The 72089-nt window shown below is 26.6% G+C and overlaps 6 protein-coding genes and 1 long non-coding RNA gene across 15 annotated transcripts in view; 3 read left to right on the plus strand and 4 right to left on the minus strand.

Moving 5' to 3' along the window:
• LOC135931441 (uncharacterized) overlaps positions 1-857 on the plus strand; it is a 1813-nt gene extending 956 nt beyond the window's left edge. Inside the window, exons 1-3 of the mRNA XM_065468553.1 lie at positions 1-207; positions 269-514; positions 572-857. The exon at positions 1-207 is cut by the window's left edge and continues 956 nt beyond it. Coding sequence (XP_065324625.1) covers positions 1-207; positions 269-514; positions 572-675 — 557 coding nt within the window. The 3' untranslated portion in view covers positions 676-857. The remainder of the gene's footprint in view (positions 208-268; positions 515-571) is intronic.
• A 10023-nt stretch (positions 858-10880) lies between these two features.
• LOC135931301 (protein FAM76B-like) lies at positions 10881-23677 on the plus strand. Of its 2 annotated transcripts, XM_065468305.1 has the most exons (9): positions 10881-10973; positions 11025-11083; positions 11127-11187; positions 11551-11697; positions 12880-13079; positions 13344-13421; positions 14370-14490; positions 15396-15497; positions 22541-23674. In XM_065468305.1, exons 1-9 carry the CDS (start codon positions 10893-10895, stop codon positions 22691-22693), a joined length of 1002 nt encoding a protein of 333 aa, XP_065324377.1. In that variant the 5' UTR covers positions 10881-10892; the 3' UTR covers positions 22694-23674. The 2 variants fall into 2 exon arrangements, with proteins under 2 accessions (XP_065324377.1, XP_065324379.1); XM_065468307.1 differs by lacking the exon at positions 13344-13421 and having other exon boundaries at positions 22541-23677.
• LOC135931743 (piggyBac transposable element-derived protein 3-like) lies at positions 16724-18950 on the minus strand. The gene is made up of 3 exons (XM_065469030.1): positions 18831-18950; positions 17824-18609; positions 16724-17773 (listed from the first exon to the last, which is right to left on the minus strand). The coding sequence occupies exons 2-3, from the start codon at positions 18595-18597 to the stop codon at positions 16847-16849; spliced, it is 1701 nt and encodes a 566-aa protein (XP_065325102.1). The 5' UTR covers positions 18598-18609; positions 18831-18950; the 3' UTR covers positions 16724-16846.
• A 190-nt stretch (positions 23678-23867) lies between the features above and the next one.
• LOC135925972 (uncharacterized) lies at positions 23868-25527 on the minus strand. The gene is made up of 3 exons (XR_010571768.1): positions 25471-25527; positions 24657-24865; positions 23868-23969 (listed from the first exon to the last, which is right to left on the minus strand). It is a non-coding gene; the product is annotated as an uncharacterized LOC135925972 (long non-coding RNA).
• Positions 25528-25532: 5 nt separating this feature from the next.
• On the minus strand, positions 25533-35598 carry LOC135931544 (myb-like protein P). Its single transcript, XM_065468745.1, has 9 exons — positions 35550-35598; positions 34873-34924; positions 31892-32101; positions 29555-29695; positions 27698-27952; positions 27296-27485; positions 25961-26751; positions 25588-25773; positions 25533-25540 (listed from the first exon to the last, which is right to left on the minus strand). The coding sequence occupies exons 3-9, from the start codon at positions 32037-32039 to the stop codon at positions 25533-25535; spliced, it is 1719 nt and encodes a 572-aa protein (XP_065324817.1). The 5' UTR covers positions 32040-32101; positions 34873-34924; positions 35550-35598.
• Positions 35599-49810: 14212 nt separating this feature from the next.
• Positions 49811-58922, minus strand: LOC135931550 (glutamate-rich WD repeat-containing protein 1-like). Its single transcript, XM_065468758.1, has 8 exons — positions 58778-58922; positions 58639-58733; positions 58360-58545; positions 58077-58296; positions 52967-53109; positions 51899-52099; positions 50723-50891; positions 49811-50097 (listed from the first exon to the last, which is right to left on the minus strand). Exons 1-8 carry the CDS (start codon positions 58920-58922, stop codon positions 49892-49894), a joined length of 1365 nt encoding a protein of 454 aa, XP_065324830.1. The 3' UTR covers positions 49811-49891.
• Positions 58923-59430: 508 nt separating this feature from the next.
• LOC135931266 (L-asparaginase-like) overlaps positions 59431-72089 on the plus strand; it is a 17210-nt gene continuing 4551 nt past the window's right edge. For 6 of the 8 annotated variants that reach the window (XR_010572991.1, XM_065468260.1, XM_065468257.1 and 3 more), the window contains exons 1-13: positions 59431-59588; positions 59632-59742; positions 59782-59893; positions 59936-60061; positions 62625-62705; positions 63087-63213; positions 64432-64541; positions 68110-68298; positions 69629-69742; positions 70023-70139; positions 70261-70356; positions 70933-71057; positions 71437-71559. Coding sequence is in view for 7 of the 8 variants with exons in the window: in XM_065468260.1 (XP_065324332.1) it covers positions 59494-59588; positions 59632-59742; positions 59782-59893; positions 59936-60061; positions 62625-62705; positions 63087-63213; positions 64432-64541; positions 68110-68298; positions 69629-69742; positions 70023-70139; positions 70261-70356; positions 70933-71057; positions 71437-71559 (1526 nt within the window). In the remaining variant the exon portion in view is untranslated. Of the gene's footprint in view, positions 59589-59624; positions 59743-59781; positions 59894-59935; positions 60062-62624; positions 62706-63086; positions 63214-64431; positions 64542-68109; positions 68299-69628; positions 69743-70022; positions 70140-70260; positions 70357-70932; positions 71062-71436; positions 71560-72089 lie in introns of those variants that run through there. The other 2 variants (XM_065468262.1, XM_065468261.1) reach the window with 2 other exon arrangements.

Below are 72089 nucleotides of genomic sequence, written 5' to 3' on the forward strand. Positions count from 1 at the left end.
TGTTGATCTTATTTTGGTGTCTTCCTAGGGTTAAATTTCTACACTCACATGTCAATGGTATAAATACTAAAGTGAATAGCGATAATATTAATAATGTCGATGAAAAAAATAGCCTTCAAAAACCAACTATATCTAAATTAAAACGCATTCAAATCGTCATCGTAAAACATTTATTGTTGGTGGTCGGGTGGTCATTAAATATAACAGGTAAATAATTATTTCTTTCTTTTTATTTAGATTACTTAATCATTTCTTTTTTACGATTAAGCATTGCTCAATCTTTTATCCACCCTTATTTATCCCCTAAGTTGGAAAGATGATATAATAAGAAGGGTGTGTGGAAGAAACACGAAAGCATATGACTTGGATGGTTGCGTCATAGGAAATGGATATTACTTGGCTATTTTATGTTTATTTATCGAGTTCTCTCTTGCAACTTTAGCCATTTTTACGGCCAGAAAAGTGACAGAATTACAAATCGCCACAAAATTTAAATTATCAAAAAGATACTTAGGTTTCAATTTAATATATTTTAATTATTCTAATAATATAAAAATAATCTTTTGGGCAGGAAGAAAATCTAATTGGAAGTTAGACGAAATTCTCAATATTGATTACGAAAAATACAAATTGAACTCTAATCAATATTTAGTTGGTTCAGATAGTAGGTTATAAAAAAAAATGGTGGTTGTAAGGCTAATTAAAGCATTACATAGACAAATTTTCATTATTTAAATATTTATATAACTATATTTTTAATTTATAACATTGTTAATGAATAATTATATTCGGGTCCTTGTGTTTTCTAATTATATTTCTTACATTTTTTTTCCAAAAGGCAAATTAATTTTTTTTTGAAAAGCTAGGAATATAATTGTATATTTAAAATAAACATATAAATTTAAATAAAATTCGATTATTAATGATTTATAATTTTGAAGGTGATTAAAATAGAATCATTTTTCATGGATTTTTTTAAAACATTTTTCATTGTTTTAAGAAATCTTAATCAAAAAATTTCTCGTCTTAAATTATCAATTTTTATTAACTAAACTTGTTTAAGATTTCAAAGAAAAAAAATCATATGAAAAAAAAAGTGTTGTTAAATGGCTTAATTTTTCAAAATGGCTAACCCAATATTTTAGCCAAAAAATATTACGCGAGCATGGAGATTTTGAATATAGATGGCAGAAAGGTTTGAGCATCTAATAAAGAAATCTAGAGATTAGTCTAATATTTTTTGGCTAAAATATTGGTTTAGTCGTTTTTAAAAATCGAGCCGTTTAAACAACAATTAATTAAATTAACAGGATTAAATCTTTTTGAATGATCTTTTAATATTCAGTTGAAATTTGAATGCATTTTATATTTCATAAAATAATAAATTTATAACCCTAACTATAACCTCGTTCTTTAGAATGACTTTATAATTATATATCAATCTTACACTTCGTAAGTTTATTGTAAGATTTTTAAAATATTCCAAGTTCATTTTCAACGTATTTTGACATACCTTACTTTCCAATGCTGTCCTATAATTTACTTCATTCGTGTCTTATGACGGAAATCCATATTTAATATCGTATTATGTGCTATATCTTAAAAAAGTGATCATGGTATCGCTGAGTTGCATCTACATTTAATAATTTAATACTAATTTTGAGTATCTAGAATCCTCAATTTTCTCTAGGGCACCTCCATTTTATAAATATTATGATACGATCCACAACTCCAAAACATAGCAATATGAAATGTGAAAATTTAATCTCTCAAATTTTCTTTGGGTCATTTCGTCAGTATTGTGAAATGTTAAAAATTAGAAAATGAAAGGTACATACCAAATAACTTTAATAAAATGGCCTGGTCGTTATAATTTAACAAAATTTTATTTTTAAGCCTTGGAAATGGCAATTTAATTTTTATTTGTTAATATTAATGTTAATTATATAATAAAACATTAAACATTAAAATTGAAAATTTTTTTTTATTCCAATAATATGAGCATATGTAGTTCATAAGTAATGTGTTATATCGACCTATATAATTTTACATTTTTACTTTAAGGAGAATACGCAAAATATGACTAATTTATATTTATCAAAGAAATTTTTATTAAATATACCGCAAACATTTCTTTAAAATACGTCTAATCATCATATAATAATATAGCTCATTCCATATCTTTCTTTTGGTTGTAATATAATATATTTCTATATTTTAAATCCCTAATAAAAATTTAGTTTGGTACTAAATATATGGATTGCAAAGTGAATTAAATGGGTTGAAAACCGATAGTAACGATGAGGGGAGAAGATAACTCAAGTATGCTTAAAAAAATTTTGATTATGGCTAAAATATTAAAGCCAGGGAGTAGCTAAAAATAAATATTCAAAAAAAAATAGAGATATATCATCTACAAAAGATTTTAAGAACATATAGGATAAACCGAAAGAAATCTTAGTGTTAGTATAACTATTTTCAAGTAGCTATCTAAGATATTTAAATAAAATAATATAATATACTCATAAAAAATATACATCTCAAATTTCTAAATCTGATCACATTATTAAAATTTTATTGGAGCATGATATATTATCAAATTTTAAATTCTGTGTAGTTCATATACTAATATACTCCTCGAACGAATCAAGAATTACATAAGAAACACAATAGGACAATAAAGACTCATTTCGTTAGTCATAATTAAGGCATTGAAAATTATGAGCAATTGATGATAAATACTATTTTTCACGAATCCCGGGAAAAAACCCTCAGAAAACCCCCAGGAAAAAAACCAGGAAAATAAACCGCCAGGAAAAAAACCCGGAAAATAAACCCCCAGGAAAAAAAACCCCAGAAAAAATCCCCCGGAATTTTTTTTCATATTTATAAAAGTTACTTAAGACCTAATGATATAGATATATTTTTATTTGGATTATAATGGATATACTCTATTTATAATGTATAGACAAATTTGCATTTTGAAAAAAATATTATAAAAATATAATATTAAAATAAGCTAAATTTTTTTAGGCCCTAATTCATTATTAAAGATTACTCATATACCCAAGATAAAATGCTGAAGTTCAAATTGGTGCTGGGAAAAAATACCCAAGTAAAATAACCCATGTATTTCTCATTTTCTTAAAAATCATTTGCTATAGTAATAAATACAATATCCATCCTTAATTACGATATTAAGTAGACTAAATTTGACAAAATTTTGTAATAAAATATATTTTATTGGTAAATAATGATTATGTATATACAAATTTAATAATTTAGAAATTATAAGGATTGACTTCGAATAGGAAATCGTTCTTATAAAATCTGGAAGGCTTCGCACGCACCCCATCACGGTATTTCTCGCAAAGTTTCTTTAACCGAATCCGGGTATTATAACTCTGCGATTTTGTTTTCGGTGTCCAACTTCTAAAGGCCATCATTAGTTTGGTTTCATCGTTATCCACCTTAGATTCCATTTTTTTAAATCAATATGGGCATTTATTCCCAACCAGATTAAAAAAAGGATGATTCCAACCTTCGCATTGATTATTTATGCGTTCTTCGTCGGATAGAATGCAATGATTCGCGTTCCAACTTTCAGGAGGAAATCGAGACTCAATTCGATGTGTTTATAATTGAGAATTGCTTCTTGTGACAAATTCTTTAAATATGAAGAAAAAATCCGAGGTTTTTTTTCCTGGGGGTATATTTCCCGAGTGTTTTTTTTCTTGGGAGTTTTATTTCCGAGGGTTATTTTTCCTGGGGTTTTCTCCGGAATTTTTTTCCTACTATCATTTATCACTTATAAAATAAATTAAAGGTATAAATTTAAATCTAGTATAAAATAAATATTTTTTATATTATTTGTTATGAAAATAATATTGTTGAAAGGGTTTCAGTAAAAAGGGAGTGAAAGAAAGTATAAAATTATATTTATTCATTTGTCCGTTTTTTTGATAAGATCAATAAGCTAACACTCTTTGCCTATATAATAGAACCTAGAGTTAACACTGCTGCAAATATTGTAAATTAGAGTTTTAAGTTAACTATGAATATTATTGTCATTTTAAAATTAATCCTTATAATTAAAGTTAATAAGTTTCGCAAAAAAATGTTACTGTTATACTTTTCTATTCAGAAAATACAATAGATCGCATTTTGATAACATATAATAATAACTCAGTAGGGTTAATAGCCTTTACCATCTCAGGGGACTCAACTAAAGAAATATTATAGGGGCGAAGAGCTCCCATACTCCCCATTTTTGTGTGCCTTAGACCCGTTTTTCCCAGTTTCTTTTAATATCTTATATTCTTATATTGAGATCTATGAACTAGAACTAGTATTTAAATTTTCCATTTACTGTCGTATGATTCAGAATCTTCCGATTTTAAATAGAGTTGTTAAGGAACGGCGCTCCAGGATCGCCGCTACTTTTTCAAAAAAACCTGAAGCGCCCTCCTTTTAAAAATGGAGTGGAAGAGGGAATTAGCTCCTTTTATGGCTGGAGTGGATGAGCGCCGCTCCACCGCTCTTTTAAATTTAATGTATAAATTAAATTATTTTTTAAATATTATTAATTTAATTATTTATCAATTAAAATTCAATAAAAATCAAATTTTATTTAATTAAAATTTAGGCAATATTAAATGTTGAGCCGAGTTTTATATTGGTCTTTTATCTAATCAATTAAAATATTAAACATCAAGTTTTTCTTTCTTTTTATATTGAAAATTTCATGGAAAATCTCGTAAGTCATATTAATATTCATTTTATAGATGTATGATAAAAAATAGTTTTTGATATTATGGATCCATACATCATAGAAGAAGTAATTGAAATAAAAAATAATCTATTTAAAAATCTTTATTGCAGATTTTTATATGTTAATAATGATGAAAATATCATTTTTGCTATTATCCATCCTGCATTCAAATTAAATTGGGAATGGATAAATTGTGCACAAAATATGGAACTAAAATACAATTTTTAAGAAAACAAATTCCTGATGCAAAAATAGCTATTAGTTCACGAGAACCCTGCAATGAATTGGAAGATTTTGTTGGATTCCATGAAAATGACCATCAGAAAGATAATATATTGGGCAAATATTTTTTAAATAATGATAAATTACTATTTTTGATAAATTTCCTGAATTAAAAAATATTTTTATAAAATACAAGAAACCGCTTCCCTCTAGTGCTCCAGTTGAGGGCTTGTTCAGTATTGCTAAACAGGTTTTAGAAGAGAAGAGTGGATGTTTGTTAGATTCAAATTTAGAAAATTTATTACTTTTAAAAGCTAATAAAAGATTAAAAATATTTTGATATATCTATCATTTAATATAAACTAGTAGAAAGCCCGTCAAAAATGGGGGAATGAGATTTTTATTCATTTTTTTACGATAGATGTCATGCCAGGTCTAAGCTCACAATATTAGGAAGCATCCATAATCTTATAATTATAAAAAAGTTTATCAAACCCAGCTCAACCCTTGATAATTTGTAAAAGATATTCCCAAGTCAGGTGCAAGCTAATATTAATTTTGAGGTTCCAAGGCCCAGTCGTATCCAATATAATTTTGAAAATTTTTCCCATCTCGGAGATAGTTAAATTTTTAATTGATTTATCAAGGGGAAATATCTGATTTACCAATTAGTCTAAAATGTAAAAAAAAAACATGTGAATTCCGTATTAAGGGAAACTGGGAAGGCCTGGGCAAACCACTTATTAGAGAATTATGATAAATAAAATAAAATTGGTAATATGATCAATTAAAATTATATCTAAAAAATAAATTGTTGTTTATTATAGGGTTATTGTTGCTTTTCAGATAAATTTAATGTATGTCTTGCATGTCCGAAATTATTTGTCTATATTTTTATGTTAAGTAAAAAAAAAATGTTATCTATTTAAATTACAAAAATGCCATTAAACACTAATGAAACTTATATGCAAATTATATATATATTTTTTAAGAAAATATTTTTTATTGACATATAAAGTTAGGCTATTTTTTTAAAAAAATAATGATGAATAATTATTATGTTTTGTATTTGATAAAATTAAGAGCAAATCCTTGTTGACATTTTTATTTTTGATGGAAAAAGCGACAAAATAAATTTGGAAGGTCGTCTGGAGAGGAAATAATTAATATACAATTTCATATCATTTAGGGTTGTAGATGAAAGTAATGACGGATTACCAAAGCAGTGTACAAAACACATTACGTCCTGATAAAGATGAGGCATATGCCTATGCTTTGGGATTCTGGTAAAAGAAGAACGCAAAATGATATTTCTGTCAATGTCAGCATTGGTAGCCCCCTCTAAAATAGAATCATGAACGACAATGTTAACTCAACCATAAAAAGGTAGTAAGAATTGTTATAAAGGCCACGACAGAACTACTGCATATTTTTCCATTAATAAAGTTGATGAAAAGGGCTGTACTGCACATTCAAGTTTGAACATTCCTCTAAATAATCATGAAAGTTTCTCAGAGAATAGTATAAAGTAATATTTATAACTCCTAGTAAAGTGAATGATAGTACGGAATTGAATGATTATATTTGTTAAAAAATAGGCAGAGGTGGCATAGGGATTGTGGTAGTGATGATAGAAATATCATTTGGAGGCAACTGGGTGAAAATAAAATAAACATATAAATATAAAACATAAGATAAAAAAAAAGCAAAATAAACCTCCAGAGGAGTTAATTTAGGGTAGTTCTTTATTATTTTGGCTACCAGTAACTCTAGAATGGGCAAGGTTCGTCATTATTTTCTTTGCTTATCTTTAATAGATTCATCATGTTTTGTAGCAATGTGAGGGATTAACGTTGGGTTAGCCTAGACAAATAAAGAAATCAGGCAAAAATATAAATAAACATTATTATTGAAATAAAGCGAACATTAAAATACTGTAAACCAGTAGATGGGTCAATATTAGATGCATATATCAATGAGTTGGAGGAATATCATCAAAAAAGAATTTTTTTTTTTGGGGGGGGGGACTTGTCAAGCCTATTATGATATTCTAAAGGTTTATTTTGCATTTGTTTATTATTAAAGGCTGATATATCAATATTTGAACAATTATAAAGAGGAATTAAGATGGGGATAGTTTTCCAAAGTAAAAAAAAAATAATTCTCAAGTTAATTTTATAAGGTAGGAATAAAAAATACCATTCGGGGAGATCAATTGGCAAACTTAAAAAAAAAATAGGATCCTTGTGAATAAGTATAGAATAATTTAAATAATATATAAATACCATAATATGTATTTTTTTTGGAATAAATATAAAATCATAAAAATAGAAAAATAGAAAACCCCGTTTAGTATTTTTTATTGAAAGAATAAAGAGGAGTATTGTTAAAAAAGGTAGGAACCTTAAGAATAAATATATAATTTTAATTGAATAAAAATAAATATTGTAATTTATAATAATTTTTAAGAATAGATATAAAATTATATATAAAAAAAATAATAATAAAAATAATGTATTGTCACAATGAGGAGATTTGTCATTGTGAATCAAAACCTAAATATAAAAAGAAATTAATAATAATTAGGAATGTTGAAAGTAAGGCTTTTGAAACCTAAAATAAAAAAAGAAAACAAATATATATATATAAAAAGAAATTAATAATAATTAGGAATCACGAAATCATGAAATCAATTTCATCCTTTATTCAAAATTATAACATTATCAAATTAACAAAATTATAAAAGTAAAAATAATAAAAAAAAGAAAAATAAAAATAAAATACAAAAAAGTTAATAATTAAAAAAGATCCCCTTGTCTGGTAAAATATGGCCTTTTTATACTCTTAACTAATATTCATAACTATTCAAATATCATATTTTTATCACGCGTTATAATAATAAATCCAAAGGAATTCTTTATGCAAATTAAATATAAAGTACAACAAAATCCAAAAGAATTCTTTATGCAAATTAAATCTAACATTTACAACACTATGTATATTTTTTTTAACATTATACAAAATAATCAGCAGGAATAATAGAGCCATAGTGGATCCGACAAAATGGTAAGCTTTTAAAAAAGTAGGATCCTTAAAATTATATTAATTTAGTTAAATTTTTAAAATGTACTTTGTATAATTTTCAGTTAGACAAAATATTCATCAGAGATAAAAGGGATGTGCGGCCCGACAAAATGGATAGCCTTAAAAATACGTAGGATACTTAAAATAATATAAATTTATTTAAATTATAAAAAATATTCGATTTTTAGGAATAGATATAAAATAATATATAAAATTATTTATAATGAAAATAATGTACTATGTTTATTTTTTTTGTGCGTTATACAAAATAATCAGCAGGGATAATAGAGCAATGGTGGATCCGACAAAATGGTATACTTTAAAAAAGTAGGATCCTTAAAAATTGTTATGTTAATTTAGTTAAATATTAGAAATGTACTTTGTATATTATCCAGTTAGTTAGACAAGATATTCCTCAGGGCATATTGTGCGGCCCGAGAAAATGGATAGCCTTAAAAATACGTGGGATGCTTAAAATAATATAAATTTATTTAAATTGGAATAGATATAAAATCATATATAAAATTATTTATAATAAAAATAATGTGCTATGTATATTTTTTTGTGCGTTATACAAAATAATCAGCAGGGATAATAGAGCAATGATGGATCCGACAAAATGGTAAGCTTTTAAAAAAGTAGGATCCTTAAAAATTGTTATATTAATTTAGTTAAATTTTAAAAATGTACTTTGTATAATTTTCAGTTAGACAAAATATTCATCAGAGATAAAAAGGCATATAGTGCCCGACAAAAGGATGCTTAAATAATATAAAATTGTTTAAATTATAAAATAATACCATAATAAGTAATGTTCACTCTTATTCGTATAAACCGGGATTAATCGGGTATAACCTCACGATATACCACATTGGTTGCAGTTCTTGTTTTATCATTGGTTATAATCTTTAGGGGAAATCTCTGATTTACCAATTAGTCTACAGGTAAAAGATATTTCTTTATAAAAATATTAACATAAGACTAACATTTAACTCAATATAGGTTCAAGCCTACAATATTTGGAAAAAATTTCCAAGCATTCAAGATCTCAATAATTTAAAAAGATTTTCTCAAGCCCACCTCAATCCCTAATAATTTTGAAAACCAAGCCAATATTAATTTTGAGAAATATTTTTAAGCCCAGTCCAACCCATAATAATTTTGAAACCAAGCCCAGAGATATTAAATTTATAATTAATGAAGGGGAAATCTCTGATTTACCAATTAGTCTACGGGTAAAATATATTTCTTTATAAAAATATTAACATAAGACTAACATTTAACATTAAAAAATCCCAATATAGGTACAAGCAAGTGGCGTAGCTAGGAATTTTTCTTAGAGGGGGTCCATACATATAAAATCCTGGGGGCATCGCCCCCAGACACCCTTTAACGGGCCTTCGGCCGGGTTCATCTTAAAAATCATAACCACATCTTCGACAATATATAATAAATAAATGCATGAATAATATGTTATTATAATTTAGTAAATTATTTTCAATGACTTTATAATAATACTACCCAGAATAATTTCAATAGTAATGTAATATCCTTCCACAAACATCAAAACCAGAAAAATATAAATATTAATGGTATTTATTTGATATATAAGTCTTTTGAACGTATAATCTAAAAAAAAATTTGCTCTGGGAGGGGTCCAAACCCGAAACCCCCCCCCCCCCCCATAGCTACGCCACTGATTAAAGCCTACAATATTTGGAAAAAATTTCCAAGCATCCAAGATCTTAAAAATTTAAAGATTTTCTCAAGCACATTTCAATCCCTAATAATTTTTGAAAACCAAGCCAATTTTAACTTTGAGAAATATTTTTTACGCCCAGTCCAACCCATAATAATTTTGAAAAAATTTTCCCAAGCCTAGAGATATTAAATTTATAATTAATGAATGAGAAATCTCTGATTTACAAATTAATCTATAAGTTAACTTAGTTAAATTGAATTTCTATATAAAATATTAATAATTTGTAATATTTAGTAAATAATTTATTACTTTGATAATCGGTTTTAATATGGCCTCCTACAGTTGCATTAATTTTGAAAAAAATTTCCCAAGCCTAGAGATATTAAATTTATAATTAATGTATGAGAAATCTCTGATTTACCAATTAATCTATGAGTTAATTCCTATTTGAATTTCTATATAAAATATTAATAATTTGTAATAAATGTATTACTTTGACAATTGGTTTTAATATGGCCTCTTACAGTTGCATTAATTTTGAAAAAAATTTCCCAAGCCTAGAGATATTAAATTTATAATTAATGAATGAGAAATCTCTGGTTTACCAATTAATCTATGAGTTAACTCCTAGTTGTTTTGATAAAAAAAATGATTTTGTTTCGTGTATTTTCTAAAAAATGAAACTTAAAGGAGAGGCTATGGAGTGCACCATTACTTTGAGCGGAAGCTAGCTCCTTTTAAAAATGTAGTAGCGGGACTAGCTCTTTTTAGAGAAGGTAATATCTTATATTTATGTAAAGATTAATAATATTTTTGAAACTATAATCTTAAGTAGTTTTAAACATTAAAAAATTTTATTTGAAAAAAGAAATGAAATATTAAGTCATCGGCAAAATTGTAAATAACTTTATTAAAATATAATATAAAAACTATAAATATATATTTGAATATAAAGTTTTAAAGGATGAATCAAAAATCGAAATAAAAATTTATTAAAATAAGTATCGTAATAATATCCAATAATTTTAATAATACATATTTAAAAAATATTATATTATCACATACCAGGCATGGATTAGCACATATAAAATGTCACAAATACATACATTTATTATGTCTGCATTATTTGCCTGTGCTAATTGTAGTGAAAGATTTATATTTGAAGAATTATCTGATAACGAGCATCTTTGTAAAGTATAATATAATTCTTTTTGTAACATAATAATATTTAAATTTTATTTATAGAATTGTCAGAAATTGAAATCTAATTGTTCATATTGTAGAAGTGAGTTTCAATTAGAATCGTAAACAATATTTTGAATTCCTGCTTTACTTAATTTTTTTTAGTAAACATAGCAAAGAAAGTATATGTAAAAAATGTGCACATTATGTTGAAAAATATGGAGTGGTAATATATATTTTTATAAATATTTGTTAGAAATTTATATTTTCTACTTTTTTTGTAATATTATTAGTGATTTTTTATATACTAGTTATGGTTAATGTTAAATGCTTTATTTAATATATGTTTATTATTGTAGCCTTAAATATAATGTCAAGCTTGTTTTTATATATAAATAAGCATATTTATTTATTTTTTTTAAATTATTAAAATAAAAGTTTTAGATAAAAAAAAATAAAATAATTTGTTACATGTTAAGGCTATTTAATAATAAATTATTTCAAATAATTAGCTATTAAATTATTTTTTTTGTTTAAAATATTTTTTTTAATACGATTGTAAATATTATTTTTTTAAATATTTATTAAGCCTTCAGCATGCAAATATTGTAAGTTGATTGCTGCCTTTTTGGGCTCAAAGTGTGAAAGATGTTATGTCCGTGAAAAGAAATTTGGTGCCCCCAAACTTTGCGAGCAATGCCAACAAAAATCTGCCTTTCCCAAATCAGATAAATTAGTTTGATTATAATTGACTATAAAATTATCAAAGCAAGAATTTGCTGTATGGGGGGGGGGGGGGAGGTGGATAATTAAATTTTTTTAAGATAAAAGTATTGTTATTTAAAAATATCAAGCATAAATTTATTAGGATTAATAACTATTTCTAATATACAATTTTAAATTATGTTAATTATAAAAAATTAAATATATGAACTGGCATATAAATTACTATAAAATAAATGTGAATTAAAAAATATTAAACAGATATAGTCGGTTACTTAAAAAAAACTATAAAATAAATGTGAATTATAAAATACTAAGTGGATATAACCAGCATAATAAAATAAATGACTCAAAATAGAAATTTAAATTTTTTGAGCCTTTAAAATTTATATATAAAGTATAAAAAATTTAAATGTTGGAAATATAAATTTACACAAGTTTTTTAGGAATAATTGTATTTTTTTATGTAAACTAATTAAGTATTCATGAAAAAATATAATTTTAACTTTCGATTAGCACATAAAGTTTGTGTATATTGAAAATTGAGGGGTGGAATATAAATCTATTATTAAATAAAATATTTATCATTGGTATCTTTAATACCTTATTAAGGAGTATATGTCTTTCTTTTAGGTTAATTATAAAATGTTATAAAATTATTTGTACTTTTTTGCTTTTTGTAAGATGACTAGGATTTTCATCATCATCAGTATGTTTAAAAAAATTTCTTATATCCTTAATTATATGCCACTAGGAATTTGAAAGCAATAGATAAATATTTTGCCAAGGAAAACTTAAAATTGAAATTAATTGATAAAATAACTTCATAAATGAATGTGATTAATTTAATATATATTTAAAAAGAAAGAGACATGAATAAATATAAAAATAAATTAATATAAACAATATTTTTGGGAAATATCTGGCATCTGCATTTTTTGGCTTGGAGGGATGGATTTGTCCCCCTGCCCCTCCCCCCCCACTGCTGTGTGTGTGCCAGTGTATTGTAGCTGTATGATCTTCATTGAGACATTTTTCATTATATTTTTGATTTTATTGCCTTTCCTATTAATTATAACCTTTATAGAGATTTATCCTTCCTTATTTCTTTTCAATACAATTTCTAATATAACCACATCATAATAACATTTTATTAAATAACTATGTCTTTAAATAAAAAACACCTATATATTAGTTGGAAAATAAAAGTATGTGCTGGCTTTGTGCTCGGTCCTATAAGAAACTCATCCTTACCTCTTCTATACCTCGAAAAAAACAAGCACATGAACATCATATACATAAGCACAAAATCAAGAAATTGAAACAATCGCTAACCCAACAAAATCAAAATCATACCTCCATCAACACCTCATCTCAAATACAAAATAATGCAAAGTTTTACAAAAATATTTTATGTTTCTTTAAAATCTCTTCATATTGTAGTAAATCGTTCCTTGCAATCCTTATAAAAGTTTATGTTCTTATTTAAAATTTCATTTCTATTTTGAGAGAAAAACTATCTTGATGATGGGCAATGTGCCTGAAAGATTACTATCAAAACTTTATTATTTTAAAATTTTAAAAATATCCAATCGAGATTCTATATATTATTATAATGGTTTAAATCTTATTTATATGTTTTTTTAAACTGATATTTAGCACTGAAAATGAAAACACAGATCAAAAGTCACAAAAATCTCCCACCAAAAAACCTTCAAAAGATAATCTGTCTCTTAGGTTTTTAGTTTTTTTCTCTTAAAAAAATGATTCTAAAATAAAAGTAAAAAATAAACTGTTTTTACGCCTATTTTTGTGAAATCTGAAATTTTCATAATTTGCTTTAAATTTTTTTAGGGTAGTGCTGATCCGATACACAAATTCACTGATCTGATCCTATAATCACCCAAAACCGATCCAATACATATCACTTACATTGATTTTTTCTATACAAATATAATAAGAAATCGACGTTTTTCTATATAAAAATAATGACTAACTCGCTTTCAAATATTCTCTCATCTCATGAACAAGGTGGTATTTTATGCATTATCACAAGTTGTTAAGTATATTTTGTTTCATCTTATTCCCTAAAAATTAATAGTCTTATTTTAAATATGGATAACGTTTACGTCTAAATATTGTCTCGTTAAATATTTATATATTATGAATTTAGTGTTTTTTTAAATTATTCATTTTATTTTATGTAATTACAAATAGGTATGTAATGTTCCATTAGGAAAAGAAAAAATAAAAATTTATCACAAAATTTCCTGAAGATTTTTTTAAATATTTTACAACGTTACTTCTTATCGAGTAATTGTGCAATTTTATTTTCACTAAAAAAAATTGATTTGTAGTAATAATTTAAATAATTATTTAGTACTCTTGCCAAAAAAACGCTATTTCGAATGATCGCTAGGACATCGGTATTCATAAATGATATATGACAGAAATGATGCTACGAATAAACAATGGTAATATTGGAACGGTTTTGATTTATAGATGGGAAATACCGGACTCGATCCGATATTTAATATCGGCACAGCCCTAATGCTTTTTTTAAAAACACCCTGTAAAGTTAAAAGAAAACCCTTTATTATAAATCAAGTTTATCGCGTGATATATTATTTATTTTGAAATTGATAATCTCGATTTTTATTATTTTTTAAAAAAAAATTTGTTAAGTCCTGTAGAATTAAAAAATTCTGATCACTTTGTCATGGTGAATAAGCTACAAGAAGAGATCGATCTCCTCAAGAAGATTATTCAAGAAAAGGATAGGCTTCTGTTAGATAAAGACAAAAAGGTTTGATTTTTTTTGCTTATAATTATCAAATCGTTTTTATTGGTCAGAAGAAATTCGTTGCAATCACCTGATTTATCTGAATTTCTATTTAGTGTTATCTTACAAATTTAACCCTTAAATATGATATCTTGTAATAAGTTAAAAATCTTAATTTTTAGATATCTCTTTGCCCAATCTATTTTTTTAAATATTATTTGTTTTTCGTCCCCATTATTTTTACATCAATATCATTGATATATGCCTTTTTTTAATTTTTTTTAAAAGCCTATTTAAGGTAAAAATAAGCCAAATGTTTCCCAAATCATATTATTTTTGGACTTTCACATTTCATATTTTTGTTTACACTCTTATATCTCATTACCGTAAATGTATTGGTTCTAAATATTGTGTTATTAATTAAATTTTCTTAACAATGATGAGATTTAGGGGATATAATTGTTAATTTAAGAGTTTGCAAAAATTTTTGATCTGCAGATTTTTTTACAAACAAATTTTTTTGATTAGATTTTACCTAAAATTCTAATTAAAAAAAAGAAGAAATTTGCAAAATTTTTATACCTGATTGAATCGAGATATTTCTCGAATTTTTATAAAATCATGTTATGATGTGTTTCTTTTTTAAAATCCGATTTTCAGTTCATATTCTTTTTTATTGGTTTAAATCTGTTCAATTCAGATCAAGCCATTTTTCGATATATATATAAATTTAAAAAATATTTATATAAAGCAAGACTTAAAAACATGTAAGGTTATCAATTAATATCTCAAGCTCGCTTATCATTTTATGATTTACATTATTTTTCGACGCGATTAAATTTTCTAATCTATTTTTGATGTAATTGTCAAGCAAAAAACCAACTTTAGATAACCTTAAAAATTAAAAAAAATCTTCTTTCGTTTTATAGATGGGCTCGATCAAGGCCATGAATTTTGGAAGCGAAAATGATTATAGGGTCAAAATTCAAAATTTACAAAAAGAACACAGTGAATCTATCACGTTATTACAAGTATATCGTTTACTACATATATATATATAATCGGTTGAGTATTATAGTATTCTAAATCCATTTTTTTAAATTTTTCTGGGAGTGCAGGAAGACGATTTAAAAAGAAGTATTTTTTATATTTTAGATTAGAGATCACAATGTAATATCACGAATAAAGAATTCATTTCTAAATTATATTTTAACATTTTTATTGTGGATATATATAAAGAATATGGTATTGAAAGAATTTATTTAGATAGCAAAAAATATGGATATAGAACACTAAAATACTGAACCTACGATATTTTGAATTGGGATATAGAATACAGAGAGTGGTCTTTCAATTTTGAATCATTTAACTGAGAGCGATTATCAAAGTTTTTTTTAAAAAAAAAATTGATTTGCAAAATTTGTGTCCTAAATTAACAGTTGCTAGTCTTATTAAAAAGCCATAATTTGGGTTTTTAAAAATCGTCCGATTAAAATTGTAGCCAACATAATATTATGTAAGTCTGGAGATTTTGCTTATGGATGACTGAAAAGGCTTGGATAACAGAGCGGGGTACCATGTTATAAATCAATAACGGTGGTGTTGTATGGACAAAAAAATATGTTTTATTTATTATAAATATATCTAAAACCTAAAGTGATACTAAAAATATATAAAATAAGGTATATATATATATGTCGTATTGGGATATGGAATCATGTGGGATTCGGAATCCCAACGTGGGGATTCGAGATCTTGAATCCCCACGTTTTTTTTGGAATCTTTTTTTTAAATTAAAAAAATATTTAAATATTCCGAATCCCCATCGAATATTTTTTTTAAAAATTATTAAATTATATTTTTTATTAAAGATTTTAGCTTTATATAAAAATTTTAATATTTGGAGAATTTCTTAAGAATTTAATAAAATCTTTCTTTTTTTTCTTTCTTATTTCTTTAAGTGATCTTTCTTTTCTTTCTTTCATTACTTTCCAACTCTAAAGTTTGACTAAAAAAAGGCCGTTTAAATCTTCTGTACTTTCTCACTCTTAAACATTTTTAAAAGATTAATTATAAAATTGAAAAGATATAATAGAAAAGGAAAGAATTTTAAAATCCCCCCCCCCCTTTTTATAAAAAAAATACATATTCATAGCCAGCTAAAAATTATATATTTTATGTCTTTTTTTTTTATTTATTATTTTCATGAAATTGTATAAATATAAATTTTGGCCTTAACCCTTTAGGTTCCCTCATAAAATTAATATGATGCAACACGATATTTACTAATTTTTTTATTGATTCTAATATAATATAATATAAAACACACAAAAAAAGTTTTTTAAATTCAAAATGGCGGCTCTCCCTGGTGGTTTTAAATTCATATCATTGACACCTTATGGAAACTTTCAAAACAATTTCTATTTTTATTTAGACAGAGTGGTACGTTGCATGATTTGCACGACCACCTTGTTCTTCTGGGATTTAACTTTGTACTACAGAAGGTACACCTTCGTGAGGTTCCTGCCTGAGGTTGATGAGCTGAATTTTTTAGTCTAATTTCTGGAAGGATATAAGGTTTATTATTTTTTCTTTGCATTGATATATAATTATTATCATTATGAATATTATCATCCCTATTAACATTTTTACAGTATGCCAATTCGCTAGCAATTATTTGTCTTCGGAATTCTTTCGATGAGAGTTTATTATCTGTAAGAATATTGTATATTATGAATGAATTGATAATCGCCGCATCTATCAGCCAAAAGAATATTGGTAGCCACCATTTTCGACACTTTCGCGAAATTTCATATAAAGACTTTAAATGGTCGAAATGGTCAACAGACCCCATATATTTATTATACATCTTTATCATTATTGGACATTTTACGTCAAAAACTTCCCCTTTTTTATTTTTTCTCTTCACAGTATCCACTGATCTCGGATCAATATAATTGGACATTATAAATACGTCACGATTATCTCGCCATTTAATTATACTTATATTATTTTTGTCACTTCTCCAGTCAAACTCACCTCTTTTTAATTTTGTTTCCATATTCTTTATGGGCAAGTATCTCCTATTTTTGTTTAGTGTTCCGCTAGCATATATACCTTTCTTTTTTAAATCGGCCATTAGAGTATAACTCGTAAAATAATTATCGAAAAATATTTTATGATTTTGAAGTCCTTCACAAAACTTTGTTACAACATTATAACCAAGATTACTTTCAACCTCTTTATTTTTCCCAACATAGATATTAAAATCATTCATATATCCTGAATTATCGCATCTCATCCAAACCTAAAAATATAGTTTAGCCGAAATAAATAATGACAAAATTTACACATTACCTTGAAACCGCGTTTCGTGGGTTTCTTAGGCATGTATTGCCTAAATCCTATACGGCCTTTGAACCTAATCATTCCTTCGTCAATTGCTTGATATTCCGAGGGAAGAAAATATTTCAAGCAAGAGGAACGGATATTATCAATGAATGGTCTTATTTTGTATAATTTATCATAATTTTCATCATTTCTCGATGGTTCTAAGATATTGTCATTTATATGGATGTGGGCCATAAGCCAAATAAAACGTTTTACTTTCATTATGGATGAAACAAAATTGTCATGGAATTCTGGTTTAGAACTCCAATAATCTTTGTAATTTGCCATAGTTTTAATTCCAAAGAGTATATGAAGACATAAAAATTTTCTTATTTCTGTAGGATTAGTTGGTTGATATTTAATATTTTTTTGTTGGGCATATAAATTGGTATTGAATGTAATTGTATTTATTAGAGAATCATTAATAAATTTCTTATATATATCTGATGGATACAATGGGTCCGTTTTTAAAGATGATATTGGACCTGATATTTTATCAAATTCTAATGCTGGTTGTGAAGAATATTTCTTGGACCAGATAGGATTATTATGGTTTGTAGCAGATTGATCATACGCATCTTGTTCAGAATTGTCATCAATTTCAATTTGATAAGGTGTATCCGATTCATAATCATCACTATCAATTTGGTAACGTGTATCCGATTCATAATCATCTTCGGAATCAGTGGATGAGTTGTCTAACGAAGAACCTTCAGATGGAATGTCCAGATAATCATCCATATATATAACAAGCTAAAATTATTGCGAAATGAGTTGGCAAAATTTATCAATTATTTAAAAAAATAAATATTAAAAATATTGTTGTTAAGTGGCAGTGGTTAGTTTAATATACCACATTAAAAAGATCAAAATAATATATAAATATTATTTATTTGAGCAAAAATAAATATTAGAAAGATAGATAAAATAGTGAGGAATATATATATTTAAAAATATTTGATAAATATACTTACTTATAATTAAAATTGGAATTTTAAGAAAAATCACCGTAAAAAACGTATTTTGAAATAAAGGCGCGAAAAAAAAAATTAAAAAATAACTCCTCCACAAACATATGAAAAAGAATATCTTTTAATATATATTCGTGGTGGTTTCATTTTATATGATCAACTCCTTTAGAAGATATAAAGGTTAAAAGGTGGTTTTATATTTGCACTACCGCGATCGAAAGGGTTAACAAGTTAATACTAAAGAAAAATTTCCAAAATTTTGAAAAATTTGATTGATTTATAATTAAATAACTTTTATTTTATATATTTCGAGATATTTTATTTTCTTTTATTTTTTACATTTTCAAATTTATTTTCATTTTTCTAAAAATAAAATAATTATATATAATTTTAGTTTAAAATTTTTTTTAATGCCTAAAATTTTTTTACCTAAAACTGATAATGATTATAATATTTTTAAAACGATATTAAAAACTCCAAAATATAAATCTATTCTAAATATACCGGCAAAATTAAAATTTAAAGTTTTTTCTTATTTTTATTTAGAAAATGAGTCTTTATTTTGCAAATAAAAAACCCATTATTATCATATCCAATATTCAATCCATATTAAAAGTCCACCATAATGACAATAATCATCCCGGTGTCAACACAACAATTAAAAATATAGAATCCGTATATGCTTCAATCCTCAAAAATTCGTTATAAAATATATCCAAAATTGTCCAATCTGCTCTATAAAAAAAAATCTTCCAAAGGCGCCAGTTGGAAAACCTTTAGTAAGCCATTCCGTCTGGGGGCGGGTGGAAATAGATTTAATTGATATGTCATCTACACCAGATGGTATCTATAAATATATATTCCACCTTAAAGATCATTTGAGCAAGTTTACATGCGCTTGTGCTCTGCCGTCAAAAAAAGCGGAAGGAATTGTTGATATTTTAAGAAACTTATTTTATCAATTTGGGCCTCCAAAAATTTTGCAGAGTGACAATGGTAGAGAATTTAAGAGTAATTTATTATTTATAAATATCTAATTAATTATTATTCTTAGATAACTTAATTACAGAGATGATAAATACGGAGTTTCCATCCATAATGATTATTCATTCCAGGCCTAGGCACCCTGAGACAAACGGGCTCATGAGATAAAAAATAAGTAATCAATATAAAAAACAAAACCATCATCAGAACATGATGTTAAATCCATTTCATTTGAACTAGAGATTATTTCTTGGTTATCATTACGAGCATAAAATACCTCGTAAGGTGTGCTTTTAATGATTCTACTATAATTGTTATTTATTTTAGAAACAACTTTGGGTAGCTGGAGGGCCCAGTCAGTTTTTTTAGTTTCCAGCATATACGCAGATATGCGCGTTTCCAAGGTAGAATTTGCTCTTTCGATGAGCCCGTTTGTCACAGGGTGCCCAGGCCTGGAATGAATAATCATTATGGATGGAAACTCCGTATTTATCATCTCTGTTATTAAGTTATCTAAGAATAATAATTAATTAGATATTTATAAATAATAAATTACTCTTAAATTCTCTACCATTGTCACTCTGCAAAATTTTTGGAGGCCCAAATTGATAAAATAAGTTTCTTAAAATATCAACAATTCCTTCCGCTTTTTTTGACGGCAGAGCACAAGCGCATGTAAACTTGCTCAAATGATCTTTAAGGTGGAATATATATTTATAGATACCATCTGGTGTAGATGACATATCAATTAAATCTATTTCCACCCGCCCCCAGACGGAATGGCTTACTAAAGGTTTTCCAACTGGCGCCTTTGGATGATTTTTTTTTATAGAGCAGATTGGACAATTTTGGATATATTTTATAACGAATTTTTGAGGATTGAAGCATATACGGATTCTATATTTTTAATTGTTGTGTTGACACCGGGATGATTATTGTCATTATGGTGGACTTTTAATATGGATTGAATATTGGATATGATAATAATGGGTTTTTTATTTGCAAAATAAAGACTCATCTTCTAAATAAAAATAAGAAAAAACTTTAAATTTTAATTTTGCCGGTATATTTAGAATAGATTTATATTTTGGAGTTTTTAATATCGTTTTAAAAATATTATAATCATTATCAGTTTTAGGTAAAAAAATTTTAGGCATTAAAAAAAATTTTAAACTAAAATTTTATATAATTATTTTATTTTTAGAAAAATGAAAATAAATTTGAAAATGTAAAAAATAAAAGAAAATAAAATATCTCGAAATATATAAAATAAAAGTTATTTAATTATAAATCAATCAAATTTTTCAAAATTTTGGAAATTTTTTTTTAGTATTAACTTGTTAAGGCCAAAATTTATATTTATACAATTTCATGAAAATAATAAATAAAAAAAAAAGACATAAAATATATAATTTTTTAGCTGGCTATGAATATGTATTTTTTTTATAAAAAAGGGGGGGGGGGGATTTTAAAATTTTTTCCTTTTCTATTATATCTTTTCAATTTTATAATTAATCTTTTAAAAATGTTTAAGAGTGAGAAAGTACAGATTTAAACGGCCTTTTTTTAGTCAAACTTTAGAGTTAAAGGAAAATAATGAAAGTAAGAAAAGAAAGATCACTTAAAGTAATAAGAAAGAAAGAGAAGAAAGATTTTATTATATTCTTAAGAAATTCTCCAAATATTAAAATTTTTATATAAAGCTAAAATATTTAATAAAAAATATAATTTAATAATTTTAAAAAAAAATAATTTAAGTATTTTTTTTAATTTAAAAAAAGATTCCAAAAAGGGGATTCAAGATCTCGAATCCCCACGTTGGGATTCCGAATCCCACATGATTCCATATCCCAATACGACATATATATGTATTATAAAAAAACAATTTAAAAGAAATACATTGTTAAAGGCTAACATGTTTAAAATAAAAGCAATTTAAGTTAAACAAATTTAAAACGTCAATCTCGATTAACATTCCCCTTCTTTTGAAAAACCTTCCCATAATCCATCTGAGCTGTCATAGAAAGTTTGTCGTCCAAATGATTTATCATTTTGATTGTCAAGTTGTTGCATAAGTCGTCTTAATCGTTGGCTTGTTTAAATCGTAAGCTTGATATCCTTATATAAATCGTGATTTTGTCATGTAGCTTGCTTATAGTACTCAGTGGTTATTATTATCAATAATACATGGTTAAGGGCTATCATCTTTAAAATAAAATCAAAGTCAATCTCGATTAACATTCCCCTTCTGAAAAACCTTCCCATAATCCATCTGAGCTGTCATAGAAAGCTTGTCGTCCAAATGATTTATCATTTTGATTGTCAAGTTGTTACATTTGGGCTAAAAAATTTAATCTGGCCGTTTTTTAAAATCTACCTGAATCGGGCTTTTCAGCAAAATTAATGGAGTCTATGCACGCAAGAATGTATTTCTGATCAAATCAGATTTTAAAAATTTAAAGATCGTCTTAGTGCAGGATTTAATAATTGAGAGATTCCATATCATAATACGACATTTATATCTCTTTTTAAAAATGGGGCAATCAGTGAGATTTAAGACTGGTTTAAGTTGTAACCCTGATTAAATGATGAAAATCTTCAAATTTATACTTGTAGTTTTTTTTTTAAATTAAAATTTCAAGTTATTTATTCTTTTAAGATAATAATTTTTTTTACAATCCTAACTTAATTTAAATAATAACCTATTTCTTTGTCGGCGCGTATAACAGACCAAAAACAGGGATCTACAAAAACAAATATCGCAACTTACCATGGAAAACAATACGGTTAGCAAAATGATTAAAAAGAAAGTCACCGCCTTTCAAAAACAGGACAGCCCCTACATAAATAGCCCTGCTACAATTAGTCCCCTATTTTTGTAAATTATGAATAATTATCAATCAATTTATCGTTATTTATATCTAGAAGTTAAACGCGTCTATATCTTATGGTAAAAATAAGTACCATTTTATATACCCGAAGAATGTTGCTGAATTTGATTAATTCATTTTTTTAAATCATTCTTTCGTGGTGTTTTTTCTTTTTCCATTACACTGGAATTATCATAAATTATATTTTTAAAATTGGTATTATAAACAAAAACACTTATATAAAAACTTGATATATGCAAAATATGTTACAAAGATATCTCATATATTTTATTTCAATTTTTTAAAATTATTATATTTTCCCCATATGATTTTTTTTTCATCTTGTTATTATATATGCAATCCAAAACTAGTTTTTTTTTTAAATTAGAAAAATCTATAGAAAAAAAATTATATTATTTAAAATAAATATGATTTAAATTCTAGGATTATTAAAATAAAAATATAAAATTGTAAAAGCAATTTTGAATTTTTTTTTGAACATCTTATGATTTTTCGGGAAAGTCTGAGAAGTAAATTATAACTTGATTATTATATTGTTCTAACTTCAAACTCCACTTTTGCCAAAATTTTATCCTTAAAGGGAGCTGGTCTAATTTTAAATAAAATTTTTATAGCTATGGCGCATGATTGTTTTTTTAAAAATTGGATCAAAGCAACGAAGTTTGCATGATTAATCTGAAGGAATTTTTCAAATTTTAATTTATTCTTAAAAAATAAAACATTCTGTTTGGCGTTTTAATTAATTATCATTTCTCAAAAGTAGTCTGCCGAATATTTTCTTAAGACGCATTATTTGTCGCCCACTACCTCGGACGAGCCCGAAATTATATCATTATTAAATATATATTTTTATAGAGGATTTTGATCTAAAACAAATTTTAAGAATTTTGTGATATTTTTTTTTATTATTTCATTTTATTTTTTTTTTGAATTATTATAATTTATTGTAATATAAATATCTGAAAATAAATATATTTAAAATAATATACTAAAAAAATAAAATTAACATTTCTAAATAAAAAAAATATATATACCGCGTGTTTCTTGCATGTATTCTTATATTTTTGTAAAAAAATTAATTTTCCATTCATTAAACAAAAAAAAATTTGTCATAAGATTCTTCTGAATTTTCATTTTAGTTGATTTTTTAAATTTAAATTTTGCCATTTAGTTTAACAAGGAACACTTTTTTTGGAGAGTTTTTCGCTAATTTTGTTTTGAGTATTTTCTTGATAAATTTTATGTTGATATAACTTTGTTTTCAAATCTAAAAATAAATGAAAAATTATTGGATTTCTAAAATAATATATATAAAGTAGAGGTCTGCTAATGGTAAAATTTTCAGGTCCGGTTGGGATTTAATCCTGGTCCGGTTCCAATTTTTTTACGAAAGTTTCCCTGCCCGGTTTTATTAAAATCCGGAAATATCCCTATGGAAGCCAATAATGACGAGGATATAAGATTTTCTTATTAAAGCAACAAACACAAAATGAAGGTAAAGGAAATCGCATTTTTTGAATGAAATTTGTCTGTAATAAAAAAAAATTTCTATATAAACGCGTCGGACTCCATAAATTTTTTATTCTACCTATTTTTTTCAAGTCTAGTCCGATTAAAAAAATATGTCCACCCAATCGGCCATAATTTTAGAAGGTCCGATTCCAAAAATGGATTAATTATAGAGGTTATGAAATTCTTGTTTTTAAACCAAAATTCTAATGTTTGTTTTTTAAAAAAATAATGTATGGAAAAGAAGTAACATTTATGCAAAGACAATTGTAATTTAAATCTTATGTCCGCGTTTTCCCCAAGAAAATAAAACCTCGAATGCCATGCAGGGCAGACTACAAACTGAGTCTAATCTTTGTCAAAAAAATTTCCTGACACGTATATCAAGAATTTATCTGATGTCTTATAATACCGTATTAAGATAAGTTAAGTTTATATAATTTACCTTTTTTTAACAATCCACCTGATAACCCAAAATGTCCTTGAATATTTTGAAGCAGCCACCGCAATTGTAAATATGGCATTCAAAATATTCGTGTTTGGGACAAGTGACGTCTTTACAAATAGACACGTCGCATTCGTAAGGAGCTAAACCTATTGGGCAAAAGTTTCTTCTAGGATGGGTTATTTGACGAATTTTTTCAACCCCTTGTACTGTTTGTTATAATTTATTTAAGTATAACAAATTGTAAAATGATTATTTTTTTTAAATGATTTTGTAAAAATATTTAACCTTGAATAACATTTTTTTTGTAAGATCATATGTGTATATACCTATTTATATTCCATATCAAATATAAGCTCTCAAAATATAATTTTAAAATTGTGAGAACAAATTGTTATTAAACAGCTGTCTTCTCTTACCTTTTAAAACCGAAGAGGCCCATTTTTAAATTTGAAAACTCAAATAATTCTTAAAAGGGTAAGTTCAAAAAATAATCACTAGAAAATAAAGTCTACAAGATTATGATTTACAATCATAGTTTCCTAATTTCCAAAAAAACTTAAAGGAGTTTATCTAAAATTTCATGGTGCATGAGCCATCCACTAAAGATGCCAATGTTATTATATAATTGAACTTGCAAACTTTGATCAAGATTTATTTTAATTCATTTGTTAAAATTACTTTTTGTTACAGTTACATGCTGCATCATTAAAAAATAACTAGTTCCAGTTTACATTTTTTTTTCAAAAAATAAACGAATTAGAGCATCTATAAAATTTATAACCACTCATTAGTGATAAAAAAAAATATGTACCAGGTCCTAGAAACTCTTGATCCTCAACATCGTTTTTCCGAGGTGAAAATGAAGGATACGCGTTACCTTTCTTATTATGAGATGAGGTCACGTTATTCTTAACTCCGGTTTGTAAACGTGCGCGTGTGTTAGCGTATTTTATTTTATCAATACCGGGATTCGATTGTCTCCTATAATCTTCTAAGTTTGAATTGGCCTTTTCATTGTAATGATATTGCGATTCGTTTAAAGCTACCGAGTCGTTAAGAATATTAATTGAATGGCTACTTACTACTTGCTGTTTGAATTCTATTTTGGGAAGACCTAAAAAAAATTGAATGTTATAAAAATTTTTTTGAAGACAAGAATATATTGATCAAATTATAGATTTTATACTTGAAATTTTTTCGATTTGATAAATATTCCCAGGGAATTAGGAGAAAGAGAAACATAACTAAATTTTATATTCAATATTATAACCAAATCAAATTATTAATTAGTTGCGCATTACTTTCTAAAATAACATATTCTGATTCGGGTTGAGATTTTTTGATTTCGCTTAAAGGATCCAATGCTTGTGAGCCAAGATAATCATCTGATTTCGAGTCTTCTTGAAGGTCACTTTCTGATTCTTCTTCTTCGTAAGTTTGCTCCTCATTTGGTTCTTCGTACCTTTGAGGCACTGTTTCAGAAACGTATTTCATATTACCTTGAGTAGTGACATCATTAGGAATATTAGAGTGATCATAAACGTGTCTTGACATGGATACCCTTTGATTGTTGGGTATCAGCTCGTTTCCGCCAATGTTTATCCTGTTTTTTTGTTTATCGTGGTAACCAGTATAATAATATCCCATGGGATTGTAGTAATATGGATTATTGTAATATTTGTCATCCAGGTTCTCTGGCGCATCTGGAATGGGTACCCCTTCATATGGGCCTCGCTGAGTTCTATCCATTTCTTCGTATCTGTGATCGTTGGTATAATATTGAGTATCATTGCTGTAATATTGAGGTTCGTCTACCTTTTGAGGAATCTTATGGAGAATTGGATCGGGAGGGGAAATCCTACGAATCGTTGTTATTTCTGGGTTTATTCTATTCCTTCCAAAGGTGTCTAACATGGCTGATTTGTGTGTTACTTTGGTAAACGACCCTTTGGTGAGTAAAATCATTTTAACGATTTGTGTTGTAGGTATAATTGTCTCATTTATGGTTAATATTTTGCTGGAATTATCAGGTATTTCTGGTTTTTTTGTCTTAGATAATATATTTTTCTTTGGGAGAACACGTTTGATACTTCTAAATAAAAAATGATTTGTAGTTATAAATTTATACTAAATTAGTTCGAATATCAAACAAAACAAAAAAAATCAATCTGAAATTATTATGTTGTAACAGTTTTTTAGCAAATAGTTTGAGGTTTTATCAAATTAATTTTTAATTGGATAATATGTTTAAGATTAAATAAGTGTCTAAAGTAAGGAGTAAGATTAAAGGTTAATGGTTAGGGCAAATTAAAGGTTTGAAATGAATTTTAATAAAATTTTATCATTTTTTTTATTAGTAATTTGTTAAATCTTACAGGTCATGTAATTATAAATAGACGAATAAAAATGTAAATAAATCAGCTGTTGTAAAGGCAAGAGTTGGACCAAAATCAGAGCAAGCCCATCATATGAAATGAATTTCACGCAATTTTGACATAAAATTTTAGTGCATTAATTCAAATTTGACAATATGAACTAATGAATCTATAATATAAAAATTTAATAAAATTAAGAGTGGTTTGCTATAACTCCTACGACACATAATATTGTTTTGTCTTATAATATAATATAATTACTTTGTGTTAACAAGAATAGTTGGTGTAGATGGGTCAACAGATTCTATAGCAAAATTTGTCAAACTTTTCTTTTTAAGGCCCTGATCTTTTGGTTTTGCTTTTGCGAAAACTTTCGATGGTGTTTGTTTTGGTAGAATTTTAGTGACTGAAGTTGTGGGTATAGTAGTAGAAGTAGTAGTAATAGTAGTAACTATGAAATATTTATTTTATAAAAATAATTTTAAAGTCTTGAGATATAATATCAGAGAACTGCAGGCCCGGTTCTAAACTCGTCCCGTGTACCTGTTAATTTTTTTTTAAATACTCGGGCCAGGCCGAAATTTTTTTTTAAAAAAAATCCGGGTCGGATCGTGCAAATGGTACCTCTACAGCTCTGATAAATATATCATTTAACCCCATTACTTTTTATATTCTTCACGCTTTTGACTTTTTTCGCGATATTCTTTATGACCTCCTTTTTATGCATTGTAGAAGATGGCACAGATGTAGTAGTTGTTTTACTAGAAATCGAAGAGGGATTCGATAATACGGATTTAGATGTTACAGTTGTACGATTATAAAATGTGAATATAGAGGAGTTGGTGGTCTGTGAATCGTTGATTTTCTCATCCTGATAAGGATCATAAGATTTCCCGGTATCACAATCAACCTCGTAACCTTTGTTATTTATTATTGTTATCTTAATTATAATATTAATTTTCAATCAATTTTTATAAATCAATTTTTTTATCTAAACTTTTATTTATTGATATATTGATAAAAAGCTTCTGCAGAAACGGGAGGGAGGAGGTACTGTTGTTAAAAGATTCGATTTGAGCCGAATTTTAAAACGGCTAACTCAATAATTTATCTAGAAAAAATATTACACAAGCCTTAAGAATTTGCTCATAGATGGCACAATCAAAGCTTTGGATATCTATTAAAAAAATATCAAGAGTTAGGCAATATTTTTCTGACTTTAATATTGAATTTTCCATTTTTAAAAATTGGCTCAAATCGATCGATTTAACAAAACTGGGGGAAGGGGGGGGGGAGTAATTTGCCTCCAAATTTTTATTTCTCATGAAGTCGTTGATTGATATGCTTAAGATATGTTTTAAAAAGTTGTCTCGGTAGGTAAATAGCCATACCGATGAAAAATATTTTAATTTGTTTTTTAAAAAAAAAATATACACCATTTTAAAATTAAATTCTATTAACCTAACCCTTAGCACATATCTGTGTTTTGGAATAAATCAAGAAAAACAAGCCAATTTTTTTTTATTTTGCTGAAACGATTTCACTGAAAAGAAAACCTCTGTTTAATATCAATTTCAGCGAGGAAAAGATATTTGCCATGATCGAAAATCCTATCCCGGATTTAGAAAAAATTAATCCAAACATCATAGGTGAAGACAATATTTACCTGGTATTTAAAAATTTATATATAAACTTTTATATATCTACTAGGATATGGAGGAGTTCAAGGTGTACTAGAATCGTTAAAATATTAATATTTAGAGCATTTTTTTTTATTTTTGAAAGACTAGATTTTGTTATAATTTATTTTCAACATGGTGCATACTGCATTATATACCGACCTTATAAAACATTTTATCATGAAATTTTAGGTAGTACCAAAATCGATATCAAAAAAATTGACCTAAATCAAATCGGATTTAAAATATGAGGTCAAAATTGTCGGAAATTAAATAGGGTAGGTATACTAGGGTTGTTAAAAATAACCCGATTCGGTCGATTTTTAAAAACGATCCGATTAAAATTTTAGCCAAAATAAAATTATGTAAGCCTGGAGATTTTAGAAAGGCTTGAACCTATATATCATTTTGGCTAAAATCTAAGCCATTAGTTTTTAAAAATTGACGCGGTCGGGCAAAATTAAGTCTTAAAAATTTTTTTAAAATGCTCGCTAGAAATTGTTTCAATTTTGAAAATCCCCCCCATCTCCTGATAATGCAAGGCCGGATTGGATTACATTAAATTTCTTAATTATTCTACGATATATATATGCTATTATCGAATTGTTAGTCGTTGTTTATGAAGCTACATTTTTCAGTAAATATATAGTTATATGTGTTATTCTACGACACATCGAATTGTTAGTCGTTGTTTATGATGCTACATATTTCAGTAAATATATAGTTATATGCGTAGAGCGAGATATTGATGTGTATAGCCTATATAACTGCTTCTCATTATTCTATAATTTACCTCACTTAGGTCTGCTATAAGGAAAAAAATTGATAAAAAAGTGAAAACCTTTATCATCGTAGAAAACGGCATAGCATCCCCCGCAAGGATAAGGAACACAATGAGCTTTTTCATTCATCTTGCATTTCAAGAGCTTACAGGGGTTAAGGCGGCATCTAACTTCCATAACTCCTACGGGACAATTTTGATCTAATGATTAATGAATGGTTACAAATTATTTTCAAAAAATTAATTTATTTTTTCGGAGAAATGTAAACATGATATGGAAATCCCATAACAGAATGAAAGGATCTTAAAGTAGAGCTATGCCTATTCTATGGAACGAACCCGTTACTGACAAAAAATTTATCGGGACAGTTAGATAGGAAATTTGTATTCGGGCCATCTATAATTTTTGAGCAATTATATGTTGGTTGTAATAACTGAGTTCTGTAAAAATATCGTTTATAATCTGTATATTTTTTTAGGGATTATTACATTGACGTCAAAATGGAGAAAGGAAAGTGGGTACTTTGAACTTCTAAGATAAAAATTAGCTCCCTCTTAAAAAAATTATTTTTTGAAAACTCCCCTCAGTTCGATAAAATTTTTATTATCCCCTACTTATTACAAAACAAAAATGGCATTTTTATTATTTTATAGGCATCCCATAATTTTTTTAAAAAAGAAAATTTCAAGCTCCCCTAAAAAAGTTTAAAAAAGTTCACTGAGGTATATTTCTTATTTCAGAAATATATACTATTATCCAATAGTTTAAAAATTATTGATGTTAGATCTTTTTTTTCGTAAAAAAAAAGTCAAGGCGGGGTTTTAATTTCATTTTATTTATATATATTCGTCATATTTTGTTATAAATACTTCGTCTTAGCTCGACTTAAAATTAGTTTATGATATTTTTTCCCAACCGAATTAATTCTTTTGTCAAAATGACATTGTATTATGTATTAATAATACTTGACTGATGATTCATACATTAAAAATTTGTAGGTGTCGCTGAATACAAATCAGCTGACGATTCGCCATTTTGGTTTTTCAATAAAAGAATTATTATAAATATATATTTTTTAAATGTTTCCATATTATTTTGAATGCAAATTATTTACAAGGGAAATCAAAATGGCGTACCACCAGCTGATTTTGTTAGATACAAAGATTTTAATTAACGAATTGCCTGGCAGTATTATATGCCATTATTCCAGAATACTCAATTAATTTAACCTGACAAATATTAGTATATTTTTCAAACCATTTTTTAAACGATAAATAATGATTCCAAAATTTTGGTTATCTTATCACCTAGTAATGTGTTTTTAGAGCCTTTGCCTTAAATTCGCAGATAGGGTGAATTCGAGACTAAATATACAAAACTGGCAACGAAGAATACAAAAATACAGAATATTTTATATAATTGCCGCGAATTCGTGCAAACTGCGAATGCAGGGTTATACTCCATTCTCCACTTTATTCTTTATTTTAAGATAATTACGCTTTAGAAAGTTATAAACGTAATTTTACGATAATTCGCTTTAATGTATTTTGGACGAGTTACATTTGATTGACATAAATTAAGAAATAATTTTGCGAGAAATTTCGTAGCGAATAACATTGAGCTAGGAACGAGGTATATATTTTATCGTCAATGTGTTTTTTTCAGGCAATGTGTTATTCTTATAACTTTAAATCATTTTTTGAGCCCGTTTTTTTTAAATTTATAAATCTGATTTTACCGGAAATGTATGCCGTCATGTTTGGAATACCTACATTATGAATTTCAGACAATTTTCCTATAAAAACTTTTAAATTTAATATAATTTATATTAGATTTTCCATATTTAAAAATCGGATTTTACCAGAAATATATTCTATAATGTTTCAAATGTCTATCTTATGAATTGTAGACACTTTCGCTATAAACCTTTGAGTTATTTATAATTTATATAAAAAATATATGGAAAATTTAATATAAATTATATTAAGTTTAAAAGTTCATAGGAAAATTGTCTGAAAATAGGTATCCAAATATGAATGCATACATTTCCGTAAAATCAGATTTGTAAATTTAAAAAACGTGCTCAAAAAATGATATAAAGTCGAAAAAAATAACACATTGCCGGAAAAAAACACATTAACGCTAACATATATAATTAAAGTAAATATTTTTTTTTGTAAGAATTTGATTTAGAATTAGAAATAAAATGAATAAATCTATTTTGTTAACACTATGTTACAAAGCTGTTTTTTTTTAACTTTTACTTTCTTAGCTTTAATCTATTTTTGAAGCAGCTATCCTAAATTTGACGTATGACGTTCCATCAGAATTAAATTAGAGCTAACGGAAAAGTACAAGTTAAAAGAAAAATGAACTTTGGGAAAAGGGTAACATACTAATTTCACTGTATTTTGGAAGTTCCTCCTTACAGTCCACCACGGTCCCTTCTTCGTCATAATATTCGGGTAAACAATTTCCGCATATTTTTCTTCTGCATTTCGCGTTCGGGTAAGCCTCGCATTCTGATTTTCGGCAAGGATCCATTAAGCAAAACGAGGGTTGAACACCGCTTGGACACGTTATCCCTCCTATTATCCGAACGTTCCCTATTTATATAATAAATTAAACAATAAGCATCTTTATCTTTTTGAATCGAAATTACTTACTAAAGATATTTATATCGTATGTGACACGCTGGACGGTTGAATAAATTTCATCCTTGTAAGTGAGAGGTAAATTATGAATCAAGCAAAGTAATAAGTAACAAAAAAATTCATGAAACTTTTTCATGATTCAATTTACCCTCAAATCACCACGATTTCCTGAAATTAATAATCACAATACTGGGAAACTAGAATCTCATGAGTTGCAATAACATAGCTCACTCACCAAATTTTAATGACACCCTATTTAGATACCTTAGAACAGTATTTATTTTCTTATTTTATATTTTAATAATTATTTAATAAAATTACAGAAATTATTACACGCATTTTACTAAATAAGTAATCAGAAATTTATTTGTCCTTATTTTGTAGACAAAATCGAATTTCCATTTTATTTTGATAAAAAAACAGGAAATGAGTTTTCTCTTATTTTTTTTTCTTTCAATTTTTAGGCCAGAACCCGACCTACCTAAAATATTTTTAAAGTTTTCGATTTTAATCCGGCCCTGCTTCAGGCGGCCCACTTCCAGGGCTTTACAATTGCGCTATCCTCTACTCCCGCCCATTCTCTCTGATAACTAAAAGTTAAAATGGATACTAGCTATGTATGTTGACTAAGAAAGTTACCACACCCCCGAAATTTTAAGGATGCAATGTCTCGTATTTCCCTCCCATCTGGTGTTATAGGGCTCTGATTCGCCTTCGACTATATTATTGTTTAGTTAAGGAAAGGAAATGAAAGGAAAGGGTCTTTTTAATGTATGTATAAATTTTTTAAAAAATGGAAAAACCGGTTCTCAGACCTTTTTAAAAATCAGCACTCCTATAAGATAAGAGCTAAAGCCACAACACTGCCATTAGGCAACTTTCCTTCTTTATCCTTTTAACCAGAGCTCATGAATCATTTGGTAAAAAAGTTGCGGTTCGTGGCAAGCAAAAACCAATTATAAAGGTTACGGGAATTAATTTTTTTGAAGTTTATTCTTGATATTGAAATGTTTAATGTTTAGCGAAATTTGAAAAAAAAAATATCAGTGTTTATAAAATAAATAAAAACTTAAAAAATACATGTGATTGGAAATATATATTTTTTTTTTAAAAATGGAAATAATTTATCCCTTAGTAACCTCTGAAAGGAAAATAGAATGTATCAATTTTTTAAAAGTAGCTTAAAATCTAGATACTTTTTTAAATCGGTTTTAAAACGTTAAATAAAAATTCTATTCAGTCCTGTTCTTTTAAATATTCGTACAACGGTTGAGTTACGGTTTAGAAAATTAAAATCGCTCATTCCCCGTTTATCTGTTTGATTCACTCCGAATCCCTTTTTAGAAAACCTTCTAACCCTCTCACTCTCTGTAATATCTTTTTTTTTGTTCGCCGTTCATTAAACCCAACACATTAATCTTTTATTAAAATTATACCATTACATATATTTATTACAATAAATATTAATGTATTATATTTAAAATTTGAAAAAAAAATACAACATCAACCTGTGATATGTGACCTGATATGAATTAACAAAAAAAAATATTATAATAATAATAATATAAATTTTATATATGGAAAAAAAAAGTTTTTTTTTTATCAAGTATCGTATATATGTCATATATCGGTATTCTGCATGGTATTTATTTGAAAAGTTATTATAAATAATTAAAATAAATATACAACAATGCATGGATTTTATGAACTCTTTTAAAAATAATAACACTTTATATATATAATAATGTATATTTATAGGAAAATAAGATATACAATACAATATCTACTCAAAACGGAAACAATTTTCACGGAGTGAAAACAGATTTTTTTTTTTTAAATGAACTAACTTTTATAATTTATCGAATTATAGCCGAACAAAACAGTTATAATTTATATAATCTGGTCAAACCCGAAAACCGTTTCGTTTTTAAATATTTAATTACATTTTAAAAAACCCAATACCTTTTTTGTTAAATTGAGATATTTTACTTTTCCTTGGGGAGGGAGTCACTAAACTTCAAGAACCTGCATTATACATACGGTTTGGGTCTATGGTATATAACAATTAAACTTCTTATTAGACCAAATATTACGAAAAAAAATATTATATAAATTTAGGTCTTTTGTGACATTCATTATGTTTAGGGGTTATTGACCAAGGAATATTATAGCTTTAACTCCAACTTAGTCTTAAATAAGGTTATCTATTGTGTCATTTAAATATTTAGCCAAATAATCAATACCTATGTTATGGTGATGAGCTCAATGTCATTGACTGGGGGGGGGGGGTGTAAAGATCTCTAGTTCTAAAAGGTAGAAATTAGCGATCAATTCAAGGGTATGGCTATAAAATATCAGCCACATATAGACCCAGCCTTTTTAACAAATCACGGCAGTGGAGACAAAGCCTCAGTTAGACCAATTTCAATTAGAGCTAATGTATTAATAAAATTGGTTATCATATTCCATTTACTCATTGATATATTAATTTTTAAAAAGGTATAAAATAATTTTTCTGAAAGGAAAGATATACGAAAATGGCGTCAATCATTATTCTTAATCCGACCTTTCATACTTAACCTAATCTAGGAGAAAAAAATTGAAGGCCAGGTTTGGGGTGTTACGTTATTTATGGGAAATTTTAAAACCTATAAACATTTCTGTGAAGAGAAGAAAAAAAACTATATAACTGTTATATGTAAATCGAAATTATTTTTTCAAACCTTTATTTAGAACATCCTGTAAGGAATAGGTTACCAAGATGATGGAATTTATCTAGAATAAAGTTTTAAATATAATATCATTTTGATAAAATAAGTATAATGTGTGCTCATTTGGGGACGAACGAGTGCTTAATAAATATCATTTTTGTTAATGACGATGAGATCTTGTTAGATTAATTAACAATTTAAATTATTTTTGTTTTTATATATTTTTTTTTATTACCTTTAAGAATAACAAAGTGGAAAAACTTTTCATTTTTTATGTGTTATACGGATTACGAATCTTGTTAATTTATAAATGCAATAGTATATTTAAAAATCACAGTTAAAATTCAAGGAAAATATAATGCATCCAAAATATTGATGATTTGTTGGGATCAAGATTTAAAGGGAACTTCCTTTGGCGTCAGATTATATATTTTTTAATTAAAAAATTATAATATTTTTAAAATTTTAAATAAATTTACTTAATTTATATTTTAAAAAATATTCTTAATTTTATTTTAAAATATTAATTATTTTTAAGTTTCTATATTTCTAACAATAAAAATATGATAAAAACGTGATAAAAAACATAGAAATAACAGCATAATAATAAAATTAAAAGAATATATAAAATAGGGTCAAAATGATAAAAATTTTTTTTTAAATATAATTAAATTATTTATATAACTTACTTTATGTTATATTATATTATATTACATATGGTGTTGGATTGGGAAGAAAGGATTAAAGAAAAGAAATAAAGAAGGGGTTTATTTATTTTTTTTAGATGTCAAGCGATTTTAATGTTACATTCATTATTATAAATTAGACAAATATCGATTTTCATAAAATATAAAATAATGAAAGTTTAAAAAAACTCTGCCAATATATTATGAAAATGTAGAAGAGGAATGTGATGTGATCACTCAGGAATACATTTAAAACGTCAAGCACCTATAAGAACATATTTTGATACATTTGTTGTATATCTATTTATTTATTTTTAAATACGATGATCCAGTTCCAGGATCTTTAAATAGGTTCTTAGGTTAATTTTTTCAAAATTTTTAAAGTTGAGAATTAATCAAATTTATATCCTTATCATTGATAGAAGATTATTACGGGCTACATAAAACTTGTATATAATTATGTTATTTGTCAGACCGGGTAAACCTTTTCGAGCCGAAAAAGAAAAACTTGGTTAAAAATTTTCACATGTTGGCCCCTCTTAGTAGTGTTATATACTAAGCAATATGCAGAGACTACATTTCTCTTTCTTTGACATAGATGTCAAAAAGAGAAGTTAGTAGAAGAGTATTAGTGTAAAATGTGATTTTATATATTTGTGAATGTCATACATTGAAAGTTTTATTAAGAATAACAATATATATTATAATATATTAGTTTTTGAATGTAATTTAGGGGTTATAGTTGAGCCAATTCATCGTTCCACTATTGAGTTGTTATGTATCATTATATCGAATAATTCCATGCTAAATCTCTTCATTCGGTATTCTATATTTTTCGAGAATTTAATTTAGTTAATCTAAGGGTAAGTATGTTAGGGTAGATGACATTTTACTGCAGAAAACCGGACGACTACACATATAAGCTACTTAAGACGAGTGCATATCTAGAGACTTTTTTTATGTTATTAAAGACCAGCATGTCGTGGCTATTAGAGTTATAACGATATCATATCAATTAATAGAATAGTAGTTCCTTAAGACTGGTGTGGTTAGTACTTACTTTGACTACTAAGAGCTGCTTGATTTTATCATAAGATGTTGAGAATTCCTTGTCAATACTGTAAGCAATACCTATTGTAGATCTGACTCATGCATCCATCATGTACAATAGGTTAGGGAAAATTTATTGAAGAAGTTGTTAATAGAGTCTGATAATACAGCTTTCACGTAGGCTTTTATGAATTGCCATAGCTTTATTTATAAGTTCTAATTTGTTTAATATTGCCACTTTTGGGTTATTGTGGAAGTTAGTGATATCAGGTATTACAGAATAATTATTAAGCTTTAGAGTATATGGCTTATACTCGTTTTGTAAAGCATATAAGGGATATAATGCCCCCATATGGGGGGATTTTTTATATTGACGCAAATTTATCGAATAATTCCAAAATGTTCTCTATATATAAAATGAAGAAACAAAAATATAACAAGCCTCGTGGAGAGAATCACCCTTGGGGATCTTGTCATCCGATACAAATTTAACACGCTAGATTAACTAATGTGTTTAACACATTAAATCGTCAGGCATTAATGAAAAGATATTTAGAGAAATACTCAGATTATTATAATTACATACAATCAAGCTATGGTTAATCAACTATCCTATATTTCAAAAAACAATCAATAATATCCTCTCAGGGGCTCCTACAGGAAGGTCCATTAGGCTCATCTCAATTTTGTCTAGTTATAAATATAACACTTCAAGACATTCATAATAATACTGATGAACCTCACTGTCTGATATTTAGATAATGCTATTTCTGGCTCTTATTTGTTGAACTGACTAACTTTATTTCTGGCGATTTGCTGTAACTATCTATAATTATTATATTAATCATAATTTTCCTTGAAAAGGTCCTGCAAAATTAAAATGTAGTCCTTTCCATGGTCCCCCTTATTAGTCCAAGTTGGACTAATCGGTTTTTTTAAGTTCCATAACTATTATGTTACATTTTTCTATAAATATTTCAATATCATTATTTACTGCTAGCCACCATACATGTTCGAAGGCTAGTTTTTATCCTAGTCGTTCCCGGATCCTTGATGAGAAATTTTAATACCACTTCTTTTATAACACCTTTGGAACGATCACTCGTAAACCGCTATAAAGGCACCCTTCCTCTTTTATAATTTATCCCTTTTTTAAAAAATGCATATTTTCTTCTATATTCTTAAGCTAACCTTCTGTTACATATCTATTCTTGACAATTATGAATCATTGGCTGCTTTTTCTAACTACTATATTTGATATAGCTTTTAATTGATCGCATACCATGTTGTAGATGTCTGGCAATTGTTCCCATTTACTTATTTGTTCATCAGTTAATGGTAGTCTCGATAGCATGTAACATATCTCGTATCTCCTTGTTCTTCTTAAAGATAAAGAATAATCAGAATTAGCTAAAAATAATGACCATTGGATTAATCTGGTAGACATGTCACTCTGGTTCTTTATAAGACTAAATAAAGATATTAGTTCTTTGTGATCAGAAATAATTAAAAATTCATTATCTACTAATAGTGATTTATATTTTGGACCAAAAAATAATCGATAGCGCATTTTTTCACTTGACTATATATTTTTTATCAGGCGATAACGTGCCTGACACGAAAGCGATTTGTTTATCGTGGAAAAATTTAATATATATTTATGGTAATAATTTAATTTCTAAAAAACAACTTTCTTTTATTTTTTGACGTCTGGGTGATCACGTTATTGCATATATGTTTGTACCTCGAGTATGGAAAAAAAAATGCTCTAACTTCTTATTATTGGATAAATCAATTCACAGTTAGGTCTTTTTTTTTCATTGCAAATTTTTTATTTTTTAAAAATCGGTTTCAAATTTAGATTAAATGCCAAAAGAACCATATCAATTAAAATATATTTAAAAATAAACAAATTAAGATATATAAAAAATTACATAAAAAAATATATATTTTATAAAGAAAAACATTAAAAAGAACTAAAAAAAATATTAAAAAGGTATATAACACCCTAGAGAAAAGTGAATACAAACCAGCAGATTTAGAGAAATCGGCTGATGAAGGTAAAATCTTTCATTAGGGTCCCCTGTGATTTTTCTCATTTTTTTCCTATGGGTTTAATGAAATTAAGGGCCCCACTCCGAAAATGTTCAATGTAATATGAACTCCGTGTTGGTGAGGCCAGCATATTTTTTTTAGGACTTCTGCCTTTACGATGGAAGAAAATAGAGATTGAATTGCAATTGATACAAGTATCCAAGTCAGTGGGAGAACGTTAGTCCAGGTAATGAGGAATATACCATCGGGGCATATGTTGTTTTTATTTGAAAGGCCCCTCGAGTGTGGATGGGATATAAACTTTTTTGAGGGCAGCTAGAAGAATGTTGTTGATGGATTTATGGCGGAATTGTGGTCCGCAAGAGAACTAGCAGTGCAAGGGATGGTAAGAATTTGTTTCGATGGGATGACCACAATCGATGCAAATGGAGGGTACTACAGCATTAAAGTCTAGGCGAAGGTTTATAGATATACGTAGCTGATTACCAGTCACGAGGAGCCATGATTAGACTGGGGATGGCTTCCAACCATTTGTAGCCTGAGTTTGCATTTGATATTATGTTATTGGGATTTTCCTCAAAGAGCCTGTTTGAATTGAGGTATTCAACGAAACGGGCGATTAAAGAAGCATCCCAGTCTTTTTGAATGCTGGAGGCAGGTCGACAGTGCTGCTGTCCCAAAGTAAGACCTGGGATAGGGATAGGTCAGAATCTATAGGGGTGGATACATTATTGATGACAATTTGAGCAGCTAGGCGAGATGAGATAAAGGCTGAAAGAGAAAGTTGAATACCAATACCACCTGATTTGCTCTGGAGGGTGGCTTGAAGCCAGGATGAATCGAAAAATTTTATGTTCAATTTTTCGAGGAGACTCTTGATTTAAATTATATAAGAAACTAGCAAATCACTGAATTTGTAGATCGATGCGGATCTCATGGTGTAGAGAATTTTGATTATATTAAAGTGGTTTTTGCTTAAAAGGAGGATTGACGAGCAGGGTGGTAATTAAATAATATGGTTAATTTAGACAAATTGTTGAGGGATTTGTTTAAAGAGTTTCGCTAGCCACAACTCCTATCGGTGATCCAAGATGTGTCATTTCACCCCTAATGACATGTATGTGGTGCTTAAAGTAATGGATGTAGGAAGCAAATCTCACATTTGAGGCGATTGAGTGATAGTCCTGTAATCCACGATAATGGTCGGGATAAAATTTTGGAGATTACCCGCAATTAGGGCTGGGAACCAATAGTAAAAACCAAATATTAACAAAATATTGTATTGGTATTGGGTCTAAAATATTGGTATTGGTTTAAACAATATTTTCTATTTCTTGTATTGGTATTGCTATTGGTATTGGTTTATATTGGTAACTATTGGTTTATATTGGTAACTATTGGTTTATATTGGTTTATATTGGTAACTATTGGTTTATATTGGTATTGGTTTAAATTCAAATTACTAATTAAAAGAATAGAAATAGTGATTATAAAACCCTTAATTTCTAATTTTAAATAAACATGGGAAAAAAAATCATGATACCATAAAATCAGGGCTGAGAACCAACTCTCAAAATTTTACTGAATTCAAATTCTTTTTTTAAACTTGGAATTTATTAGGTGATGTGAATATAAAAAATTTTGATTTAATCATGTATTTTTTGTATCAACAATAATAAACGTATTGATTTTGAACCATTTTATTTATCACAAAGAACATAGCAAAATAAGTAAACTAAAAATGTAACATAACTGTCTATTTATACAAAATATAATGCAAAAGAATGATATAATTTTAATATATGAAGAGGAAATAATTTTATGTATTTAAGAAGAATCTTGCATGCGCATCCAATTTTTTAGGCACAGGCAAGCTTGTATAGTATGCTCATCTAGTGAACAACGTTGGTCTGTTATAACATACCGTCCTTCTGAAAAAGCCCTTTCAGAGCTAGATGAGGTGGCCGGAATTGCTAGATAATCTCTGGCAATTTTTGATAATACTGGATATCTATTTTTATTTAATTTCCACCAATCTAATGGATTTGTATCATTGGAAATTGTGGCTTCACGTATTTACTTATTTCTAAGTTGTTATTATTATGAGGTTTCACCTGATAAATTTTGTCATATTTGTTATTTTGTGCTTCATTTATAAGTTCCGCTGAATTGTTATTATTTATTTTATAAATATTGTATTCATTAGTAAGATATTCAATAAGAGTTTCCATATTATTACGCTTTAATAAATGACTTGATAGTTTAAATCTTGGGTCAATCATTGTTGAAATAATAAAGAGGTGTTTATTAAAATTATAGTATTTATTAAGTTTTGTTAAGGCAGCTAAAGAAGCTGTCTTTAAAATAGCATTAGGATTATTATTATAACTCTCCACATGCTCAAAAATACTGGAATATAAAGGAATTATTGTTGAAATTGTTGGAGTATTAGCACATGAGGCCATCTCTGTAGCAAAATTAAATGGTTCCAGAAATTCTCGGTATATTTCTATATTATTCCAGGCTAAGGCACTAATATAATTTTCTTGATTGGTATTTTGTAAATGATTGGTATATGTTGTCAAATAGGGTTTGAGCAATATTGCTCTTTCAAGCATTTGGTATGTTGAATTCCAACGTGTTGGTATATCCAAAATTGGGTGAGGAAATTTTAAGTGTGGATTTTTTTCAAGATATATTTTTTCGAGTTTATTAAATTTAGATATAGAAAGTTTAAAAATTTTTAAAAAATTTCTTATTTTTTTTAAAGTTTTTAAGGCTGCATTCATAGTGGAGACGGATCCGCTTTTACATCCTTTCCGTCAAAAGTCAAACTCATTAAAAATGATATAAATGTTCATAGACTATAAAAAAAATTGTAAGTAACGTTATAACGCTCTTTAAGATTTGCCGGATCAAAAAGTCAAAATGTTTTGACTTCAAAATTTGCCGGATCCGTTTTTAAGACGGAAGGTATCGGAACGGACGCACTATAAACATATATATCATTTTTAATGAGATTGACTTTTGACGGAACGGATGTAAAAATCGGATCCGTCTCCACTATGAATGCAACCATGACAGCCAAATGTATAATATGGCAAAAGCATTTGCACACATTATCAAAATTATCTTTTTGTTTTAAAATTTTTAGAAATGCTAAATTATTACTTGCATTGTCTAATGTAATGCAATAATAATCAATTTCAAATTTTACTTTTAATACAGAATTAAAAATATTAATAGAATTATGTGCTGATTTAAAAGGAATAAAATCTAATAAATTATTATTTAATTTAAAATCATTATCAATATAATGAATTGTTATGCCCATAAAGGGTATTTTATTTGGAGAGGACCAAATGTCCTTTGTTAAGGAAAATTTAGATGTAATGTTAGAAAGTACAGATTTTAAATTGATAAAAGAACTATGATAATGTTTCATAATTTCTATTTTTAGTGTTTTTCTAGAAACTAATGTTAGTGAAGGGTTACAATATGCTATTAAATTTTTAAAAGTGATATCCGCAACTATTGAAAAGGCTAAATTATTTTGAATGAAAAAGTTTATAATTAAATTATTTAAATTAGCTTTATTATTTATATTATTAAGTAAAAATGATTTTATTGTCTTAATTTTTTTTACTGCCAATATTTATTTGCTCACATTTCTTATATAATGTTGGGTGGATGGATTTAAGATGTGTCCATAATCCTGAGGTTCCAAAATTGGGAAGTGATATTTTTTTTTAACATTTATTACAAATTGCCTTTTTTTTATTATCACAAGTAGTATAAAATTCCCAGATTTTTGCTGAATTTCGTCTTTTATTAGATATTGATAATTCTTCTTGTTCATTATCGCTATTATTATTAGTACCAACAGCATCTATATTTATTAACTCTATTTGGTCTTCATTTATTATAATATCCTAAATAAATAGATAAAATTGATAGATATCCTTTAAAAAATTTACTTCCATAATAAAAATAAACTATAATTATAAATAACAGAAATATTGATATCACAGTAGTATTTGGAAGAAATAACAGATGTAATCAGTTTTTGCAATGAAAGTAAAAAAAATAACACGATATAATTATCCACGATAAACCCAAATAATTATGTTATTTTTAATAATGGTATTAGTTAAAATTGTATTTAAACAATATATCAAAACCAATATATTTAGGTAATTGGTATTGGTTGTAAAAGCAATATTTAAATATATATTGGTTTATATTGGTATTGGTATTGTAAACCAATATTATATTGGTATTGGTCCCACCCCTACCCGCAATTATGCCATTATCGAAATTCCAGGAATTTAAGTTAAGGATGAATTTGAATTAAATTTTCTGGATTATTTAGTGGATTCAAATGAAAAAGAGGGCAGTGCCTAAGGGGTCTCCCTGTGTGAAAGTATTTGACAAGGCATTGATTTTCCATCAATTAAAACGTTGTCCAGCAAACTATCACCTTAGGTTGAAATAATTTGGGAAATAATATGTTTTACGAATTTTTGGAAGATGTGAAAGAAACAAGGGCAATAATAGTTAGCGCAGATCTCAGTTCTACGCCTCCCGATTTGCAAGGGAGAGTTGTTGAAGCTAGGAGTTAGAAACGAATTTTATATTTACTAACTCTTGCATCATTCTTAAAATGTTTTATTCGTATTCTTTTAATAGTTTCAAACGCGAATGCACCAAAGATTTTAATATTAAATTTGTGGAATTAAAAGGGCATTTTTGAAGATAAAATAAGTTTGATAGATGAGTGATTTATTTAAACCGATGAGTGATTTATTTAAACCTGGATTTAAAGAATACTGATGTTTATTTTAAAATGTGAAAACCCTTCTGCCTATAATGGGGTTACTAGTATTAAAAAATCTCGCTTGGGAGTTGTTGAAGATTATATAATAAGGAATTAAAGGGGGGTGGGTTTAAACTTTTATTCACTGAACAGTATTTTTTTGAGGAGGGGGGAGGGATATTTTGAGTCTAGATGTTTTACTAAAAATTGGTTTCTCGTGCTTACGTTGTTATTTGGCAAAGATTTTTCATTTGCAAGAGCTCGGAAGGATCTTTTGAGATTGAAATTATTGATTTCATTATATATTAGTTTGTGTATATTGGCAGAATCGTGTATGGTGGTAAGCTTTTAAAATGAATGTCAAAATATTCAATTCGTTCCTTATTGGCCTGACAAAGGGGGGGGGGTTTGATAATACAAAAGTTGGATAAGGTAGCTGGTGGTTTCTGGCTAACTGGGCACATAAATGTCTGGTACCATGTTTTATTATAAGGTTATTATTTTTGGTATGTATTGACCATGAAATTTTTTTCTGTTGATTAGAATATATATGATATTTTAATAATATTATAAATTTTTATTTAAAAAATCGCATAATTTCATTGGTGTTGACAGAGACCTGCATAGGTACTATTTGCACTGCCAGGCCCGGATTTTTAAAAAATATATTTATTTTTATAGCTAATAAAGGCGATTTAAAATATTTGGTTTTAAAAAATATGGCTCGGGTATATTTAAAAAATTAAATACAACGGGTCTTCAGGACAATGGTATCAGGCAAACCCTTGGTCTGGGATTTTACATGCATAGGCCACCTTGCCCCTTTTAATAATATACATAACACTTTTCCCAAGACTGAGTCATTAAAATACCCAAAATATTCCTACCTGTTCGTCCCGTCGTAGTAGTCCTGCTCCTTTGGGCAAGCCACTTTGAATTTTTTAAAACCGTTTCGTAGTCTATAACGAAAAAAACAAACATCTCCCTATTTTATAAACTTAAACATCACAATAATTATTATCTTGTTTAAAAATTCTTGGTTTGAATTGAACCAACTTAGCTTTCTCCTTATCATTTATAATTACAATTTTTGATATTATAGTGTATTTTACTTTTTATATATAGTTTCATATTAGAGTATTGTTATGTCAGATATATTGCTTTATTTTTAAATAAAATTTCACATTAAAAAAATATATTTTTGTTAATTAATAATTTGGACAAATTAGGGGATAATAAAGTGAAATAAGAAATAGATCTTTTATGGGACTTGGAATTCTTGCTTATATAGTTTTATTTTGTTCATGACCCTTTCTGAAATGCGCGAGCGTAGGAATAGTTAATAAATATTTACATGAAATTGAAAAATTAGGGAAAGCAGAAAAATTTGAAAGTATATAAACGATAGGGTAAAATAGAAGAATATTTTTTTTTAGTCTGAATCATAACAAGGTCACAGAATCATCATCTTCAGAGGCTAAATAATGGACATTGTGTTACAATAAAACTGACGCCCTTTTTGTTTTCGCAATAAATCTGTTAATTCTAAAAATAATTCAATAAAATTTTATAGATTGAGGAAGGGACAAATTAAAAATGTTTTCTGTAAAATTTTAGTATATTCTATCAACAGGATCTAAAGATATGCCCTTTCAAGGTTGGACAAACAAAATTCGAACTTTTCCACAAGTAAATATTTATATTTTTTTTAAATTGAAACTTGCCATTTAAGCAGAAGATAATGAAAAAAAAGGTTTTTCAGTAAAAATGACTGAGTTTAACAAAAACTTATAGCTAGAATATCATTACGAAGCCAAGAGATTTTTGAAAGAATTTTCTAAAATGAAATGATATTATATTTTTCTAGTATAATATTTAAAAACATAAATTATTGTCCCCAAAAATTTTTTTTTTCAAGATGCAATTTGTTGATGGTAAATTTTGAATTGAATAATTTTCGATAGGCCTGGTGTGAATCAGAATTTAAAACCAGGCGATATCTACGAAACCGAAAGAAAATTTAGGGAAAGAACCCTATATTAAAATTTATAAGAATCAGACCGGAAATAAATTTGGAAATTTTTTATGAAAACCGCCTTTAACAAAATTGCAAGGATAATTTATATTCATTAAAATATAATGTCATCATTTTAGGCTGTGTCCAAAACATCAAAAAAATTAAATTCTCAAACTTTCGTATAACTATAACTAAAGAGAAATAAGCTATTTAATGTAAAAATAGTGGCCTAAATCTTTTTTTTCGAGTTAGTTATATTTATTAAAAATGGGAATTATTTAATTATATAGGAATTAAAATAAATAATTTGGTAATGATTAAATCAGTCCTGCAGGCCGGGCTCGTGTTTTTTAAAATTTACCCGTTTAAAAAAAAATACCCTGGCCGTATACTTTAAAACTAAATATTTTAAATCACCATTAGCTTATAAAAATTAAATAAAATATATTTAAAATAAATAAGGGCAGGGCCGAAATTTTTTTTGAAAAAAGGTCGAGCCGTGCAAATGGTACCTATACAGGTCTCTGAATTATATATTACAAATTTATAAAATTTTCTTAATGGAAGATATCGCATATGTTTAATAATAAAGTTTTTAAATTCTTAGAAATTATATTCATTTATTTAATTTGCTTTGACAGAGTTTGGAACATGTAATCACGTCAAAATTTAAAATCCAGTATCTATTTTTTTTTCCAAAATTTTAGGAACCTAGGTTCCCCAAATATTTAAAATGATAGTAAATTTAAATATAAACTTTGATTCGTGCATTATAAGTTTTTATAATCTTAGTTTGTTAAGACTAGGTATTATATGATAAATAATCACATAAAAAGATATAGGTAATCTTGGCGCCGAAGCAAATTATGTTTTATTTTTTTTTGCAAAAAACACTTCAAAAAATTATATTTTAATAATCATTTTTGTTATGGTATAAAAAAAACTCTTGGCTTTTGTTAATTTTCGTGGCTTCTACCCAAGTTTAAAACAGTGGGAAGATTATTAACAATTATAATAAAGTTATTATCAATAATATTTTCTCTTTTCATTCTTTAATTGAGTTTTAAACTAGTTGAAATCAGTTTATATCAAAAATTACTGGAAATTAACATCGACTCAAAAACAATTTTAATGAAGACAAAGGTTACAAACATAAGTACATCCATTTAATCTTTTGTTTTATTGGTTTAAGGACAATAATAACATAAATTTTTTGGGGTATATAAAGGCCTTATTTTTTCACGAATTTTATAAGAATATTCTAAACTAATCTCGAATAAAACTGAAAAGAAAATGATGTCAAAACTGGTAAATCTGATTGTAACATTGTTGGTAAGTTTATATATATAATATATTTAAAAAAATTTTTTTCCTTGATATAAACTTTCATTAATTATAATAACAAATTTAAATGATCTATTTTATATAATATAGTTGGTTATATGTGTTTGCGGTCTGATGGTGGAATCATTTCCATTCGGTCCACGACCCTTTATTGGAGGATTTTATCCAGGTTATGGTGGAGGATTTGGTTATGGTGGATACGGATATGGTCATCCTTGGGGAGGAATTCCACCATTCTATGGATAAACTCAAATCAAATCCCCCTCAAAAATTTAAGATAAAATTATGCTTCGTATTTTAAAAAATTATTAATTTTTTTATACAAATTATTTTTGCGAAATTCAATTTTTTTATCTTTATTTTTGTAATGCGAAATTTGATTTTCAATAAAAGCTTCTTATAATTTTGTCCAAATATAATTCTGTTATTTATTTTTAAGATAATATCTTGAGAAAATAGTATTCAAAAAGAAAATAATATAATTTTTCACTTTTCTTGAATAATTTAAAATGGATAAATTTAGATTCTATTAAAGTCAAAAACGACCTAAATTTGTTGCAATAAGTGAAAATAATATATTAAAATTTTACAGATTTTGAGGAAAAATGAATAAAATGAAACTTATTTAAATTTTTAAATCTGAAAATATTAGTATTTCCTAAATATAACCCGCTAACTTGCTCAAACTAATGATTATATGACTTGGCTTATCTATTTTATATTTTTAAAAATATTAAATATGCAATATTATAAAATAAATTTATTAGATTAATATAAGCGAATGTAGTTCAATTTAGCCAAAAAAATTTATCCTATTTTAACACTTTTATCTCATGTTTTTGTAAATAGAATTTTTCAAAAAGTTGCAATATGCCTTTAAATTAATTAGAATTTATTGTTGATGATTTAAATAATGAAAACAAATTATCCACGTTTCCTAAGTTAATTCACACCTTTAATATTTTATTTATAAAAAAATTAGCTAGAATTAATATTTCCAAAAAAAATATATTATGAAGGATTTATTAAAATATTAGATAGGGGAAATGTGCCATGAATGGCCATGTTTTTCCTTTTTTGAAAAAAGGTATTAAAATTTAGGTTTAACCAAACAAATTTTATATCAATGTGTAGCCTAATTATTAATCTTTAAAATAAAATTTAATCAAAGCTCTACCTATGATAGTTTATGAGTTAGATCAGGATATGTGAAAGTTGTTTTTGTATTGAGTGGCCATATACTATGTATTAACTGGCAATATACTATGTGTTAACTGGCCATAATATATTATTTAAAATTTTACTATAAATATGAAATACTTGTAAAAGACCTATGTTAATATTTCTACATTTTTTAGTTATATAAAAAATTATACACTAATTTAATTAGTATTAATATCTATCACCATCTATTTAATGATAATATTATAAATTAATATCTTAATTGTATTTTGCTAAACATTCTTAAGCTTGTTCGTCATTTGAGATTTCACCAAATGTTGTTTTGCACCAGCTTTTCAGTTCAATATGAATAGTGAGTGTGTGTGGCCAATCAATATATGGCCAGAAAATACTCACCTCTCTATTATTATTAAGCACCTTTATATGTCTAAAATATTTTAAAGTCTAATTTTTTGTGTGAATAATGCTAAATGCCTAAGGATAATATTTATATAAAATATCAGTAAACTAAATTATAATTTTTTCACCGAGCAAAAAAATGTATAACCTGATTTTTCCAGAAAGAGGTAACAAAAACAGTTTATTTAAAATATTTTTTTAATAGATTGCACTATTCAATAAATAAACTTAATATCATAAATATACACACTTTGACCAATTTTGAGAGAAATTGGTCCAATAGATAAAAAGTTAAAGGGTAGTGACTAGCCTTCAAACATAGCCATTTATGGCACAATTCCCCTAAATTTTTGGAACATCATTTTAAAAGTATCATTTAATTTTATGTGATTATTTAATTAAGTATATATTCGAGTTTTAAATAATATTTATTATTTATCTTCGACCTTTCAAACGAAAAATATTAAACCCAAAAAAATATTTTTTTGAACCAAATAAAAATTGTACAACTTTCAAATAAAAACGGGATAATTTTTAATTTACTTGATATTTAATTTTTTTTACTGGCCAAATTATTAGTGAAATTTAATTATTTATCATAAATTAATGAAATTATCATCTATTATTTATATAAAAAAGAAATGTTGAAATCCTAATCAAAATTTAAGGTTATTAAAATCAGAATTGATATATTTTTTTTCATTCAATTATTTAAAACTAAAAAAAACCCATATACATATCAAAATTCAATGTTCCAAATAAAACCTTCGGCCACGTTATAGCATGACTAGATTTTATTAAAAACATTTTTAATATACCTGCAGTGGTACCATTTGCGCGACCGTCATTACTACTTTTTAAAAAAAAATTCGTATGTAGTGAATGACTATACGTCCGAAAAAATGAGTGTATAAACTTACAAGGGTAAAAGGACCCAAAAAAAGGAAAAAATGCAGTGTTACAAGTTTCCTTATATAACTATAAAAATACTTATAGGATTTCTTAATTTAAAAAATAATAATGCATTAACAAAATCAAGCAATAATATTTAAATACTTTAAAAAATGGAAATTCTCTAAGGTTGCGTTATAAGCGCAATTTGCTTAAGCGATGCAAAACTAATCGCTTACAAAATCACATCTAGTTTGCCACAGCGATAACACTTTCTGAAATACTTGTAAATTGATTTATAATTTATACCTCTTATTGGTTGCTTTTGTAAATTAAGCAAAGAAAATTATTGAATCGCATGAGTGAATCTCACTTATATAAATGCAGCGTAAATTATTATTGGTTACCATAAAATACTAGCTATGAGTCAATTTTGTTTATTCACTAAATGTATATAAGATTGTTAGCAATAGATGATTTATTGTGTAGGTTTATCGGCATTGAAATACAGGTTTATATTTACAATAATCAATTGAGCATATTTTTAAACATTTCCGTCATTAACGATAGGCTGAGAAAAAAAATAATCCATCAAACATTGATAGTCTTAAATATGTTGATGCCGGTAAATGATGTGTCTATTATAAGACCAGGAATTTGAGGATGCCAATGCAATTCTTTAATCTCATTTTGCCCCTGATGAACAAATAGCAGGTAAGGTGGAACTTCTGCTTCAATCGCTTTTAGTTCTTCGATTTCGGGATTGGTTGATGGTTCACCTTGGTCACCATTGGCCGCTTTAAAAAAAATAATTTAAAATTTTGAAATATTTGGCAATTTAATTGTTTTTATTTTATTTATCATTTAGAAATTTAAAGGAAATCATGCAATGTTTTATAGAATATTCCATGAGTAACAACAAATATTATATTACATTTTATAAAAAATGCATCTCTTATCTATCTATTAGTATGCTGGAAAAAAAACTAAAACAATATTGAAAATAATATATATATATATGTATATATAGGGAGGCAATACTATTTCAATTGGGTTAAATTGCTAGATATGCCCCCCCCCCAATTTCTTGTAATATCTAAAGAAATATACTCATTTTTTAGAGATTAGAACTTATCTAAGCGCCCTAAGAACGCACAGAAAATTATTAATAACTTGTACATATAACCAGTAACCACCCAAGTGGTAATTAAAATTACTTTGTTTATTACAAATTTTTCAAGTATGACTGGTAAAAATACCATTTCCACTAGTAAAATGGTAACACCTGTTTCCAATCCAAAAACGGGAATGCATTTTATATTAAAAAAAAAAATTTGAACATAATCCACTACAAATAACCCGATCTTGGATATCGATAAGATTTCAGGATAAAAAAAATAATATCAAAACATAGAAATATACAATGTTCTGTCTTGGGATCTTGAATCTCGTCTTTTTCGAGAGAAAGGTCCCAAACGGTAAGTTTATCATCGCCGGAGGCAGCCGCGAATACGGAGCTTTCGTCCGGTTTCCATTCGACGGAGGTAATGGGGCCGGAATGATACTTGAAGACGGCCATGGGCTTGTTCTCCTTTTTTAATTTTAATAAACATTTTCATATACTTTCGATTATTTTCTATTCTGTTTGTAATAATTTTTCTAGTGAAATTATCAAGGATACTAACTAATAAAAAAAAGTTCATTCATATATGTCTAAATGTTTGATTATTGAAATTACGAATAAAATGCAAGTTATTAGTAGAACTCTTAGTCTTAGAGTGAAAACTTTATAAAACAAAGACTACGTTCAAAAAATTAATCTGTATATCGCATTCAGACGATTTAGTCTTAGAGTGGAATCTTTATATAACAAAAACTACGTTTAAATAATTAATGATCGCATTCAGACAATTTTAAAAGCGAGATAAAAAAGAATCTAAACCATCATTTGAGCTGTCGCTCAAGTAGATTTGATTATTATATGTAAATTGCGATTAGGTCTATTAGGTTTATGAAAAAAATCTTTCTTATGTTCGATTAATTTATGAAATTACACCATTATTGGATTTGAATATGAATCATAGGTGGAGCCAAGATTTCCCAAGGGGAAAGAAGATTAGCGGAAAAAGCTGGGTGCTTACACTTTAAAAAAAATTACACTATAATATCTGGCAATGGTTTAGTAATAGAGATCATTATCCATGGAAATGTTCAAAAACTTAGATATACATCAAAATGTATGAGTTATGTATTAAGATTGATTCGATACATGGAATAAAAAAGAATAATCATAATTTTTTATTATAAAAACTATTTAGTCAGTATTAAACGCTTTTTCCCGAAAATGTAAAATTAATCTTTAAATTCACATTTTTTGGGGGGAAAAGGATGGGGCATGTAGGAGGGGGCATGGGAGGAAGTTGCCTATACCTATGATATGAAAATGATAAAAAGTTATTCATCGTATAATTAGCCTATTCATAATTCGACTAAATTACATAAAAGGAATACGAATTATTCGAATGGATATAAATTATTCGATTCAATAACATTATTTGAATGAATATGAATCCTGATATGTGAATGTAAATCAAATACCTTAAACTCCCTGAGATCCCATATTTTTATGGTTCCGTCGTCGGCACCTGACACTAAGAAAAACTGTTCGAGTTTGTTCCAGCTTATGACGTTAATATCGGAGTCGTGGGCCTCGGTAGCGGTGAGCATGCAGGCCTTGTCGTGAGCCGCCCTGCAGTCCCATATTTTTATGGTTCTGTCGACGGAGCAGGAAGCGAATACCTTCATTTTTTTAAAAAAAAAGTACCATCGAGGACTAAACATTAAATAAATTAGCGTTGGATAAATAAATCCCCTCGCCACCATGTCTCAAATAAAAATACGATTTTATTATTTTTTTTCAATATTACTCAAATTTTTGGAAAATCAAATGATAATACAGTATTTAAATTATATATCGCGGTATAGAGTTTATAGAGAATATTGAAAGAACAGTGACAATCAAGCGTTATAATTGTGGACAGTTGAGTCATCTCACGAATGTGCAGTAATACGCAATTTAAATTGCGTAAGATGAGGTCGAGGGGAATTTATAAATTGTAGAGCTTTAAAATGTGATAAGTGCAATAAATTTGGTCATTTAGGAAATAAATGTTTTGTAAATATGAATAAATTATAACAAAATTAATTAAGTAATGATATAGATAATAAATTTCTATTTTGATAATACGGTTAGCATTAGCGATGATTTAAATTTTTTTTTGATAATACAACTTTACAAATAAAATACTAATAAAAGTAAGATAGATTCTGAGTAGTTAGAGGATATATGTCCGAGAGTTTATGTCATGTTATTAGATGGTAGGGTAAAATTTTTATTAGATAACGGGGTCAGTAATCAGTGTTATTAGTGTCAACCAATTTAATAAAATTAGGCCGGGTCATACGTCTGAAAGGGAAAAAATGAAGGTGACTCAGTTTGATGGATTTATAATAAAAATTTTGGGATTTGATGTAACAGAATTATCCAATATAGTTGTATTATATTGTGAATGACCACGTAGAAAATTGAACCGATATTGGGATAATATTAAAATTTTAAGCAAACAAATATAAATATATATCATTTTTAAAATAATAAAATTATACATCAGCCTCACTTGGTGACCATTGGATATCTTCGACTGAGAGTTTGTGAGATATATAAGGAATCTGATCGACGTGCCAGGTAGAATCGTCCCTCATGTTCCATAGATGAATGTTCGACTTGTTATCACCTGTAGCTAATCTGCCTATTAAATTTAAGTATGAAATTAATGGTAATAGTTAATTAATGTGATAATGTAGTAACCCGTAGAAAAATAGGTTTTTTTTAAAGGTAGTGCCCATAGGAAGGTAAGTTTTTTAAGAAATTTAAAGCTTAAATATGAATTATAATGAGCGTTTCTTTTAAATAATGCACGAACTGATTCTGATGGAATACTTTTCTAGCGTGTTCAGAGTACCTAGGTGATATTTGGAAATTATTAACTATAATTTATCAGCGACTCTTAATGTATGTACCAATTTTTCTTATATATATTTTTAGGAGATACTTTATACTGAAATATGTCAGGTAAAATCAGAAGTCGAAAATAAAGAAAGGGTGATATAAATGATTTTAATCCAGGCCAAGAAAGAAGGATATTTCCTTTTCTTCTTCCTCTTCTTAAGGAGTAGTTCCAGAATTTGAAAAATTTTATAACCAGCGTTGGAGTCTGTTCAAACAAACCGGTTCTTAAATTTAGCAAACGGTTTCTCGCGATCGGTTTCATAAATTGCAATATTGAAAATTAATTTATATTGAACCGGTTTGCAAAATTTAAAAAGAAATGTTAAGTGATTCACAAGTATATGTAATATGAATAAACATGAAAATAATGAGAATTACTAGGTAAGGACTAAGGTCTTGGTTGCCTGATAGGGATAGTAATTATTATTAATTGATGATTAGCATTGGAAGCAATTATAATTTATTAAACTTCATTGATAAAAATATATATTCGAGTTAGAAGAAATCTTATGTTGAACCATGTTAAAATCTACAATCTTTCCCTTTAATCTCCCAAGATCTCCTCAACTTCATCATAATTAAGTTAAACAATGCCCATCTTCGATTATTAGTAACTTCCCTTCAACCTTCTCTCCTCGTTAAGAGGGCATGAATAATGTTTCAATAATTGCTGATTCAAATTCTTAATCAAATCAACTTCCTTTTTCCATGGCAAGATAGTAAGTTGGAATTCAGAATGAACATTTTCTCACCAAGTACCCTTTGTATATCAATCAATTAAAACTAAATGGCTGTAAACTATACTCAAAAGTTAAATATGCAAGGTTTTGAATTAACTCGGCATCATCACGTGTTTAAAGAATGAGTGGTTATGGGCCAACAAAAAAACGAATAAGTGCTAACTGTGATTCAAGGTTATTCAGAAAAAATTGTCAGCAATGAGCGGATTTTTAATTAAAACGCCTGTCCATTTATTTAAAAATTTTGTTCAACCCATCTGCCCCTGTCCAATGTTTAAAAAAATTTTATTGGTTGGTTTGACCCTTAAAATATTTCATATCAATATATTTGCACGTAAACTTATTTAAATATGCAAAATAAATGCGTCGGGCTCATTATCGCCCGAAAAATATTTCAGATTAGCTCGCTCTCTCAATGTTTTATTAAATATTTTACCTAGCCCGCTCGCATTGCGGACGTTTAGATTCTTCCAAATTTGCATGCAAAATGGTCAAGCTAGATTTTTAGCTAAATCTTTTGATAAAAAATTCGTAATGACGCCATATATGTTCTAGTTTGAATAAGAACTAAATTTTATAGCTCGTTAGCAATTATATTATCTGACATAAAAAAATTGACACCTCTTTCACCCTTTTCCGAAGTTAAATGATTAATTATTTACTTAAAAATAGGAGTGTACAGATATAACTTATTAATGGTGTATCCGGTCCGATATTATATTGGTCGATTATCAATCGATTCGATATCCATAATATGATTTTGCTCGTTATAGATACTAAATATTTTAATTTTTCAATGCATTTATCTACTTTTACCACAACCATCATACAAAAGTCATTTAAAATAATAACTAATAACAAATTTTAATTAACCTATCTTTGAAAGTATAGTAAAACGGTATCCTCGGAAGAATATATATTATTAACTTTATTAATTTATACAATATTTTCAAATTTACAAAAGGGAAATTACTATTACAATTTATAATATCTTTATTTAAAAATGAATTTTCCAAAACTTTTGTAAAAATTTAATTAATAAAAAAGATCTAATATTTCGAAAAAAAAAATATTATATAATCATCATTTTTTTACTTCAAATATAATAATAATAATTCCCCAATCAGATGTATGCAAAACCTCTGATTGACGTTTAACCAAAATAAATTGTAAATACATATAATATACTAGGGCACTATCATTTTTATATTTATTCAGTTCTACTCATCAAGGTAAAAGAATATAAATATTGATTAATTATTTATATATAAATTTTTTTTGTTTCAAGTATTTCTAATGTGTAGAAAATAATGAATCCTATGCCTATTCAAGATCCATGAAAACTGTTAGAATAAAATTATTTATTTGGTTTCAAAATCCTAAACAACCTTATAAAAAAGATAATATGTATTTTATGATTTTTTTTTTACATATTTTCAATTTAGTTAGTTTTAAAAAAAATGATCAATTAAATTATATAAAAATGTTTATCAACTTATATATAAATATATTTTCTTAAATATTAATAAATTTAAAAAAATAATTTCGATTTATTTCAAACGATATTTCAAAAAAGTTGAAAAATCGGTTTGATCCGATTGATTAAAAAACGTCGGTACATCACTAATTAAAATTAAATTAATTTGAATATTATATTATATATTTATAACTAAGGAAATTATTTATAATTGGGAGAAAAATAAAAACGAATTTTTTTGTAATATATGGTCATTTTAGGTACAGTAGGTATATCATAGGGTTGTTAAGTCTGGGCATATTCCGGAAATTTTTTGGGATTATTCTTTGGGAATTTATTGAAAGCGAATATTTCCAAATTTCCCAATTTTTAAAAAATAAATAATTAAAAAAAATAAGATCCTATTTCTTATAAATAATTCAGCATAAATAAATTTATTCAAAATACTCACCTAAGTCACATTTAATAGTTTTTGTGTCCTAAACCGAATAAGAATTTTTTTTTTTGACAATAACTTTTCCAAAAATAAATTACTTATCCAAGTATGATTTAATTATACTAAAAAAAGTTAAATTCTTATAAATCACCATGAAAAGCTTAGATACATTTATTTAGAATATTTTAGTAGCTCAAATTTTATAGTTTTTGTTTCCTAAGCCTAAATAACAAATATATGAAATCGAGTTTTGATAAAATATTTTACTAATTATTAATTTATTATTTGCATTATAATTTATCCGTTGTTACTTGAATATAATGATATATAGTATAAACAATTTAAGCAATATCATTAATTCCCACAAATTTCCGATAATTCTCATATTTTTCCCAAAATTACCATGGGAAAGTTACCACAATGAAAATTTTCGGGAATTCTCCAACCTACCTATGCAAAAAATAAATACGAATAAAAAAAATGTATATTCGCATTTAATTGTTTTGAACGAATTGAATAAATTATCATTCAATATAACAATCCAATAATGGCTAACTTAAAATTTTATCCAGAAAAATATTATACAAGACTGAAGATATTGCTCAGAGATGGCACAAAGGTTTGGACATACATCTGTTGGTGAAATCTCGAGGATTAGGCAATATTTGTGGCAAAATATTGAGATAGCCGTTTTTTAATATTGGCTCAAATAGAGCCGTTTAATAACATTATCGTATAAAACTAGTAGTAAAAATACCCAAAACGAATTATTAGTTATTCGATTCGCATTTTACGAACATGAATAACAAAATTATTTTATGAATAAGGAAACTATATTAACTGTTAAATAACTTTTTATCAATAATTCGATATAATTATTTGTATATATGTATTCTTATTATTCAAAATAATTTGTAAATATTGGAAATTATTTACAAATATTAACTATTTTACGTATAACATTTTCCTTGTAGAATTCACTATTTTTTCCCCATATCAAATCACTTTTTTAAATGTTAATATCCCCCTTTTTCATTTTCGTAAATATTTTTAAAAATTATAATTTTTGAATCTAATATTTGACGAATCGAATAATAATTTAAATTCGATTAAAAAAATATGAATCAAAAATTTTTAAAATATCCCCCCCCCCCCAACCCCCAAAAAGATACTGCATTTAATATCTAAAAAGGTGTAGTTGGCGGAAAATTTTTTTCCATTTGTTTAAAAATTGTACAATAATTGAAAAAATTTAATTAAATAATTCATGAGAAAAGGGTTAAAAAAGGCCAATTTTTGTAACTTAACCCCCCCTCTCCCTTTTCAGGTATTATGATTGCCAACGAGCTAAGATTTCCATTTTAATCTATCTAGGACATCTTTAATGTGACTATAAATTTTATCAAAATTTGGGGAAGATTGAGAGGTGCTTGATTTTAGCATGGAATGACTCCCTACCTCAGTGGATCAAAGTTTAACAAGTCATTAGCTCAAGTAGTGGAGAAATATACTAATACATTTATTATAACAATAAGTTAAAATAGTCTTATAATATCTATCCAAGTGTAAATGCAAGTAAAAAATGGAGCGTATGCTAGAAATGTTTAAATTCCATCAGTATTATTCATATAGAGTCAATGTTTTTTTAATATTTAGGCTGATGGATATCAAGGTTGAAATATTTAAATTAAGAAAAATCCACACTAATAAAGTATTTCCAAGGTAGAGTTAAATAATTTTCATCTAAAGAAATAAGTACTATTGACATATTCTTTATAAAAAAATATATCATATCTATTATATGTATAAAAAACAAAGATGTAATAAATAAAATAAAAAATATATAACAAAATATATTTTCCCCATATTTTTTAATGAAATTTTTAAAGCAATGAGTAAGGTTTTGAATTACCTTTACTCAAAAATATATGACAAGTAACAAATGGTGTTCATTTTCCTCAAAAAAGGTTATGGCATTCACGATAAATAAATTATCTAGGGAAAAAAATCTCAAAATCATAAAATTTAATTTAAACATGTTATTAAAAATGTACCAATTTTAACAGGGGACCAATCAAGAGCAAAACCTTCCTCCATATGACCACCAAATGTAAATATGGGCTTTGTAGCATATTCTGAATTATCAATATTTTTGTATTTATGCATATATCGAGAATCATTAACAGCTAATAAGGCTTGATTTATATTCCATAAATGTACCTTTTTTGACTCTGACCAAGTTGCCACTATAAGTTTTTCATTTATTTGCATTAACTGGTTTAAAAATAATATATTATCAATTTATATCAATTCAAATTATAAATGTATAGATAATACCTTTAAACGATTAACACCCCCTTCATGATGTATAGATGATGATTCAAATTTAGGTGTTTTAATTATTGTCTCCTCCTCTGTTTCACTATCGCTAGTTTCATTATCCAAATTTTCTGAAGATTTTTGAGTCTTGCATAAATTTTCCATCTTTAATACTATTAAAGAGTTTTTGCGAAAATGGGGCCCCTCCATATTTTTTAGTAAAAATAATAGCATATTAATTTTTTTATGCATAAAAGTGAATATTATATAAAAAGGAACATATTTATTAATATAAACCTGAGTTCCAGCCACTATATATCCAGTTAATGGGTATAATGCTCTGTTATTTCCCAAATTATCAGGGATGATGTTAAAACTTAGACATGATGAAGCTAATGTTAAAAAATAAGGTAGAGAATAAAAATAAATCTATTACCCAAAGTAAAATTATGTAATATTTCATAAACAGATTCATCACATTCGAGATCATTATCACTCTCATTACATTCTATAGGCTTGGGTGCATTTTTATTTTTAAGATTTTTTTTAGAATTTTTGGATTTTTTTATTTTATTCTTCATGATAAATGATTATGTGACTTTAATATCCCAGTATTTAAATAAGTTACTAAACCCTGACTGGTCTTTAAAAGAATATTAATAAAAGATGGCTCATGTGTTAAAAGAGATTAATTGAGCGGATCAGTGCCACCAATATTTAAAAATTATTTTTTTTGGCTAAATTATTGATTGATAACAAAATGATGTAACTGGTTTTGGCGATGTGAATGATCAAGAATGTCAGATCAATTTTATGCTAAAATAATGTATCCAGATACCCTTTTAAAAAATTTATACCAAAGGTTCGAGTATTACAAAGTGGAGCTACGCCTAGAATTTCTTTCAGGAAAATAAGTATCTAGACTTGGCAGTGTTACTATTATACTATTCTAACTTAATAATAAATTTATAAATATTTATAATTTATAAGTATATGGAACAAGAAATGCATATTTTAGTATGATATTTAAAGTTGGGTTAATGTATAGCTATTTTATACATTAAAATCATTCATACATAAATCAAAATTTAAAAAAAAAATTCCTTCGATGAATGTAAATTTTAAAGAAAATCATAATAATTTTAATTTTGAATGTGTATCTCCTCGAAGATCTGTAACAGAAGAAGAATCAAAGATATTAGTTCTATATATTGGAGGTACCATTGGAATGGATTCTGTTGGTGGAGGTATTAATATGTAACATTTTTTATACTCTTGATCAGTATATAGTCCTGTTCCTGATATATTGTATCGTAAACTAAGAAAGTCAACTTCACTTAATGACTTAGACTATTCCAGAACTAAAACTATTTATGAAAATGAAGATTTTTTAGCCTTACCGTATGATATTTAAATGCATAAACTTTATATTTATTTTAGAAAAATGGCAGATAGTAAAAGAATTATTTACAAAATTGTTGAATATGATACTTTATTAGATTCATCTAATATGTGTATGGATGATTGGATAAGAATTGCTACTGATATTTATGTATATAATTCTTTTTTTATAATATTATTTTAAAATTATTAGAAATATTATAAATTTTATGATGGCTTTGTTGTTTTACATGGAACGGATACAATGTCATATACTGCATCTGCTTTGTCATTCATTTTGGAGAATCTGGGCAAGCCAGTCATATTAACAGGATCACAAGTATTATATTTACTTAAGATTTGTTTATGTTATTTCATATTAAATATTAGTATATATTTTATATATATATATATATATTTGCTCTATTTAAAATTAGAATAAGCTGAATATTAAGTTTATATCTAATATTTTTTTTCTAAACTATTTTTACTTATTCATTATTACAAATTTACACTTATTAATTTATAAATTGAAATTTTATATAATTATTATGTTTTTGGTTCATATATTTTTTTAAAGATTTTGACTAATTATTGTTGTAGCCCAAAGTTTACTGTGAAGAAAGATTTTTGGGGTAGGGGAGACAAATAGTCTAAAATAATATGTTAAAAAGTTAAAAGGTGATAATAAGCAAATATATATATCTTTTTCTTAATTAAGCTGGGTTGGGCAATTTACACAAAATATTTTGTAAGATTGGTAAAAATAATTATGAACTATACTTGGGTGAAAAACTTAATAAAAAATTCCTGGTTTGGGTAATGCAACTTTTTTAGAAAATAAAGATGGATTTTTAAGAGTAGCAAAGTAGTATTATAAATGCAAAAATTATGTTCATAATTTTACACATATAAAATTTTAAATATTTTATTAATTTGGTTTTAAAATTTAACTATATTTTGAAATAAGAATTTATGTTGTTTATAAACATTTTTATATTAAAATTTATAAACCGAATGTTCCAATTTTATTACCAAAGAGATAAAATTTATCAATTTTTTTCCAATAAATGTGAAACAAAAAGTATAATTAAAATATTGTAAGAACATATTCAAATTAATTTTTTTTATCCAGTTTATGCTCTAAAATATTAAAATGTCTGAAATAGAGATGATTGAGACTTAATGTTAAGAATATAATGTTATATATCCATTTATCAAATCACATGGTTCATTATAACACCTAATTTTTGAAATTCTTTATTTTACAGTTTGTTTTTCATTATTTTGTGATTAATGCCCAGCCCATGTTATTTTGATATATAGAGTGTCTTTAATTTTGTTATTTAAAAAGCATAAAAACAAGTTACCGATTAATATAATTAATCTATGAGAGATTCATCATTTCCTAAGGAAAATATGACTGCTAAAATAAAATTAAAGACCTTTCCTTTTTTTCTGTAATTTTTTAAAAAATAATATAGCACTACAAACCTCGTCGACAATTATATAAAAGATACGAATCTAAATTTGATTTTTTATTTATAGAGTAGCGCAAAAAATTATTTTTTTAAAATGGTAGCTTTTTGCGAGTTATTTTTCATAAAAAATCTTGGTAGTGGTAGCGACTTACTATTTTTTTTGACAAGTAGTTATAGCGAGAGCGCTCATACTTTTAAAATTAGCGTTTAACAAAATCGATCTTGAACAAGGTAAAGCCGCTAAAAAAGTTTTCAACAATATTATTTATAACATCGAGGAGGGTTATTGATTTTTGTGTTTTTTTATTGATATGTTGGATGTCATAAATTATCCTATCCATATATACAAAAATATCATCGGTTTCAAATAATATCTGCTGCCTGTATAGATCTGAGTTCGAATCTAGGAAGGTTCAAAATTTATCTAAAGCTAACTAGATGGCTGCATGCTACGGGATGAGATATGTTACAGATCAGAAGCGAACGCATTATTTTATTTATATATATTTAAATAAAAATAGGTTATTATTTTCATTTTGGTTGTCGTTGGCTTGCCATTTTGTTAACGTCTTCGTTTGCAACACTATAAAAAACAACATTTAAGGATTAGATTCAAAGAATAAAGGCTCTAGTTTTATTGACCAGAGATCGTTTTACATGCAGGTTATAATGATGTGTGTCTTACCTATAATGCTGTAATGAAAATTACTATCTATAGTTAAGGATGTAAAAAAAAGGATTTTTAAATATAAAAATGATTCTAAAAAAATACATTTTAAAATTCTTAAATAAAAAGTCCCTCTTTTTTAAAAAAAATAAAACAACTTTAACAATATAAGAAAATTATAAAAATGATAGCGATAGCGATAAATGTGAGATTTGAAATGAAATATACTAGATTATATTTTTAATAGGTTTTTTTAAAAAAAACACAAAACAGAAAAATAACAGAAAAATAACATTCATTTGTTTTTCCCCGAAAAAATTATTTTTAATTCCTAGCTATAGTTTTAAAATCACCATGCTTGGTTTCAATTTCTCTCGTATGCATGTCTCCTATATTTTTAACTCATGAGAAATTTATAGAAATTTTACCAGTAATATTGAGAAGAAATAATCAGAAAATCACTTTTTTTTCTTCTTTTTTTATCCAAAAAACATTAAATTTACTGATCAAATCTATCAATAATTAAATTAAAAATCAATAATCATGATTGACATTTTCTTTCTAATTATTATTATATTTTATCTACATATATTATTATTATATTACAACAAAATTATATGTCCTTTATCATACAACCAGGCGAATCTTCCCACGGGTGGTACACTCAACTTTATTACATTTTAAAATTACTCACCACTTAAACCTTGTAATGCAAATAAAACGATTAGTTATTTTTTTTAAATACAAACTTTAAGATACCTTTAGTCGAAGTTAGGAGCGACGGGAGAGACAATTTTATAGGGGCCTTAGTCTTGGCAACTTACAACATTCCTGAGGTAAATTAATAAATACATCCATTTAAGACGTGTTAAAATATGATTGTCACCGGATTCATGGATCTAGTATATCTTCTTTAGTTATTATTTTGACAAAAATTCTTCATAAAGATTGTCTTTCTTTCTTTCCTTTCTTTTGAAAATTTAATTGACCCTTATTTTATATTTCTATTTAAAAAAGTGTATTTATATTAATTTTCATTGAAATTTTTGGAAGTTATAAAAATATGTTTTTTAACGTTTTGAATTCAGCCTAAGAATCTATTACTTTTTAAAAATTTTTATTCATTTTTCATCATGCGGAAATTTCAAATTTAACATATATTTAATATTTCTTATTTTGTAAACTATATTTTCACGCGTATAAAATTTATTTTTAAGGTGTGCATTTATTTTGACCATCGCTTGTATAGGGGAAACAGAACAAGAAAAATCGATAATAGTTCTTTTACAGCTTTCAATTCACCTAACATGCCACCGTTGGCTAACATGGGTGTGGATATTAAAAGTTTAGAAACTCTTTTTAATAGAATTATATTAGCGTGAAAATTGAAATTATTTTTTTTTATATAAGGATATACCTAGGAATGTGAAAAATAATTAAAACACCCCAAAATTAGTTTTCTTATATAAAAAAATATGTAAATTTTTATTTTAATAAACTCAATTTAACAAAAGTGAGCTATTGTGAAAATGAATTTCTAACAAAATATTTTGTAAGATTAATTTTTTCATGAGGATTTTTATAGTTAGTGTCATTAAACGGCTCGATTTTTTAAAACGGCTAACCCAATATTTTAGCCAAAAACTGTTACTCTAGCTTGGAGATTTTGCTCGTAGATGGCAGAAAGGTTTGGACATCTATTAACGAAATCTCGAGGCTGGCGTAATATTTTCTGGTTATATTATTATGTTAGCCGTTTAACAAAGCTAGTTATATTAATAATAAAAAATTGAAAGAAGTAGAAAAAAAATAATGTGTTATTTTTATCCCTAGATCGGTCCGATAGTCCTGAAATTCCTAAAACCCGCCTGCCTATTACTTTTTTTTGAAATAATTTGCCAGAGGCGTTGATTTTCCGCCTTCCCAAATTTTTTGAATCCTATGGCAGTTCTATGTTTCATTGAGATTCAATCGATTTAGAATTATCACTAAAATCACAAACCTGCTCACTTTATTCAGATGACTAGTTTAAATTATAGACGTTAGTTGAGAGTATAGTCGGGTAATGGCTAAATGTCGGCAAATTTAGGCCCAATCTAACCTGCCTAGGAAAATCCATTAATATTAAGTCTTTTTAATTTGTATTACTTTCTTTAAAATTTGAACCGCTATATTTTTAAGAGAAACTCCGAGGTTAAAGCGATAGTTTTAAGCTAAAACTTGGTTTAGCTTATATTTTAACCTACTAAAAATTTTCTTGTAGCTATAAATATAGTAGTTACCCAACTATAGTTTGTATCAATTTAGGCCTACTTAAAAAATATCATTATATTTATTTTTTAAGAAAATTTTTAATTTTTTTTAAAGATAATCCTCGAGATTAGCTCGGTCCTCTTTTGGCCAAATCACGGGGCTTAGAAATTATTTTTTTGGCTGAAATCTAGTTTAAGGTTTTAACGAACAACACGTTAGGCATATTCGAAAAAGTGGTCTGGTACTTGCATTTAAGACAAGAAATATTGAAATAAAATAATAATTTAAACATTTTTATCTGATTGGTAGTTGATTGGGACAACGTATTTCCCGCTTCATCTCACAAAATGCGCGTTCAAACTGAGCTGTGCAGGGACGTAGGTATGTTGCAATTGTTCCCCGGAATTTCTTCTCAAACGGTTAGTTATATTTGCGCCAAAAATAATTTCAAAAAAAATAGTATTTTTTTTATATTTTGGACAAATCTATTAAATTTAAATCCCCCCTCACCCCCAGACAGAGGTTTAACAAACCTTTCCCGCGGCGAGGGTTGACTAAATTATTGTTCCACGTATACGTGGGCTCTCAAGATTCCTCAAAGTATATGTGTTGGGTTATGCAAGATTATTTTTCCGGCATGCCTTATACCCCATAGTCTCTTTTTTGTGCTGTAATGATTCACTTTTGGCATCGAATAAATTGATTTTTTTTTAAAAAAAGGATAATATTAATCGAATCATATCTACATCTTAATATTAGAATAGAATGCTGAAAATCTATTTTTTCAAAGTTCCGGTAATAAGAAATACCTTAAGTATAAAAACACTTATTTTTTTGATCAATTATGTTGTGATTTTTCCACTAATCATAATATATAGTTTCTTCGCCAAATGATTAGGAATGGGACTAATTTTTTTTTTTTAATAATTAGGGAAATATAATGATTCCGAAGGACTCCAATTTAGGGAATGTAACTTACATTTCATAACCGGGTATGGAAAATCGGAAAATATCAATTTTAAATGAAAATAGTCAGGTTTCAACCGGAAATGTATTGTAAATACCTTATTCTGTGAATTTTTGACATTTTTTTTCAATGAACCTTTGAGTTACTTTTCTTTGTGTATTATTTATTATATACGAAAATGGCAGAGAGGATAGTACTTTTTATAGTCCATACATGTAGGAATACGTTTTCCGGTCAATTCTTACTTTTCATATTTAAAAATTGCTTTCGGTAAATGATTCAAAATTGGAATATTCGGAAACCTGATGGATTTCATATCCCGGTTACGACATACAAGTTATAATTATATGTTTAGTCATTCTATTGCCTTTATTTGTCGGTTATGTCAAAATCAAAATTTTTTTAAAAAAATCTGAAAGTTAGGAAAGAAAACCAAGGTATAAGGTTTACCAAAATCGCAAGTAGTTTTGTTAAACGGCTCGTTTTGAACCGATTTTTAAAAACGGCTAACTCAATATTTTAGCCAAAAAATATTATATAAGCCTCGAGATTTGGTTAATAGATGCCTAGATCAATTTTTTCAGGCTTGCCTGGATAAAATACTGAGTTTAGACGATTTTAAAAATCGGCTCAAATTAGCCGTATAACAACATTAAACCCGCAAGTAATTAATTTGCATTTTGTCTTTTTAAAAATATAATTATTTATACATCCAAGTAATCTAGTCCTCACCACTCTGTTTATAAACTATTTTTCAATTTTTTTTTATTTAAACTTCTTTTTACAATAATTATACATTTTAGTGTTTTCTTAAAAAAAGAATATCAAATTTAATTAACACATTCAAAAATCAAAAAATATACTTCTTTTTTTTGTAAAATATACATAAAAATTGTTTTTTAATTACAAGGTTTTTTTATATAAATTTTTTTTTAACATTGATAAACAAACATTTAAAAATAAATACGAATAAAAAATAAAAATTTTAACCCGATGAAAATACTTTTCTAACTCAATTTTATTAATTATAAGATTTTTTTTTAAAATTAATAAATATTTTGTAATGTTTAAATTTTATAATTTAAGTGTAAAATGCGTTATATTAAATAACTCAAAATTATATTGCTATTATCATTTTGTTTTAACTTTAATTTTGCCATATTTAAATTTTTTTTGGACTATTTAAAATATGTCTAATTTGTCCCATTTATTTAACCGCTGAGAAGAGTTTAAAAAGCCTTTGTCATTATTTAGATGACAAGGTTATCAAGAGATTTATAAGTGAATGGGGTTGGGAGTAGTGAAGGTTACGGTCCTCAGAAAAAGACCAATTCAGACCTTAGTCCTAAATATAAAGACTTCCAAGTCCTATTTCTTTTTTTTTGAATCCTTTTATTTTTAAAAATATTTTCCCTTTTACCTAACTTAATATTTGCTTTATCATTTTATTAAATATAAATTTATTTTCTGTTTAAAAATATGAATACTATAAATATTTAATTTAAATAAATGCTAATGTCTTTGTTTATAGAACTGCACTGGAAGTAATACGAAAAGAGGGTTTAATAATAGTAGTTCTATTCCATTTTGTCAAATTTTTTAAAAATATTATTTGATTCATATGTTTAAGTTAGATATTTATCTAATAAAATTGAAGAAAGTGACTTTGTTCCCATGGATGGCATATTAAAATTAATTGTAGAGTAGATATTTTTGACATTTTATCAGATGTCTGCTTAAAGCACTTAATAGTTTTTTTTAAAATTTAGAATAAATATAAATTACTGTTGACTGCTACATTAAGTTTGGAATTGTAATACACATATACATATATATATTTTTTATTGGGACCCTGAGGTATTATAATGCGATTTTTTTTTCAAAAACCTTTTTATTTTAACCTATTAATTTGTAGGTTTTTTAACCTGAAGAAATTGCTATTATTTATCGATTATTTTTTATTTATTTTTTACTATTCTCTAAAGCATATTCTTTTCTCTACCTAATATTTTGAGAAAACCTTCAGATTTACTATAAAATTTAAACCAAAGTAAAAACTTTTGAAAAAAATTTTTATATTCCAAAAATTTTGAGACAAAAAAATCTCTGAATTCTAAGATATGTATTTAAAAGGAAGGCCAAGATTTTAAAATATTTTAAGGAAAATTTGACCAAAAATCTTACTTGAGCAGTTAATTTTCAAAAATAAAATATCTGTATTTTTTATTTTTGATGAGCCATTTTAAACTCTGAAGAAAAAAAAACGATCAGTATAATAGTATAGTAAAAAAAAAATTTTATTTCTAATTATTAGTTCTACATCACGCTAAAAGTTTTTAATTATTAATATTAGATTTCTACAAATAATAAAATTCTTAGGCCCAGTTCACTTTCAATTTTTTACTATAGATGCCCGATCCGGTTTAAAATACAAGGCCTAAACCGAGACATTTGTTGTTGAACGCCAAAAAATAAAAAACTATTTATAATATTGGGGGAGTGGTAAAATTAAAAGCACTATACCTTTTATGGATTATCACTTCTACGAAATAATCACTTATCCAAAAGTAAATCAGAGACCTGCATAGGTACCATTTGCATGGCCCGACCCGTTTTTTTAAAAAACAAATTTCAGGTCCGGCACGAGTATAGTATATTTAAAATAATTAAAATACAGCCCGGCCCTTGTACCGAGGCTTTGGGCCGGGTCCGCAGGTTTTTGAAATATATATACAAAAAAATATCCGTTAATTTGCCCGGCCGGCTTAGATAAAAAAATATCAGACGTTACCCTACCCGGTCCATTGCAGATCTCATTTAATATTATACAGGTTAGTATTCGTTAAAATTGGTCTTAAAATTAATTGTCGAGTTCATATTTTCTTTTATGCCATTATAATTATGATATTTGCCATAAACTTTCTAACAACCATTAAACATAAATTATCCAAGAAATTACATATCTCTTCTCCGCGAAAGATTTTACCCTTCAAATCCTTCACAATTTTTTTAAAAATTAGGTAAAAGCTTTTTTGCAGACCCCCTTGAGAGGACTTGTACTGGAATCATATGGTACAGGCAATGCCCCTTCCAACAGACCCGACCTTATCAAATCGTTCCACGAAGCAACAAATGACAAGGGGATAATTATCGTTAACTGTACCCAGTGCCCCGTTGGATCCGTATCTTGTTCCTACGCTACTGGAAAGGTTCACCTAATGCCCTCTATTTTTATATAACATGTCGCATAATATATTTTCAAACACTGGTTTCTTTTCATCTTGAATTTTGATCAACTGATGATTTTGGTTTTCTATATTTAAATGATTTCTCTATTCCTTATATGTATTAGTGATTGTTAAGTATTAAGATGGACATTTTCGGTCGTTTACCTATATAAAAAAAATTCATATTCGACATAAAATGTATGAGAAATTATTATTTTTTAGTTTCATATAATTTTTAATTATGATTTTGTGCACCGCCATTGAACCATTAGTACCTTTGTTCGAAAAATATGTCATTATTATGAAAATAATACTGTTCTCCAAGAATAATCTTAACATATATATTAATTCATTCATTTACTTTTGGATTTTTTTTTGCTTATTCTTGGCACCGATAACTTTTTTCATAGTTTCGATGATTATTTTTCAATATCATGATTTGATACATTTAAAATTTTATCTTGGGAACACATACAAAAAAGAGTACATGGACATTTGTTCAAGATTTATCACCTTTAGTTAAATTGGAAGATGATAAATAAGGTAAATAAGTGTATTAATATTATATGTCGTATTAGTATTTGTAAGATATTGAATGAGGTAATAGTAATTACATTTCTCATATTGGGATCATGGAAGGATTCGAAATCTCTCAACTTTAAATATTATACTATGAGGGTCATTTTAAAATTCGAAAAATATCATTCAACCGGAAATGCTAGAGTTTTAGGTAGGATTTCGCTGCTAACTTTTGGATTACTCTTAATTATAGAGATTTCTTTTATTTAAATGGAAAAATCTATTAAAATTTACGGCGATGTTGTTAACAATTCTCGCTGTGGGCACTCTACATATGCTTAAATACATTTTCGGTAAAATCAGATTTTTTTTCAAATTTACAGCTGAGCCGTCAATAAATGAATTTAAAATTAAGATATTCCTAAATCCAACACGACATATACATATATATTTATACATTCTTTTTATGCACCAATAATGGTGAGGTTTATTTTAATACAAATTATTGACTATTGAAATTTTATAAATATAGGGACAAAATGCAGACACCAGCTGATTATGATTTATATTTACGAGGCCTCTAAATGCATTTTTATGAATGAACCAGTCTAGATAAGTATTATAATATAAATAAATGAAGGGGAAAAAATGGAGATTTTTAACCAATCATTAATTAGACTTTCTCTTTTTTTATGCTGCTTTTTTGAAAAGTTTTATTTAATCTTACTTCTTTTCGAATCATTTATTTAATTAAATATATTTATTTTTTTTATCATACGCGGAAAAACTAAAGGTCTTGATGGAAGCGGGCGTCATTGCCGGTTTCGATATGACGCCAGAAGCCGCGCTTACAAAATTAAGCTATGTTTTAGCTAAGGATGAATGGGACATTGAAACCAAAAAGAAAGTTTTACACGATTATTAAACTAAGAATATGGAAAATTATATCCTGTCTTTTTTTGAAAAGACAAGGTTATAGCTTTATTTTTTAATATTTTGATTTAACCTTTTCTATAACTTTTATTCTTTTAATTTTGAATTAATATAGTAAGGGAAATTTATTTAAATTATTTTTTTTCAACAACCTATTTAAGTAGCGTTTTTCTCTCTCTTTTTCTTTTCTAAGAGAATGAAAGCTGGATAGATTAAAAAAAAGAAAGAAATTAATATGAAATATATTTGAATAGATGATGTCATCAAATTTGAGAGGGGAGCTTACTATCAAATGCCAAGATAAATTAATCTTGAGAGACTTTGAGTTCCTCAACGCTATAGCCAATTCGTTGAACCTATCCACGTCTCCCGTAATTATTTAATAAATTATATTAATTCATCATATTTACAAAGTAAAAAATGCTATAAAAAAATATTTAATTAAATCGAGGAAATTTTATCGAATATTTTTTTCTATGCATAATATCGCAGGAAATCAAAGATTTGCAGATCTCCTTGTTTCCTCTTCTATTGTGTCTGGCCGCTCTTTCTAACGATGTCAAAACGATGGAAATGCTATTGGAAAAAGTTTATTTTATTTTTACTTCTTTTATTTATTATTATCTAAATTTTTTTTGAGTCCTGCCTCCCCCCCCCCTTCCAACATATCAGTGAAATGGCATTAAGTGTTATTGTAAGGTGGTGTCAGGAAAGGGAATTTAGCCAAGAAACTTTGCTACCAACCCTTATCATGTCAACTTAAAATTGTTATATTCTAATAAAGAAAATATTGAGGGTAACAAATGACTTATACAGGAATTCCTGTCCCATTAATAAAACTATATTGTATGACACCTTTTTCAGTCTTCGAAATTGAGTCGATATTTTTTTAGACATTATAGCGCTTGCAATTTATTTTTGACTTAAATTATTTTTTTGTCATAGCAAGTATTATAAATAAGGGAATAATTCTCTAGAAGTTAAAAAAATAATTATAACTTTTTTATTTTCTGACCCCATTCTATTTTCATGAATTTTGAAAAATGAATTACCTTATATTTAAATACACCTAATTATTTAAAAATATGCATTTAAAATAAAATTTATTGAATTTCACATTTAAATTAGTATCTTATTTTTTGCTATGCTTTGTTTAATAACAAGGGTGGCAACGTTAACATGGCGGACTACGACAAAAGAACGCCCTTACATGTAGCATCTAGTCAAGGAAACCTAACGATAGTAAATTATCTGCTTGAAAAGGGAGCCTCCGTTTTCGTCAAGGATAGGTAGGTTTATATCAGTGATAATTATACTAATCTAGATTGGCGATCCATTCATAAATAGGACAGGCACGTTAATCAGCTGTATTCGCCATTTTATAGTTTGCGCAAACTAAATGACATTTTATGATTTAATATATTTTTAAATTTTAAACAGTTTATAATAGAATTTTAAATAAAAACTTACAATATCATTTAGTCAAAGTTAAGACCATAAAATAACGTTCACAGCCGATTTCTAAGTATGCCTATGCATTTTAATTAATAAAGTTTTAATCTATACTATTAAATATATTAAATAACACCTTCATTACTAAACATAGATTCGAAAAGAAAGATTTTATCTCACATTTAAAAACATATTTATCCACTACCAAAAAAACAGTTTTAATTCGACTCCCTTATACAACGCTATATACTTCAAACATTTCCACATCATTGAAGCCATGACCCGGGTTGGAGCTCATTTGGTCATGCCACCTACAGAAATTGGAGATCATTTATGCCAGTAATTTATTTTTCTTTATTAGAAATTTGTTATCATTTTAACGGAACATAATCTTTAATTTGAATGTCTATGCATAACCTCATAAAATTCCTGGTTGTACCGATCCACTTCGCCGATTCGAACCCATCGGATATCGATCCGATATTTATATTGATTTTTACTTGCCATCTATCTTTGAACTAAAGTCATAAAAAATTAATATTTTCAAATTAAAAATCCCAACTAATTTACATGAATGATTATGATAATTTTAATTTATTTTTATTTTCCAAAAGTTAATCATCTCATTTAAAATATGAGCATTATTTATAGCTGAATATAGTGTTTCTAAACGGCTCGATTTAGTCTATTTTTACAAACGGCTAAGAGCCATAATAATATTATACATGCCTCGAAATTGACAAACCTTTCTGTCATCTGTGAGCAAAACCTCCAAACTGGGCAATGAGCTAGCCGAAAAATCGTTTTGATTTAACCGTTTAAACAACACTAGCGGAATGTGACTCGTTGGATATGTTTAAAGTCGCATT

Source organism: Gordionus sp. m RMFG-2023, chromosome 1 (genome assembly GCF_954871325.1).
Source record: "Gordionus sp. m RMFG-2023 chromosome 1, tfGorSpeb1-WG-v2, whole genome shotgun sequence".
Lineage (NCBI taxonomy): Eukaryota > Metazoa > Nematomorpha > Gordioida > Chordodea > Parachordodidae > Gordionus > Gordionus sp. m RMFG-2023.

Bases quoted from the DNA above. Each gene is read 5' to 3' on its own strand.
- LOC135931301 (XM_065468305.1), top strand. From the start codon at position 10,893: ATGTCTGCATTATTTGCCTGTGCTAATTGTAGTGAAAGATTTATATTT. The intron at 11,698-12,879 runs GTTTGATTATAA...CCTATATATTAG, and splicing joins TTCCCAAATCAGATAAATTA to TTGGAAAATAAAAGTATGTG. The intron at 13,080-13,343 runs GTTTTACAAAAA...ACTGATATTTAG, and splicing joins CAAATACAAAATAATGCAAA to CACTGAAAATGAAAACACAG.
- LOC135931743 (XM_065469030.1), bottom strand. From the start codon at position 18,597: ATGGATGATTATCTGGACATTCCATCTGAAGGTTCTTCGTTAGACAAC. The intron at 17,774-17,823 runs GTAATGTGTAAA...CTATATTTTTAG, and splicing joins CCACGAAACGCGGTTTCAAG to GTTTGGATGAGATGCGATAA.
- LOC135931544 (XM_065468745.1), bottom strand. From the start codon at position 32,039: ATGGATCCTTGCCGAAAATCAGAATGCGAGGCTTACCCGAACGCGAAA. The intron at 27,953-29,554 runs GTTTTCACTTTT...TAAATAACAAAG, and splicing joins CGTTTTCTACGATGATAAAG to GTTACGAGGTTGATTGTGAT. The intron at 26,752-27,295 runs GTAATTATATTA...TTTTTTATTTAG, and splicing joins ACTATTCTTGTTAACACAAA to AAGTATCAAACGTGTTCTCC.
- LOC135931550 (XM_065468758.1), bottom strand. From the start codon at position 58,922: ATGAAGAATAAAATAAAAAAATCCAAAAATTCTAAAAAAAATCTTAAA. The intron at 58,546-58,638 runs GTTTATATTAAT...AAAAATATGGAG, and splicing joins ATATAGTGGCTGGAACTCAG to GGGCCCCATTTTCGCAAAAA. The intron at 52,100-52,966 runs GTATAATTTTAT...AAAAAAATGAAG, and splicing joins GGTCACCAAGTGAGGCTGAT to GTATTCGCTTCCTGCTCCGT.